The sequence below is a fragment of the Heptranchias perlo genome, chromosome 11, assembly GCF_035084215.1.
Source record: "Heptranchias perlo isolate sHepPer1 chromosome 11, sHepPer1.hap1, whole genome shotgun sequence".
Lineage (NCBI taxonomy): Eukaryota > Metazoa > Chordata > Chondrichthyes > Hexanchiformes > Hexanchidae > Heptranchias > Heptranchias perlo.
Genome location: NC_090335.1, coordinates 21216390 through 21288478, shown reverse-complemented (window position 1 = coordinate 21288478; position 72089 = coordinate 21216390). Strand labels below are relative to the sequence as shown.

The 72089-nt window shown below is 43.1% G+C and overlaps 1 protein-coding gene across 3 annotated transcripts; it reads left to right on the top strand.

The window, feature by feature from the left end:
• Nucleotides 1-17744: 17744 nt before the first annotated feature.
• LOC137327158 (gamma-taxilin-like) lies at nucleotides 17745-67480 on the top strand. 3 transcript variants are annotated; one of them, XM_067992678.1, is made up of 11 exons: nucleotides 17745-17781; nucleotides 28486-28625; nucleotides 34676-34988; nucleotides 42009-42100; nucleotides 47264-47434; nucleotides 56999-57193; nucleotides 58224-58343; nucleotides 59723-59797; nucleotides 62363-62455; nucleotides 64616-64711; nucleotides 66933-67480. In XM_067992678.1, the coding sequence occupies exons 3-11, from the start codon at nucleotides 34691-34693 to the stop codon at nucleotides 67266-67268; spliced, it is 1476 nt and encodes a 491-aa protein (XP_067848779.1). In that variant the 5' UTR covers nucleotides 17745-17781; nucleotides 28486-28625; nucleotides 34676-34690; the 3' UTR covers nucleotides 67269-67480. The 3 variants fall into 3 exon arrangements, with proteins under 3 accessions (XP_067848779.1, XP_067848776.1, XP_067848778.1); XM_067992677.1 differs by having other exon boundaries at nucleotides 17759-17817; XM_067992675.1 differs by lacking the exon at nucleotides 28486-28625 and having other exon boundaries at nucleotides 17745-17817.
• The last annotated feature ends 4609 nt before the right edge of the window (nucleotides 67481-72089 follow it).

Below are 72089 nucleotides of genomic sequence, written 5' to 3'. Positions count from 1 at the left end.
GTGTTCCAACGAAAACAGTCCCTATTTTTCTGGAAAATTCCTCTCCAACCCCCTTTAAGTGATCGAAACAAGTCTAGGAGACCATATTGACACTGACTAATATTATAGGGTGCGTACCCCTTGTACAACATGATCTGCGCCTCGGCTAGAAACAAGTCCAGCTCTCTCTTTTAAAGTATACAGCGAATTAGCATTCACTGCGCGAGCCAGCAACATGTTCCACAGGTCTACAAATCTCTGGGAAAAGAAGAACCACCTAACATCCAACCTAGTTCTGCCCTTATGTAACTTGTAAGCCTAACCCCTGGTCCTCCCTAACCTATCCAGTTGAAATAATTTGTCCACATAGACAGGAGGGGGGAATTTTAACCCCCAAGAACGGGTAGGTCGGGGCGGGTGGGTAGTTAAAATAATTGATTTTACGAGCGCGACGGCAAACCGGTTCCAACGTGCCCACTTCCGGGTTTAAAGGAGGCGCGTTTGGACGCGTGTGAGTAACCTACTCGTCTCAGTCGGGACCTTAATTAGTGCAGGCGGGCAGGTAGTTCTCAGAGCAATTAACGTCATAATGCGATGTTAATTAGGTCTTTTTTAATTGATTTTCACAGACCTTCAAATTTAAACCCACCAGCGCGGGCTTCCCGGGGCTCATGAATCTCGCCAGTGAAAAGGAGGCGAGAGGGTCGGGTCATGAGGTAAGTGCCTTTACTGCACTGCTTGTGGGCCAGGGGGAGCAGGAGTGTTTCCTCCAGGCCCAACAAGCTTACCTGCTGCAATCAGACCCCCAAGATGCTTACCTGCCACAATCAGAGCCCCGCGATCGGCCGACCCTCCCCCCTGGCGATGTCCAAGACCCTCCCCCCCGATGTCCGAGACACCCCCCCCCCCCCCGCCGATATCCGAGATCCTCCCAATGTCCGAGGCTCCCCTGATGTCCGTGACCCCCCACGATGTCCGAGACTCCCCCCGATGTCCGTGACCCCCCTGGAAGTCCGAGACCATGCCTGATGTCCGAGACCCCCCCCCACCGATGTCCGGAACACCCCCTGTTGTCTGTGACTCCCCCAATGACCAAGACCCACTCCCATGTCCAACCTCAACCCCTAACTGTACAAATATAATTATAACATTTACCCACTTCCAGCTCTCCAGCATTTCCTTTTAGTGATTTCCTCCCTGGAATCCGATCTCCGTTTGCTTTCCCGCCCAACAGGCACCCAGCCTGTCAATCAAGCTGGCTATAAAATTTTAAAACATGTCCTACCGTTAAAATCAGTAGGACTTGCAGGAAACCCATACTTCTGGGTTTCCCGTCCGCAACCCATGCCCACCCCCAGCTCTCTTCCCGACTCTAAGTTAATATCTGGGCCATGGTGTTTTAAACGGGGAATCAATCTTGTGGCCCTTCTCTGCACCTTTTCCAAAGCCTCGATATCCCCCGTGGAATTACAGCTGGCAGATCTGAGGGCCAGGAGGGACCATCTAATAGGTACTGAGAGCAGGAGGCACCGTAAGAGAATGGCAAGGCTATCTGGAGAGAAGTGGCAGAGGCAGTCAGTGCAACCTCCATCATCCCAAGAACTACCACACAGTGCAGTTCCTTACCTCACAAGGGTGGCCAAGGTAAGTCAAGGCTCTGGTGCCAATACACCTAAACCAACCACTCATACAGCTTCACTCACCTCCTGACCTCTCATACTCTTTCTCAGCACCTGGGTGTCAGAGAAACTCACCTGCAAAGGGTAATCTCTCCAAATACAACCTTTATTCAACACCATACTCAACTTGCATAGCCTGCCACAAAGTGTGCACAGTTAAACAAGCTCTTCTGTCTTTCACATCATAGAGGGTGCCTTGAAGGAAGAGACCAGCCATTCCAATGACTGCCTGGGCACTTTGTAAGCACCAGCGCAGAGACACCCACTCACAAGGAATTAGTTATACAGTCAGAAAAGTTGTCACCAAGTGAAGCACTAAGCAGTAATGAGAATGACGACCTGGGAGTTGAGAAGAGGGAGAGCGGCGTTCGTCCACAGAGGAGTGGGAAATAACTGTCTTGGCTGAGTGACCTGAGGACTCAGACCTCAGGGGCACAGTCTTCAAAACAATAACAATTCAGGAGCATCAATATACTGTGGAGGCACTGGAGATGGATTCCACCCGTATGGTTGAGATGATGGATAAGTGGGAGGAGTCCATTACCCGCATCTGCAACACATTTCCAGAAGTTTCTCATGACCTGCAGAACATTACGGAGACTGTGACAACCCGAGAGATTTTTTTGCAGCATTTAGACAGCTGCTATTCTGAGACAAGTCAGCTCAGATTTTTAAGCCTGCGTTGGAACCATCCCAGCCAATCATTGCACAATTTCCTTTCACGCAGGCAGCCCTTCATAGCAATGGTGGATTAGGAACTAAAGTAAGTAAGTTTGCTGGCACAAAGGGATGTCATGTGTTAAGGCATAGTTGTAGAAAGGGAGAATTGATTTTGTTGGCACATCTTGGTGAATGCTATTTTTTTTGAAGTAAAGACAGCTTGATAATGTAGCATTCAAGGTTCATTTCTGTATCTGCTTTCAAATTTTGGGAGTTGGATGACGGCAGGGGAAATGTAGACTTTTGTCTTATGAAAGACCTTGGCAGAAGTCTTGGAAAGCGAAGGCCTTTGTGATGGAGGTGGGGAACTCTAAGTAAGACATCAAAAGCAAAATACTGCAGATGCTGGAAATCTGAAATAAAAACAGAAAATGCTGGAAATACTCAGCAAATCAGGCAGCACCTGTGGAGACAGAAACAGAGTTAACATTTCAGGTCAATGACCTTACATCAGAACTGGAAGAAGTTAAAGATTTAACAGTTTTTAAGCAAGTACAGAGTCAGGGAAAGGGAAAGGAGGAAAGAACAAAAGGGAAAGCCTCTAATAGAGTGGAAGGCAGGAGTGATTAAATGACTAAAGGGATGATGGTGCAACGCAAAGAGGGTGGTAATGGGACAAGTAAAGAAATAAATGATGGATCTAGAGGAGCTGTAAATGGCAACAGCAGAACTATTACCAGCACCTGCTGTCCAAAGAAATAGGAGCAGTGGTTATGATCTGAAGTTGAAATCAATGTTGAGTCCGGAAGGTTGTAAAGTATCTAAATGAAAGATGAGGTGCTGGTCCTTGAGCTTCTGTTGAGCTTCACTGGAACAGTGAAGAGGCCGAGGACAGAGAGTTCAGAGTAGGAGTGGGACGGAGAATTAAAATGGCAAGCGACCGGCAAGTCAGGGTCACGCTTGCGGACTGAGCGGAGATGTTCAGCAAAGTGATCACCCAACCTGCGTTTGATCTCCCCAATGTCGAGGAGACCACATCGTGAGCAGCGAACACAGTATACCAAATTGAAAGAAGTACAAGTATATCGCTGTTTCACCTTGTTTGGGGCCCTGGACGGTGGGAAGGGAGGAGGTCAAAGGGCAGGTGTTGCATCTCCTGCGCTCACATGGGAAGGTGCCATGGGAAGGAGAGCGGGTGTTGGGGGCGATGGAAGAGTGGACCAGGGTGTTGCAGAAGGAACGGTCCATTTGGAATGCTGAAAGGGGAGGGATGGGGAAGCTGTATTTGGTAGTGGCACTGCGCTGGAGGTGATAGAAATAGCAGAAGATGGTATGTTGAATGTGGAGGCTGGTGGGGTGGAAGGTGAGGACAAGGGGGACCCTATCGTGGTTCTGGGAGGGAGGGGATGGGGTGAGGGCAGAAGTGCGGGAAATGGGACGGACACAATTGAGGCCCCTGTCAGCTACAGTGGAGGGGAATCCTCGGTTGAGGAAAAGGAAGACATATCGGAAGCACTGGTATGGAAGGTAGTATCGTCAGAACAGATGCGATGGAGACGGAGAAACTGGGAGAAGGGATAGAATCCTTACAGGAAGCAGGGTGGGAGGAAGTGTAATCAAGGTATCTGTGGGAGTTGGTGGGTTTATAGTAAACACTGGTTGACAGCCTATCCCCAGAAATGGAGAAAGAGAAGTCGAGAAAGGGAAGGGAAGAGTCGGAGATGGACCATGTGAAGGCGAGGGAAGAGTGGAAATTGGAAGCAAAGTAGATGAAATTTTCCAGTTCGGGACGAGAGCAGGAAACGGCACCGATACAGTCATCAATGTAACGGAAAAAGAGGTGAGGGAGGGGACCTGAGTAGGGCTGGAACAAAGAGACGTTCCACATATCCCACAAAATGGCAGGCATAGCTAGGACCCATTCAGGTTCCCATAGCGACACCTTTTATTTGGACGAAGTGCGTGGAGTCAAAGGAGAAGTTGTTCAACGTAAGAACAAGTTCAGCCAGGCGGAGGAGGGTGGTGGTGGATGGGGACTGGTTGGGCCTCTGTTCAAGGAAGAAGCGGAGGGCCCGCAGGCCGTCCTAGTGGAGGATGGAGGTGTAGAGGGACCGGACATCCATGGTCAAAAGGAAACGGTTAGGGCCGGGAAACTGTAAACCGTTAAAGTGGCGGAGGGCATCGGAAGAGTGTGGATGTAGGTTGGGAAAGACTGGACAAGGGGAGAAAAGATAGAGTCGAGATAAGAAGAAATAAGTTCCTTGGGGCAAGAACAGGCTGAAATGATGGGTCTACCGGGGCAGTTCTGTTTGTGGATCTTGGAAAGGAGGTAGAAGCGGGCTGCGCGGGGTTTGGGAGACTATGAAGTTGGAGGCCAAGGGGGGAAGATCTCCAGAGGAGATGAGGTCAGTGACGGTCTGGGAAACTATGGCTTGATATTCGGTGGTGGGGTTATGGTCCAGGGGAAGGTAGGAGGAGGTGACGGAGAGTTGGCGTTCAGCCTCCGTAAGGTAGAAGTCTGTTTGCCAAATAACAACAGTGCCACCCTTGTCAGTAGGTTTAATGACAATGTCGGGGTTGGACCTGGGAGAATGGATTGCTGCAAGTTCAGAGTAGGTTAGAGTGAGTGAGGGGAGTAGATAAATTGAGAAGGCCGATGTCACATCAGCAGTTCACAATGAAAAGATCAAGGGAGGATAAGAGGCCAAAGGGAGGTGTCCAGGTGGAACGAGAATTCTGAAGACGGGAGAAAGGGTCCGCTGTGTGAGGGGAAGACTTCTGGCCAAAAAAGTGGGCGCGGAGGCGAAGGCGACAGAAGAAGAGCTCAGATTAATTAATTGAGGTGGAGACGTAAGGGGATGAAGCCAAGGCCTTTGCTGAGGACTGATCGTTCGGGGCCAAAGAGGGAAAGGTCAGAGGGGATAATGAAAACACGACAAAGAGTGAGATTGGAAGGCGGGATGGGGTCAGAGGGAAGTGAAGGGGAAGAAGGATCAAGAGGGGCATTGGTATCTAAGTGTTGTTGAAGCCTGCGGTCCTTGACACCTGAAAAGGAAGAAAAAAAGTTTTTTGTTAAAGCGGCAGACGAGGCGAAGGATGAAATGGAATTGTGGATCAGGACAGCTCTGAAATAGAGTGAGTCGGTGCTGCTGAAGCAAGTGGGGTTGACAGCGTGCGTGTGGCAGCGCATGGCGTTGAGCGTGGATCTCAGGAAGCAGCAAGAGCAGTGGTTCGAGGAACGCTGAATATCATGCAGATATTTGTAATCACTGGTGAATCTGAAACACGAAGGGTGGAATTTAAGTTGGAAGCCAGAGAAATTTACTGAGGAAAGAGATGTGGCTGTGAAAGCGTGTTTTAGTAGAAACCTGATCAAACACGAGAAGGGAAACAGAAAGCAATGAAGGTGAACAAGGTAAAAGAGACAAACAGAAATCCCGTCAGAGAGAAGAGCAGAACTTCTTCAAGATGGGCATTCCTGGAAGAGAAGTGGCCATGAATTAAACACTAAATCAAAATCAAAATACTGTGGCTGCTGGAAATCTGAAATAAAAACAGAAAATGTCCTAAGTAAGACATTCTTGGTCTGTAGACCCTGATGAGTAAATATCTACATGAAGGAAAAAGATACTTTAGGTGATGCCTGATGCGGAGCTCCAACCTAGCATCTTCCATGTTGTTATCCTCCTCCTCTTCAAAATAAATGTATTCCCTCTGAGAAATCCATGTTGAGAGTGCAAAGCAGTATTTTGAGCAAAGCTGACTAAAAGTAGCAGCAATAGACCTGACTAACTCAAAAGTACTAACAAGATCGCTATACAAGCAAAATAACACCAACCTTCAGTAGCAACACACAAAATGGCCTCCTTCATACAGTTTCAGCCTTAGGAATACCTTGCAGCAGCTCTTACCACTACTGATATAGTGGTGGTTATATTATTGGCGGTGATATTGTGATATTATTTGGAGCAGGTTTGGGGCAGAAAATGAAGGAGAATTAGGCAGAGGGGTTAGCCATGCCCTTTGACTCCATTTAATGAGGTGGAGTGGGCTTCTGGTGGTCTCAAAGGGAATTGGTAGTTTTTGGGCAGGGGAATGCAGATGCAGTTATTTTGTGGTGGATTTGAGGCAGCCGCCTCTAAGAATGGATTTTACTCCGAAACGGTGGTAATTTAGAGAAGAATCCAGGCCTAAATGTCAATTTCAGAAAATGGACCAAACCGAACAAAGATATTGTGGAAAATCGGCAATATATATCTCAGACCAAAAAGCAATATTAATCATTCAAGTTCAAAGATATAGTGGTACATCTTGTGCATAGATTATTTGCTCGCTGACCTGCATTGGCTCCTGGTCTGGCAACGCCTCAATTTTAAAATTTTTATCCTCGTCTTCAAATCCCTCCATGGCTTTGCCCCTCCCTGTCTCTATAACCTCCTCCAGCCCTAAAAGCCTCCGAGATCTCTGCGTTTCTCCAATTCTGGCCTCTTATGCATCCCTGATTTTAATCACTCCACCGTTAGCGGCCGTGCCTTCAGCAGCCTAGGCCCTAAGCTCTGTACAAACAAGTAAAAAAAGAAGATTGAATAATGGGATATGTAGCTAGGAGCATAAGTCTTAAGATTTTATGGTGGGGCTGTACAATACACTGGTTGGACCATACTAGGAGTAATAGGTTCAATTCTGGTCACCATACCACACAAAGCTTTGGAGAGTGTGCAAAGAGCAATAAACTTGATTGAAATGTAAGGGGATGAGCCATGAGGAAAGATTAGAGAAGTTCAAGCTCTACAGTCTAGAAAGGAGATCTCAATAAGATATATGGAATATTAAATAGTATTGATAAAGTAAACCAAAACTATGATTTGAAGGTAAGTCAGGAAAGTAGGACTAGAAAACATAAATGGAAACTAATGAAAAAATGAATTTTAAACAGATATTAAGAACTTCTTTACTTAAAGAGTGATGGATGTTTGGAATAATCTTCCAGGCGTGCAGTAGAGGCAAAAACATTAGGGACATTGAAAATGCAACTGAATGCTATAATGGAAAAGTTAGGGTACAAGAGGAATGGCCTTTTCTTGTCCTTGACATTTCTTATAAGATGGCTGAATATCTGGAATGTAATGCACTGATTTCCACCTTCATACTTTAAGGTAATTGACAAAAGAACCAGAGGGGAGATGAGGAGAAATTTCTTTATGCAGCGAGTTGTTATGATCTGGAATGCACTGCCTGAAAGGGTGGTGGAAGCAGATTCAATTGTAACTTTCAAAAGAGAATTGGATAAATACTTGAAGGGGAAAAAATTGCAGGGCTATGGGGAAAGAGCAGAGGAGTGGGACTAATTGAATAGTTTTTCAAAGAGCCGACACAGGCACAATGGGCTGAATGGATTCCTTCTGCGCTGTATGATTCTATGATATCTGAGGACCTAGTCACAATCCTCAATGCGTACCTTCCTGTCACTCTCTTGTCCTTATTTGAGGACATCTCATATACAACCTAACACTGACCCCTTTGTTGGGGCTCTTGGCTAAATTAGGCAAGGTATTGTGATCCTAATGATTGTGATCTTCTTTCCCTTTCAGGAGGGGGAGCAATTCTTAGAGCTCTTCCTTCTTACTTTGATTATTTGTACCCTCCCTCGGCATAAATTTTATTAGGTTAGGTTGCTTTTTTTTTCTCACTTTTACTTCTTTTTTTTCAGGGTCACTGGATATTTTATCCCTCCCTATCTAAGGCACACAGGGGCCAATTGTAGTGCCCCAGCCGCTGGCTGGCTAGGATCAGCTAACGCAGCAGACTAGGATATAAAACTTGGGCCATCTGGTCTATATGATTCAGTGCTTTCCCTACTAGGCCATAGGGGGAGACCTTTGGATTATTTTTAACTGTTAAATTCATAGTATCATAGTAGGTACAGCACATTTGGCCCATCGTGTCTGTGCCGGCTCTTTGAAAGAGCTATCCAATTAGTCCCATTCCCCCGCTCTTTCTCCACAGTCCTGTAAATTTTTTCCCCTCAAGTATTTATCCAATTCCCTTTTGAAAGTTACAATTGAATCTGCTTCCACCACCCTTTCAGGCAGTGCATTCCAGATCATTACAATTCGTTGCGTAAAAAATGTTTCCTCATGTCACCTCTGGCTCTTTTGCCAATCACCTTGAATCCGTGTCCTTTGGTTACCGACCCTTGTGCCACTGGAAACAGTTTCTCCTTATTCACTCTGTCAAAACCGTTCATGATTCTATCAAATCTCCCCTTAACCTTCTCTGTTCCAAGAAGAACAACCCCAGCTTCTCCAGTCTCTCCACTTAACTGAAGTCCCTCATCCCTGGTACCAGTCTAGTAAATCTCTTCTGCACTTTCTCTAAGGCCTTGACATCCTTTCTAGAGTGTGGTGCCCAGAATTGAACACAATACTCTAGCTGAGGCCTAACCAGTATTTTATAAAGGTTTAGCATAACTTTCTTGCCTCTATTAATAAAGCCCAGGATCCCATATACTTTTTTAACAGCCTTCTCAACTTGTCGTGCCACCTTCAAAGATTTGTGTATGTGCACCCCCAGGTCTCTCTGTTCCTGCAGCCCCTTTAAAATTGTACCATTTAGTTTGTATTGCCTCTCCTCATTCTTCCTACCAAAATGCATCACTTCACACTTCTCTGCATTAAATGTCATTTGCCATGTGTCTGCCCATTTCACCAGTCTATCTATGTCCTCCTGAAGTCTGTTACTATCCTCCACATTGTTTACTACATTTCTGAGTTTCATGTCATCTGCAAGTTTTGAAATTATACCCTCCACACCCAAGTTCAGGTCATTAATATATATCAAAAAGAGCAGTGGTCCTAATACTGACCCCTGGGGAACACCACTGTACATGTCCCTCCAGTCTGAAAAACAACTGTTCACCACTACTCTCTGCTTTCTGTCATCTAATGAATTTTGTATCCACACTGCCACTCCCTTTAATCCCATGGGCTTTAATTTTGCTAACAAGTCTATTATGTGGTACTTAATCGAATGCCTTTTGAAAGTCCATATATACATCAACCGCATTACTTTCATCAAACCTCTCCGTTACTTCATCAAAGAACTCAATCAAGTTAGTCAAACATGATTTACTTTTAACAGATCTGTGCTGACTTTCATTTATTAGCCCATACTTTTCCAAGCGCCAATTCATTTTGTCCTGGATTATTGTCTCTGAAAGTTTCCCCACCACCGACGTTGGGCTGAACGGCCTGTAATTGCCAGGTTTATCCCTCTCCCCTTTTTTGAACAGGGGTGTAAAATTTGCAATCCTCCAGTCTTCCAGCACCACCCCCATATCTAAGGAGGGTTGGAAGATTGTGGCCAGAGCCTCTGCAATTTCAACCCTTACTTCCCTCAGTAACCTAGGATGCATTCCATCTGGACTGGGTGGCTTTTCTACTTTGAGTACTGCCAAACTTTTAAGTACCTCCTCTTTATCTATTTTTATCCTATCCAATATCGCCACTACCTCCTCCTTTACTGCTATAATTGCAGCATCCTCTTCACTAGTGAAGGCTGATGCGAAGTATTCATTTTTTTTTCTCAAAAAATATACTTTATTCATAAAATTTGCAGCAGTACATACAATACAGTTGTCATATCACTTTCCAAACGTACACAATACAGATTATACAATTTGCAGGTTACGTCAAGTGCAGTACAATAAACACATTGGACATAATTACAGTTCATGACACTCTAGGGTGTCTCATTGCATCATGCTCAACACAGATTATTGCTTACAGATTCATTTCAGATTCATTACAGGTACATTACAGCAATTTGAATTTTACATTCTGCCCGAGGGGGTTTTTCCCTGATTGCAGCCCCTCGGTTTACAATGGCGGGAAGGCTCTAAACGGTTGCCTTTCCCCACAGGGCCTTTGCGGCGGCCGCACCCATCCTCAGTGCATCCCTCAGCACGTAGTCCTGGACCTTGGAATGTGCCAGTCTGCAACACTCCGTCGAGGACAGCTCCTTGTGCTGGAAGACCAGCAAGTTTCGGGCAGACCAAAGGGCGTCTTTCACCGAGTTGATGGTCTTCCAGCAGCAGCTGATGTCCGTCTCAGTGTGCGTCCCCGGGAACAGCCCGTAGAGCACAGAAACCTGTGTTACGGAACTGCTCGGGACGAACCTGGACAGATACCACTGCATCTCTCTCCAGACCTTCTTTGCAAAGGCACATTCCATAAGGAGATGGGTGACGGTCTCGTCTCCACCGCAGCCTCCTCTGGGATAGCGCGCGGTGGCGCTGAGAGTCCGGGAGTGCATGAAGGATCTGACGGGAAGGGCCCTTCTCACCACCAGCCAAGCAAGGTCTTGGTGCTTGTTTGAAAGCTCTGGCGATGAGGCGTTCTGCCAAATGACATTGACAGTCTGCTCGGGGAACCAACCGACAGGATCCACCATCTCCTTTTCCCGCAGGGTCTCGAGGACGTTACGTGCGGACCACTTGCTGATCGCCTTGTGGTCAAAGGTGTTTTCCTGCACAAACCTTTCCACGAAGGACAGGTGATGCGAAGTATTCATTTAGTGCCTCAGCCATGCCCTCTACCTCCACAAGGAGATCTTTTTTGTGCCTAATCGGTCTCACCCTTTCTTTGATAACCCTTTTATTATTTATGTGAATTCTAATAGAAAACTGAACAAATATCAAAAAATATTAAAGTTCCTAAGCAAGATAGCTGATACAAGATCCAGTAGGGAATATCTTGGGGAATTTAGTATATGCGATGGATCCTTCATTCAAAGTAAACTTGAAAGTAAGTAACCTACTCTACTTTAACATTAACATACTTTGCAACATAGTGTTTCATAGAGAAATGCAGCATCTACTTGTCTGGATTAAGTCAAATTTCCTACAGACAAATCCAGAAGTTAGATGTTTCTGAATGTGTGAGTACTACTGTAGCTAGATACCTTATGTATGTCCTTATAATCAATTTAATTCCAGCAGTAGCGTTGTATAAGAAACACAGGGTTTAGCAACGTTAGAAGAGGCAGTGGGAACAGAGTGATGCAAGTTATATACACCACCCAAGCTGAGCAAGGCTGGTCACCCTCTAGCCTCTCTGTTCTGCTAATTTGAATACTCGGTGCGAGCACCATGCCTAGGAGCTTGCATGGTGAGTGGGCAGAATTTTGTTCCCATTTAAAGGGAAGCTGACGTATAAAGATAAATGACAAAGTGTAGACACCAAAATTAACTGGATTGCAAAAATGGCTGAATTGTAAAAATGATTAGATTGCAAAAATCAAATTTAGAGCACATGGTATTTCACTGAGAAAATCAATGAGGCCATGAAAATGTGGAGGCAGGACAAGTAGTGCAGGACCAGGCAGCCACCGCAGCAGTAAACTAGTTGCAGCATATGGATGTACAGGGCCATCTCAATCCCAAGTGTTTATCACTGACACCCAGAAGCAAGCCCCTTCCACTGGAGAAGCACTCAGGAATGTAGTAGAATAGGTTCTACAAGCTGCACACCGTAAACTGTCGCCAAGGTGAAGCACTGCGGGTAAAGGACAGCAAAGGCACACATGCATATCACTTATCGAGAAATAAATTGGTTGAACTTTATTTAAACTTTGTCCAGAGAGTTTCTTCCTGATGGTGCAGAATAAGGTAGCAGCAGATGAAAGATTCAACATTCATGACAGATGAGATAAGGCAGATGGCAATACAGGTGATAGTAGATTGGGCCACTAAATATTGCATATGTGGACAAGATGGTTAGTTAAATGGGCAGATCAGATACTTGGGTGAATGTCCCCTTTATGAGACACTGGATTACTACTCTACCACAATGAGGAAGTGTTTCAGCAGTGATATTATCTCGGTCATTGCCAGTGTACTGAACTCTGACCTTACCTGTAGATGACCATCCTCCTCCACTTCCTCCATGATTATGCCACTTTGAAACTCAAAGTTGCAGAGTGTGCAACAAACAACTTGAAGGTGCTGATAGGACTGTACAGCAAGATGAGCAAAAAGGAAAATACTGCAGTCCTGATGAAAAGTCCACATCCAAATCATCTTGTCTGTTCTCCCCACAGATACTGCCTGATCTGCTGAGTGTTTCCAACATTTTCTGGTTTTGTTTCTATACAGCAAGATGCCCCCTAACCCTGTCCAGGCATCTGAAGCACTGCTTCAAGATGTTAAAACTTTGTTCTGTTATCACTCTGGTAGATGCCAGAGCCTCACTGTATATGTGTTCAGCTTCTAATCATGGCTATCTCAAGGGTGTCATTAACTGGGCTGAAAAGAGTAGCTTTGTTCTTCAAGTCTGTTTTCTCCTTCAAAAATAAACGAGGTTGCTTTAAAATAAAATAATTGTGACTACTACCTGTTGTTAGTAACCTGCATGTTGTTTGGTGGATTAGAACCTCTGTGGTTCACAAAAGCCATGGCATTGTATTGAAGGATCTAGATGACAATATGAATTCTGTCAATAGGCTCCTGGACTTTGCCATACAAAAGAAAATGGTGTGTCTTCTCACTTTGCTGCTGCTTTTCCATTGGGAAAAGTGATGAAGATGTTTGCCCCAGTGAACAAAGCATCAGTGGCCTACTTGATGCATCTGTGCATTATATTGCAGATGTCCCCTACAGTGGCTTGGAGGTACAAAAGTCTAGGGTGGTAGTGGCATTTACTGTCACTGACAGCGACATGCCTGTGGTGGAGGTTACCTGCAAGTCAGATTGTAGCAGATAGTATACCTCCATCACTGTTTCTCTAATGGATTTAAGACCATAAAGGCAGTTTTCTTCAAACATTACCAGATTACTTTGCCTGGATCAGTAAACACAGGTGCATCCGCCTCTGGTGCAAGCAAACCTCCCTTGCATTCATCCCCTTCTCTTATCTCCAAAAAACTCAAACAGAGGAGGGGATTAAGTGCAATATCCATTTAATCAATTTTTATTGCTACCAAAAATACTTCAATTAATTTATATAATATGGTTTATGTCCACAGCAAGATCTCACAATGAGATAAATAACCAATCAGACTGTTTCTGGTGTTGTTGATTGAGGGATAAATGCTGGCCAGGACAACTCCTCTGCTCTTCAAATAATGCCATGGTATCTTTTACGTCCACGTCAGCAGGCAGATGGGTCAGCAGTTTAAAGTCTTATCTGAAAGATGGCACCTCCAACAATGCAGTACTCCCTCAGTGCTGCACGGAAGTATCAGCCTAAATTATGTACTCAGGTCCTGGGGTTGAACCCACGACCTGCTGACTCAGAGGTGAGAGTGCTATCACTGAGCCAAGGGTGACACTTCCTCTTTGGGAAACCACTTCATGGAAGTCAGAACATTGCTGGCCTTTTACACCTACTATATATGGGCAGGCTATGCGCAGTGCACAATCCCATCAGAAAGAAAGGGATTTCATGCCAACACTGCTTTAAATTTAATTTGCACATACAATCATATTGACTATTAAAATGAATAGTTCGCACATTCTGTGTGAGAGCACTTTAAACCTATGTAATGGAAATTTATTTTGTGTTCAAGTCAAATGGGGAGAAGCAAAATTGATGCTGACCAAATTTACTCCTTCTGCATGCCCATTTGCACTGACTGGAAAGCTTAACCCCACATTTCACTGGTCCAACTGGTAGCTATTGCTATATTGGAATTGCCCTTTACCCTGCATGGCATGGGGGTTTGAAAGAGAAAAGAATGTCTAGACACAAATGTTAGGAACAGGATAACAGATACTATCCAGTTAGCTTTTCTTTAAATCAAGGCTGATTCCCCTGTTCTGAAATAATCCACTCCCATAGTCTTGTGAACATTTTCAATCCCTCTCTACTGGGCCCAGGAGGGACATGAAAACCAGAACAGGACTGGCTTCATTGGGGGCCCTAGCAGTAGCATTGCCTTGATCTAAGGTTTTCTTGTTACTGTTGTATGGGCTTGGGCACTAGCACAAGTGAACACTCACAAATCCTGCTGAAAAGAAACTTTAGCAATGCTAAAAGGATTGTTATCTCAAATTCAAGTCATGGTAACTTTGGCTCCTGGACTGTGGACTAGTTTTGGAGTGAATGTGAGGTAGCTTTTGTATGATACAGGTTCTATTTGACCTGTATCATATACCAAGCACAGTCTCTCCATGAAAGGATAAATCCATTACAATTTGTTTTATGTCTGCAGGTATCCCCAATATCCCCAACCAGGTATTTTGAGAAGTAACACTACTTGAAAGGAGGATTTTGCTCTTAGGATATGTTGTCAAACTCTTATGTTGTTTTGCATCATTGGCAAGGATATTACTCTCATGAATATATGCAGTGCTCTGGCACCTGTTCTGTATTTGATTGGTTATGACACACAAGATTTGCCAAGTAAGTCTGATTTGTTGTGATTTATGCTTACATTGTTGCTTTTAGATAAATTCTGTACCAAAAGGTTGAGCCTTTTTGATTCCCTATCAGAAAGCTACAGCACTGAGCCTCCCACTGAGGCAATTTGCTAATCCTCATTTGACGTTGTAGATATCATGGATTCTGTTGTGGGATTGGAAAATGGAGTTTAGGTTGCGTATTGGCAGGACTGAACATTAATGGATTCCCGTATGTCGTAGGTACCAAGATAATGTTTGCATGCATGTGGGATTCTGAGGCACTGCCTTGATTGACAGATCACTTCCCCACCTCCCATATGCCTCATGTACTGCCATTCTATATGTCATCAAGTTCCTCCTCCTCCCTGCCCATGTACTTCTGTTAATTCTCATGCCTGTGCACCTGTTGTGCCTCCATGTCCCTGAACCCATTAGATATATTTGCCTCTGTAAAGTAGTGTTAACAGTGGCTGTTATTGGGAGGCAGTATCATTCCCAGACTATCACACTCTGTTGTCTTGTTGTTAACGGACTGATTTCAAACTGGGATATTCCATCCTTCCTCATCCTTGGAAACTGGTCAATTATCACTTGACCGGACTCCCAAGGTTGTACTTACCTTAATTATATATCCTCTCAAATAAGAGCTATAAATGTTTCCCCAGTCTTTCTCCCCAAAGTGATGTTCTCTTTTTACAGTTAAATTTTGTCTAAGTTGTTACATCTGCTGTTGTTTACCTACATTATGTGAAGGATCCAAATGAAAAAGAAACTTAATTCTGAACAGACTTGAGAGTGAAGTCTTCATCCTAACATGCTGTAAAGGTTTATGACATGGCAAGTGCCACTCAGTTTGATTTAAATATATGACTCATTTTGATGTTATGTCACATCTCCGTAACTTTAAATGGTCTTATGACCTTTGTTACTCCTAACATTTTTCATTTTTTCCAATGTTGATTGCTTTTGTTGTTGCAATTGTTTATTGTAAAATCACAAAATCAGAAGTTAAACACAGATGAGGGTGGCCATTTAGCCCATTTTTAGCTCATATGACCAGAACAAACTTACAGTCCTTCCGTCACTGCATCCAACTATTTACTGAATGATTCTAGATTTTTTCTTCTTCTGCCTTGTTAGGAAGTACAATCGGTGTATTTATTACACTGTTCATCAGATTAAACCTATACCCCAAAGGCTAGCTCACAAGGGTTCGCATTGCCTGCAACAGTTACTCCATGCCCTGCCCAGATTATTAGTCAAGCACCAAAGACACTTTTATACTTCAACGTTGATAGATTTTTAATCTAAATAAATTATAGGAAAATAAAGTCAGGAGTGGGGCTGTTCGCTGATGGTTCCACAGTATTCACCTCCATTCACAACTCATCCAATAATGAAGCAGCCCCATGCCCGTCTATAGCAGGACTTGGAAACATCCAGGCTTAGGCTGGCAAGTAATAGCTAATGACCAACTCCAAAAAAAGAAAGCCCAGCAAGTTCCTCTTGATCTTGAACAGCACTACCATCACTGAGTACGCCATTGTCAAAATCTTGACCAGAAGCTTAACTGAACCAGCCATGTCAACACTGTAGCAGGGCAGAGGCTAAATACTCTCTGACAACTGGCTCACCTCCTAACTCCTCAAAGACTCTGCACCATTTACAAGGCCCAAGCCAAGACTGTGGTGGAATACTCACCACTCGCCTGGAGGTTCCAGCTGTAATAACACTCAAGAAGCTCAAAACCATGCAGGACAGAGCAGTTTGCTTGTTTGGTGCCCCTGCCACTGACTCAATATCCACTCCTCCGGCACCTTTCATTCCCCATCACACAGGTATCTTTCACCCTCGCTTTCTCCCCCGCAGTTTCCACTGGCATCTTTCATCCTCCCTCGGCCGATGCTGGCAGCTTTCACCCTACTTGCCCCTCTCACCCTCTGGCATCTTTCGCCCTCCCTAAGTCCATGCTAACACCTTTCGCCCCTCACCCGGCTTCCCTCAGTTATCACTTCCACCTTCCTTGTTCTTTCCTCAGGTTCACATTGGCACTTTTCATCTTCTTTGGCCCCCAGTTCTTGCTGGCACTCTTCTCCGCCTCCCTTCCATTCTCAGCCTTGCTCTCACTACCTCCTCTTGCTCTGGAATGAAGCACTGGTGTAGGTGGGAATTCGCATAGCAGTTTTGCAAGATCAGGACTCACAATCTTGGAAAACAATTGTGAGAATTCCTACTCAAAGCAGCGTTTTATTCCCGGAACAGCAGGAAGCTAGAGTACGGAGTGGAACTATTTTCCAGCAGCTCTGATGTTAGGGACCAGGTTTGTGAGTCGTCTGCACCATTTTCAGGACCCAAACGTCTTCCTTCTGTCTGTGACCAAAACTAACCAGAGCACTGAATTTATGGACTCTGATTTAGTTATATAGTTCAGCTTTCTATTTGCCTGATTTTTAACTACTATGTAAGACTGAGATCAGTAGATTTAGGTAAAGGTATCAAGGGATATGGAGCAAAGGCAGGTCAATGGAATTGAGGTACAGATCAGACATGATCTTATTGAATGGTGGGAAAAGCTTAAGGGGCTGAATGGCCTACTCCCTTATCCTATAATGACTCATCATAAAACTTCACAAATTCAAATCTGTTTATTGCAATTTTGGCTATTATGATACGAGCAGCTACATAAGCAACAAAAGTATCTTACCTGCTACAGTGTTTGGCACCTGCAGTCTGATGTTCATAAGTAACTGCTGATGACATAAGGGGATTTAATGTCAAGATGTTCAAGTAAAAAGAACGTGCGCTAGCGTTTTATCAATTCCCTATTTGACTCTATAATGTTTGCTTGACAGGAAAGATGCAACAATGATAATATTTTCCTGTACGACAGTGGCAATGCTCTCCTGTAGAGGTCTCAGCGTGTTTGAACGCTGCTGTTCTAGGGAGCCAGCTCTCTCCCCCCCCCCAAAAAAAAAAGCTGTTCTCAGCTCTCTTCTTCCCCCCACCTCCTTCCTCTGGCAAATTCACTTCCGTCACATCATGGCGACACGGATTGTACAGGAGGTGAGCAGAGTGGATTTAACTGCTGAGGACAGAGAGGTAAAGCAGGAAATTAGCAAAGGGCAGCGCGGCCTCCTGATGCAAGGGCGGAGGAGGAGACGGGGATCTTTGAGCGGGGGCTTGTTTGAGTGCGCGGGGTTTGTGGCCCGGGAGGGGAGCGCTGGCTGCACATGGACCTGCTTTCCAAATGCGATTAAACGTCAAGCAAAAAAAAAAGGGGAAATGCCACAAAGCGCGATGGTTCCGGTGATAATATCGGCCGGGGGAAACACAATTTAAAAAAAACACCGCCGGGCTCTTCAAGGGTAAATGGAACTTTTAGTGAAGATTATTTTTTAATCTTAAAAAGGCGATAACAAAACTGGCGCGTTGTGCGGAGGTGAGGCCCGATATTTAGAAGAAGGCGGGATTTAAATGGGGGGGGGGGGGGTGACGACCGGTCAGAAAGAGTGCAAATTAAAGAGAAACACACCAAAAGGTTCTCATGGGAGAGCAGGTGTCCGCCTCCCCGCAGCTTTCCAGGGGGCAGCGCAAATCCCCCGTCTGTTTACTTCGCAGTTCAGTCACTTGCGCTCGGCTATCTATCTCGCCTCTTCCCCCCCCCCCCCGCCCGTGCGCAGAAGGATGCATGAGCTCAGTATTAAGGCCTAAGAGTCTCCTTCACTTTTCCGTACTCTTGTTAATACAACAGTGCAAGGATCCTCTTCAAACCTCCAAGACCGAACTTGCAAGAGCAATGGCCGGTGATTGTCGGCTTTATAATTGGAGCGTTTTCTGCATTCAGAATGTGTGTCTAGGTCAATGCGATTTTATTTTCTTCCTAGTAAGAGAGGTGGGTATTCAAGTACAGCGCGACATTGCTGCTTTTAAAAATATATGTCCCTATATATATATAAAATGGTTGTGGGGTTTGTTTGTGTTTGTGGCCGGGTTGCACGGCTCGGGGTGAAGGTGCTGCCGCGTGCAGATGTGGTTGGAACGTTGCCCGGGGCCGGGACTGGCATTCCCCGGGCGGCTGGTGCTGCAGTGCCAGCGCGCGCGACCACGTGGGGATACCACAGCTACGCTGCAAGTAGCAGGGAGCACCCTAGACTAGGCAGATAGCTGGGTGGGGGGGGGCGAGAGAGGAGAAATGCGCACTTGTGCAGAAAACAAATACGCATGTAAATTTAATTTTTGAGAAGTCAAACAAGCAGCCGGTACTGGAATTAATCCCTTATTTTGTTAAACAGGGACTTCATCTCAGTTTGGATGCAGTGGTAGTGGTTATAAATACTGACCGTGGCGTTGCAGTAATGAACGTATGTTTTTTCCAACGAGTGGTTTTACCACTTCATGTTCATGCCAAACGAATCACTTTTTTTAAAGCATTCATTTTCTTTCGTTTTCATTTTAATTCTTTGCTGAACAGAATTTGGCTGTTAACATACTTAATAACGCACCGATTAAACTTGGCAAATGGAGTTACAAATTAGTGACAGTTGCAGCAGGCGTAAGGCACGTGGAGACACGATTACAGTTCAAAAATGAATTTTGAGTGTACGTATATTGGGGCATAACAGTGCTGTGTATCAATTATATTGATATTGTTGGAGTGATCTGATGCATGCTGTCATTGCTGTAACTAGACCCGGGTAGATAAATCAGTATTCTATGAAATCCTTGCTCCAGTTCTTGATTTTAAACCGGAAACAATGCAGTGTGATGCATTTGAGTTGAGGTAACTCCAGACATGTGTATACTATACAGGGTTATCTACCTGAAGTCGTAGAACAAGAGGGATGCCTGGGAGTTGTAATGAACCAAACACTGAAGGCCCACAACGGGTGATGTGAGGTTGTAGGAAGACCAAATAGGATGTGTAGACATGATCGTTCATTATTGTGCTTTGATGTCAGCAGGTACAAATAGTCTTGAGTCTTCTAACCTGATTATATCACTCACATCTGTTGCCTGCTAATGGGAGTTATTGGGGAACAGTGAAATATTCTCATTTAGCTAATTATGTTAAGTATCTTCAATCTGCAGATATTTGTATGCCCTGCAATATCCTTCTTTACGTTTTTGTATAATAAGTAAAATTGCAGTTTTGAGCAAGGGAAGAGGGAATGTCTAATTTTCTCTCTTGAGGGCCACTGCTTGTTGTGGAAGCACACTTCAGTATCAGTGGCAACACTCGAGTACCATACCAAAATAAACACTTTTTGCATAACCTGGACACTGAGTGTTGGCAGGTTGTGTAACTGAAAAACATTGCAGCACACCAACACTGATCGGTTTTTCATCTGAAGTATAAACAGATAATGCTTAAAACACCCCAGGTCATTCAGCATCTTTGGAGAGAACAGGTAAATTGATGTTTTGGGTGTAGACCCTTCGTCAGAACAAGTTTTTGCTTTTTTATGGTCTTATCTAACTTCTGCACATGTGCACTTTCAGCAGGGGTCAGTGGATAGTGATCAGGTGTGGAAACAGTTTCTCCCTTTCCCAGTGTTAGCACACAGAAGCCAATTGTAGTGCCCTTACCGCTGGCCCAATTGAGGTTGAGCATAGTCAATGACTCGAGACTTAAAACCTACTGGTCTGAATGGGTTAATGGCATGTCACAAAATCCACTTACCCACTGAGCCATTCTTAATGCACTAGTTAGTATAGGATAAAACCTACAAAGAAATACAGTTGCATAACAAATAATTGACATTTCTTAACTATTTCCCCCCTAAATTGTTGATTGCTTTTTTTGGAGATTGAGTCCATCTGTGCTCGAACTTGTCTGAGCTCAGCATCAAGTTAGTAGTTATGGGGACTAGGCTGGACTCCAGGGTTTGTCAAGACAAGGAACATAGAAGAGGAAAAGAAAGTGGAGGCAACCATGTGGCTCCAAGCTGTGTTGTGGGTGTTACGGTGTGTTGTGAAGTTACATAGGCTGAAAGCAGTAGGCGCTTTTAGATTGACCGTGTCCTTTTAATTGACCAGTCCACTCTGATCCAGACAGCATCGGAATACAACTTTGTGGTTCTTGAACGGAGGTTGGAGGAGTAGAAAACGAGCACCTCTTAATTATTGGTCCTCTAACGGGTACCAGAGGCGCACAAGTGTACTAAAAAGGAAGATCAGCCCTCCAAGGTAGACATGCTTTGCGTTAGCATTGCCCTCCTGGGGCCCATATACTAGCCTATCTGCCTTCTGCCTACTACACGGCCTTACATATTTTTTAAACCACAAGCAGGAATAAATGGCTGATGCATGCCTATTTGCATAAATTCATATACATGCACAACCTATTGAATAATTCATTTTGCATCCGGTCATGTAATTTATGAACTATGAAACAACTGGTTGAGACTTGTGTATAAAACAGTTTCGGGTGAGATGTGTAGCTGGCATTATTTCAAATGAACCATTCTAATGTCTGAATCATTAAAAAAACACTTGAAAAGGAAGCAGGCTAATTTTAGTGCTGGTACTGTTGCAGTTGGCATTCTGGTCATGTAACTGGATAACAATTGTGAAAAAGTAACAAAGTGACGTGAAAGGATGTTCTGCTCAATTGTGATGCAATTCCTGAAGGATTAGTGATTCTCAGTGTTGTAAAATTTTCCACCATATTTATAGTTATAGTTGTATGCATAAGACAAAGTAATGGAAGAGCAATGACTTTGTACAATGAGTACCAGAATTATGCTAATACCACAGTGGTATAAGTTTGAAAATCCAAATGACTTCCAGTTCTCTGAGCATATTCTGTTGTGAAATAGTGAAAGTGTAATGTGAATATTTGTAAGCAAATATATGATTCCATTTTACATGATTGGATTATGAACCAAATTATTTTTCTATAAGCTCCTGTGTACATAGTTGATCATTTAAGAACCTATCCTGAGTTGTCAACTTGGTTCAGTTGATAGCACGCTTTTGATTTAAATGGTTGTGGATTCAAGCTCCATACCAGGACTTGAGCACATAATCTACATTTACATTCCAGTTTTGTATTGAAGGGCCGTAGTGGACAGTTTCCTTGAATCGTATTTGTGAATTCCCTTTAATTATTTGAAGACTTAAATAAGGTCATCTACATGCTGCACCTCAGCGACATCATCCAAATATCAGGTTGCATGTGTACGCTTACAACATCCAGCTCAATCCCTCCACTGCCTCTGTGTTGTCAGCCTGCTTGTCCAACATCCTGCCCTGCTTGAGCCATAATTTTCTCCAGTTAAACGTTGGGAAGACGGAAGCCATTGTCTTCAACTCTTTCCCCCCCCCACCCCCAAATGCGTTCTCTCGCCATTGATTCCATCCCCCACTTCAGACACTACTTCCTTCACCCCACCATTGGCAGCCGTGCCTTGAGCTGTCTAGGCACTAAGCTCTGAAATCCCCTCTCCACCTCTTCAATTCGCTCTCTCCTTTTAAGAAGCTCCTTAAAACCTACCTCTGACCAAGCTTTTGGTCACCGCTTCTAATAATAATAATAATCTCCTTTGACTCCAGTGTCAAATCTCGTCTGAATACACTTTTGTGAAGCGCCTTGAGATGTTTTCCTATATTAAAGGCGATATATAAATCCAAGTTGTTCATAATGTAAATTCCTGATGTCTGGAATAATCTTTGTTGCTTGCTTCTGTACCCTCTTGCAGTGCTATCCTTCCTATGATTAGGCAATGGGAACTGTACATAGTATTCCAGATGTGGATCTGGCCAGCATCTTGTGCAGCAACCATGCAGCCTTAAATTGAACTCTTTTGACGAAAGGGAGAGGGTTGATGAGGGTAGCAGTTGACGTTATGCATATGGACTTTCAAAAGGTGTTTGATAAAGTACCACATAATAGACTTGTTAGCAAAATTAAAGACCGTGGGATTAAAGGGACAGTGGCAGCGTGGCTAAGGGATAGAAAGCAGAGAGTAGTGGTGAACGGGTGTTTTTTCAGACTACAGTGGTGTTCTCCAGGGGTCAGCTCTTTTTGATATATTAATGACCTTGACTTGGGTATATGGGCCTAATCTCAAAGTTTGCAGATGACACAAGACTCGGAAATGTAGTAAACAGCGAGGGGGATAGTAACAGACTTCAGGAGGACATAGACTGGTGGAATGGGCAGACACATGGCAGATGAAATTTAATGCAGAGAAGTGTGAAGTGATGCATTTTAGTAGAAAGAATGAGGAGAGGCAATTTAAACAAAAAAGTACAATTTTAAAGGGGGCGCAGGAACAGAGACATATGGGGGTGTAACGTACACAAGTCTTTGAAGGTGGCAGGACAAGTTGAGAAGGCTGTTAAAAAATCTTACAGGATCCTTGGCTTCATAAACTGAGGCATAGAGTACAAATGCAAGGACGTTATGCTAAACCTTTATAAAGTTACTTGTTAGGCCCCAGCTGGAGTATTGTGTCCAATTCTGGGCACCACACTTTCGAAGGCCTTAACATCCTTCTGAGAGGGTGCAGAGGACATTTACTAGAATGGTGCCAGGGATGAGTGACTTCAGTTATGTGGAGAAGCTGGGGTTGTTCTCCTTAGAGCTGATAAGGTTAAGGGGAGATTTGATAGAGGTGTTAAAAATCATGAAGGGTTTTGATAGAATAAATAAGGAGAAACTGTTTCCAGTGGCAGAAGGGTCGGTAACCAGAGGACACAGATTTACGGTAATTGGCAAAAGAATCAAAGGTGAGGAGAAATTTGCGCAGGGAGTTATGATCTGAAATGCACAACCTGAAAGGGTGTTGGAAGCAGATTCAATGATAACTTTCAAAAAGGAATTGGATAAATACTTGATGGGGGGGAAAAGGGCAGGAGGGTGGGACTAATTAGATAGCTCTTTCAAAGAGCTGGCACAGGCACGATGGCCTGAATGGCCTCCTCCTGTGCTGTATGATTCTATGACTATCTGCCTATGCAACCTAGTATCTTTATCCACAATTTCATATTCATCCTCCATAACATCTTGGGTCTCTTTCCTGATAAATTATGGTACTGGACAGTGAAATTCACTGGTGTGTATGTATATTTCCTACTCCACTCTTGTAAATGCTGAGAGTGCATTTCACCCAAATTGCGTACTCCCAGATTCTGGGCGCACAATCACTGGGCTGGGAGTGTGCCATTTTGTGAAGCATGTTTCTGGCATGCACCACGAGGTTGCAGTGGATTTTTTGTCCTATAGTGTCTGACTTATTCTCTCGTAATTCATTGTTGGGGTGGGGGGAATCTTCATTGTTGTGCCTGTTGAAATGCCATATGCTTTTAGGTCTTTAACATTAGCCTTTTCTTATGCTGTGCTGCCATTACGATGAACAATGTTTAACAGTCAAAAATAGTTGGAAATGAACCATAACTGGGGGTGGGTATGTGTGTGTGTATATATACCCACATCAGGATAAATTGATTATATTACGACCTTAATTTCCTCAATTGAATTCTATTTTTAATACAGAAGATTTGTACATCGTATATAATTCATAGCTGTTCAGTATCGCTTCGTCTTTCCTGGATCACTAGCTCATCATTTTATGTGCTAGCTTGCGTTAACTCTGTTAAGTGATATGAAAACAGTCTCAACCGGCTCCAGTTCCAACAGGCACCCATCAATAAACAAATTCTGCTCCCAGTGTGTATATATTTATATAAAATGAGTTGGGTTGTAATGAATTATCCCAATAAGTGTGAGGTGGTGCATTTTGGTAGCAAGAGTAAGGAGGCCACATACTACTTGGAGAATAAGAGTCTAAACTGGATAGAGGAGCAAAGGGATCTAGGGGCACAGATACGTTAATCACCAGAAGTAGCGGCGCATGTTAATAAAGCCATAAAAAAGACAAATCAAGCACTCGGGTTCATTTCTAGAGGGATAGATTTGAAAAGCAAAGAAGTTATGTTAAACTTGTATAGAACCTTGGTTTGTCCACACTTGGAGTACTGTGCACAGTTCTGGTCTCCATATTATAAAAAGGATATAGAGGCATTGGAGAGGATACAAAAAAGATTCGCAAGGATGCTACCAGAACTGAGAGGATATTCTTATCAGAAAAGGCTGAACAGACTTGGGCTCTTTTCTCTAGAAAAGAGAAGGTTGAGGGGTGACCTGATAGAGGTCTTTAAAAGGGTTTGATAGGGTAGACATAGAGAAAATGTTTCCACTTGTAGGGGAATCCAAAACTGGAGGTCATAAATATAAAATAGTCGCTAATAAATCCAATGGGGAATTCAGGAGAAACTTTTTTTTTACCAAAAGAGTGGTAAGAATGTGGAACGTGCTACCACAAGGAGTAGCTGAAACAAATAACATTGGTGCATTTAAAGGGAAGCTAGATAAGCACATGAGAGAGTAAGGAATAGAAGGGTATCCTGATGGGGTTAGATGAAATAGGGAGGGAGGGATGAGGCTCATATGGAGCATAAATGCTGGCATAGACCAATTGGGCCAAATGGTCTGTTTCTGCAGTGTAGTTTTGATGTAACTCAATATAATCGCGTTTTAATATTTTGAAGTAAACTCAAAATAGTTCATATAATTGTATTCAACTTATTTGAATTACAGATCTCTCACAACTGGTGCAGTATAAAAGTTCTTGCACATCACCAAGCTGCGTGATGCGTGTGTGGCACATCACCAAGCTTCTTTGTAAAATGTACGTGGTCCACTGAGTGCATCTTTAGTTATTTTGTTGATGAGTTACCGTCTCTTGTGTTGTCGGCTGGTGATTGGGATTCTGCAACCTTAACTTGGAGCACTGCAGCTTTTGGGCTGCACTGTAAACATCTTGAAAATCGAGAGCTGGCATTGTAATCTGAGTGGAGCTGCAATATGTTTTCACAGTTCTGGTGGGTGTCCCCATCATTGAATATATTTAGTTATTCAGGCTTTTGTTTGCATAATTTGTTCAGGTATATGGATTGAAACTAATGCTGGTCCACTCGGGTCCCCTAAACAGCCCAGGCAGTGCCTCATAAAGATTACACTTTAATAATTTGTCTCTGGGCTAGTTTAAATTTCTATCTGTGATTCTTTGACACTATATATAATGACTTTTAAAAGTGGCAGTTCAGGAAGGAACTGGGTTAATGTTGCTGTCAACTAGAAATTGAAACCTGTTCCTTGCCAGTTCTCAACGTACAGATGTTGGGCATCAGCTGGCTGTGATTTTTAATTTTAATCTCAACCAGTGGGATTTCCAAGGTAATGGTCAAAATGTTATGGGCAGAGGTGAAACTGCTCCACGTAGACATGGAAGATACTAAAGTGCAATAGTTGAGACTAAAATCTAATTGCTGCACTAACAATCACTTTAAAAATTGTTTATACGTGGCTAAACTCTGGAATTCCTTCCCTAAATCTCTCCCTCCTCCTTTAAGACGCTCCTTATCACTACCTCTTTGACCAAGCTTTTAGTCACCGCTCCTAATATCTCCTCCTTTGGCTCTGTGTTAATTTTCTGCTTCTGTGAAGCACCTTGGGACGTTTTACTACGTTAAAGGTGCTATATAAATGCAAGTTGTTTTCATTGTAGTGTATCATATAGGTAGAATACCCTGGGAAACTCATTGTGCTTATGGGTAATGGCTACACAACTTGTGCTGCTTGTAGGAAAAATAACATGTTTACGACTTGCCACTTAATAGTAGCATTACAGCCTGCTCATTTTCAGAAAGAATGGATTAACTGATGTGGTTTAGTGAATAGATCGTGTGAAGTACAGACAGTGAATTAATTATAAGTTCGACAACCATGCTTTTCCTCGATTTATGCTGATGAGAGGACAACGTAGGGTGAATATTAAGAACTAGCCTAGTATGATGCAATTATGGTGCATTGGGGAAGCTTCTGGCTTGCTTTCGGCTGTCAGTTGTACACAGTCACATCCACTTTGAGTCACGGAGACCTGAACTGTGCGTCATTCCCTCTTGCTCTGATTTGAGTTGTGCTTCAAGAGGTGTTAAATTGCCAGCCTTGGCATGCAATGATTTTTCTTAGCGGGTTTGGAGATGTAAATATTTGTATTGTACGGGAGTGGGAAGAAGTGACTGCTTTTCAGAAGGGGAAAGCATAGTTGTCGAAAAACTAATCAATCAGACACTATTTCTGTGCATCAAGAGTGGATCTTATAGCACTGCTTTTGATAAATAGGAGGAATGTTGGGACAATTGAAGCTTTCAAGACTGAGTTAAATAGAATATTGTTGGGTATGGGTATCAAGGGATGTGGAGCAAAGGCAGGAAAATGAAGTTGAGGTGCAGATTGGCTATGACCTAATTGAATGGCGGAGTAGGCCCTAGGGGCTGAATGGCCTATTCCTGTTAGAAATGCATCTAAGTTATGCCTCCATGAAGCCACGGCTCTATCTGGGGTCTGGGGAGCTCAGGCTTGCCTCAGAGGCCCTAATTGTGCACTTGGTGCAGCCTCTTTTACATTTTTTTACAGCAAGACAGTTCTGTCGTTTTATTGAGGTAAGCATGCCACCTATGGGGAGTTCCACCCATCTGTTCCAGGAATTCAGTTAAAAGTTCTGGGAATCTATAGGATTTGCAGCAATACAGATTGAAGATGGGTTCAAGCAGTGTCTTGGTCCACTGTTGCCATTTCTTCTTCCCCCACCTCCCTCATCTCACTTCAATAAGTAACGACAAAATGGGAGCTCTGCTGTGAAAGTTCAGTATGCATGTTGAATGCCAATACCACATCTTTTATACGAAGCATTCTATCTTCATTTTAAGGCTGCAGATATGGTTTTAGTTCAGGTTTAAATTGCTAGATTACCTCTCAGCTGTTGCCTGTTTGTCCAAGGCAGGTGGGAGGTCTAAGATAGACAGGCAAGACTGTATTTTGGGTAAATGAGGTGAGGACTGATCCAGGTCTGAAGATTAATCCAGAAAGTAACTTGCTAAGAAAAAGTTTTTTGTGTCTGTACAAATGAATGTGAAATTCTGATTGGTTCATGCTATGCACATGATGGATACCACGGTTAGCATTAGATCAGTCAGATCCTAGAACCATGGGAAAGAAAGTGGCCATTAAGGTTTGATCCCCAGGTTGTCTCTTCTGCCATTTTTCTTTTGTGGATTAATGTATTAACAGTGCCCAGCCTGAGACACCTCGCAGGGGAAATGGGTGCCCAACGGTAATGGAAGAGTTCACAAGAGGTCCAAGCACATGGTTGAAAAGAACACTTATAAAGGTAGAGAGAGAGAGAGAGAGGTAGTGAGGCAGATGGGTTTAGGGGGTGACATTTGGCGAATAGGGCTGAAGATTCAGTCACCGAGTGTAGGGAGGATGCACCGGGCAGCCTGAGTTGGAGGACTGAAGGGCACGGGCAAGTGGTCTTGCAGCTCAGCTCAAGGTTGTGCATCATCAGATTGAGTCTGGATGAGTAGCTAATTGGCAGGAGGTAAAGCTGGAAGCCACTTGCCAAATAAGATTGCTTTGATCTTCCCTATGTTCAAGTGAAGGAAGTTCTAGTTCGTCTATGACTTGATGACCGATGGGCAGTCTGAACACAGCCATGGTCGTGGAGTCCAGGGGTTGTTGGGGAGGTTGAACCTTATGTGGAAGCTGACTCCATGCCTATGGAAATTGTTGCCAAGGGGCAACATGTCAATAAAGAAAAGGAGGGGGTCAAGGATGGAACTTTATGGTACTCTGGAGATGACCATGTGGGAGTGGGAGGAGAAACCATTGCTGGAAATTTACTGGCTGCTTTGTGACAGGCAGGAGTGAAACCACTGAAGGGTGGTCCCACAGCGATGGGCCACAACAGAAGGCTGCAGATAGTGACTCCACTATTCCTGGCCAGAATGAAGATGATTGGGTAATTCTCCCATCAATCACGCCTGGAGACCACACTGCTGTAAGTGACTGGGATTGATTTTACACACGTAATTTGTATTTAACTATCCTCCACTCACTGCATTTTGCTGGAGAAATAATCAATTTGTATAATGTAACTATCCTCCATTCACTGCATTTTGCTGGAGAAATAATCCTGCTTTTATCGGGAGACATTGCTGTTGTTCGTAGAGACTCTATTCAAATAAACTCTGTGGACTGTTTGCTGTAGTGCGCTGTTTAAACAGACTCTGCTGAGTAGATAGATTTTGCTGTAAAATATACTGTTTGCCGTAAGTCCCGCCCCCACCTTCAACTCATAGGCTGACACGGTGATGTCAATAGACACAGGGATGGAGGAGGAGGGTGGAGTGGTCAAGTGTGTACAAGGACGTGTGACTCATCACAAGTCATATAGGATGTCACTGGCGAGTTTGACCAGAGAGGTTTTGGTGCTATGGGCAGGGCTGAAATCAGACTAAAGGGATTCAGATAGGGAGAGGTGAGCACAGAGCTGGGCGGTAACGATACATTCAAGGACCTTCAGGAAAGGGAGAGTTTGGAGGGGGAATAAGCTGCTCTCTTGAGCTGTGCATCATGTGTGTGAACTGCTCCGTGAATTATTTTTAAATTGAAAGGCCAAGGCCTGTAGTGTAATGCAGACTCTACAGCCACTTAAGTAGTTGCATTGCTGCTTTTGTTTTAAGTTTCTAACTCAGTTATTAAGTGTATACTCTTGTTCAAGGTGCACGGTAATGGCTAGTTATTCTAATATATGGCTTTAGATCTATAACGTTAGGACCATCCAGGTGTACTTACTGAAATTAGCACATGGCATTTACATTCTCTTGATATTAAATGTAAAAATTGAAGAAGATTGACATTTTCTCAGTGTCAGACATTTGCTTTCAATCTCCTGTTTTGAGTGTTGGCTGGGAATCTGCTCACTTAAACCAAAATGATGCTTCTGCCCCATCACTTGCTCTAAGGGTTTAAAGCTTTTTGGGTCATTTTTGGCCAGAAGTTGCTGTTGTGGGCCGGGTGCTTTCGTTGACATGTGGTGACTTCCACAGTGAAGGATTAACAGTGGTAACAATTGGTGAGTGATTTTGAACTCTTGACTGTTGAGAAATATGCTTGGTATATCCAATTATATTTGTAGTTTAATGCACAATCCATTACCTATTCTCATCCGCTAGAGTACATGTTGTAGTTTAGACTCACTAGTTAGATGATACTGATTTTACATTTATTAATTTATAATGTTTAACATTGCTAAATGTAGGAATAAAATTTACTTAGAAGGAGGTTATTTGCTTACCAGGAAATATGAGATGCTAGTTAATAATAGATCATCTTTGCATCTGTTCTGGCTGTTTTTGAATGGCCCCTAGGCTTAGGCTGGCTCTGATGGTTATAGCATTGCTCTATAGCGAGGCTGGTGTTGCATCACAAGAACCCAAAGTTTTGACTGCAACAAAGCATTTTCTGTTTTCATATCCCAGTGCAGGTCAAATGACTGCTAAATTATTTATTAAATAAACTTAAAGCCCACTGCCGTTTGTTTCTTCCCTCCCTCCAAAGAAGCCCTTCAATTTTGATGAATCCATACTGCCTTTAAATTAACCCTGGCCCACTCGCTTAAGATTAGTAGATTTACAGTTGGGCCGTTGATTGGGAGCATGGTTGGCTGATAGGAACATAGGAACAGGAGTAGGCCATTTAGCCTCTCGTGCCTGTTCTGCCATTCGCTATCGTGGCTGATCTGTGACCTAACTTCATATACCACTGTACCCCATATCCCTTAATACCTTTTGGTTAACAAAAATCTATCAATCTCAGTTTTAAAATTAACAATTGAGCTAGCATCAACTGCCGTTTGCGGAAGAGTTTTCCAAATTTCTACCACCCTTGTGTGTAGAAATGTTTCCTAACTTCATTCCTGAAAGTCCTGGCTCTAATTTTTAGGCTATGTCCCCTAGTCCTAGACTCTCCAACTAGCGGAAATAGTTTCTCTCTATCAGTTCCCCTTAGTACTTGAAAACTTAATGATGAAAACATTCCACTGCACTCAGCTCTCATGTACAGGAAACGTCTACAGGTGTTTTTAAAATCTGTTGCCAACAGATGATTACAGGCATGTAAGATACAGTGAATACATGTCTTTAGCTGACTTGTCAGGTCAGTAGGAATTATTGTAGGCTGGTGACTTCCAGGCCTTTCCTGTTTTCTCTCTTCCCTCCTTTCTTAAATAGTGGGGTTACATTTGCTATCGTCCAATCTGTAGAATTTTGGAAGATGATAACCAATGCATCCACTATCTCTACAGCCACCTCTTTCAAAACCCTGGGATGTAGATCCATCAGATCCTTGGGATTTATCGACTTTCAGTCCCATTAATTTCTCTAGTGGTTTTTTTTTACTAATACTAATTTCTTTCAGTTCCTCATTCTCGCCAGACCCTTGGTTCTCTAGTATTTTTGGGAGGTTTTTCGTGTCTTCTTCCGTGAAGACAGACACAAAGTATTTGTTTAATTTCTCTGCCATTTCCTTATTCCATATTATAAATTCTGCTGTCTCTGCCTGTAAGGGGCCCACATTTGCCTTCGCCAGTCTTTTCCTTTTTACATACCTATAGAAGCTTTTACAGTCCATTTTTATGTTTCTTGCTAGTTTACTCTCATTCTATTTTCCATTTCTTTATCAATTTCTTGGTCCTCCTTTGCTGAATTCTAAAATGCTCCCAATCCTCAGGCTTACTGCTTTTTCTGGCAACTTTATATGCCTCTTCCTTTAATTTAGTACTATCTTCAATTTCTCTTGTTAGCCATGGTTGGACCACTTTTCCTGTTGGGTTTTTGTGCCTTAAAGGAATATTTTTTGTTGCAAATTATATATTCTTTTAATGCTAGCCATTACCTGTCTACCGTCATACTTTCTAATGTAGTTCCCCAATCAACCACAGCCAAATTGCGGCTCATACCTTCGTAGTTTCCTTTGTTTAGATTTAAGACCCTAGTTTCGGATTGAACTACATCACTTTCAAACTTAATGAAGAATTCTATCATATTATGGTCACTCTTCCTAAGGGTTCCTTTACAACAAGATTATTAATTAACTCTTTCTCATTGCACAATACTAGATCTAAAATAGCCTGTTCCCTAGTTGGCTGCTCAACAAACTGATCTAGTAAACCATCTCGTATACATTCCAGGAATTTGTCCTCCACAGTATTAGTGTTAATTTGGTTTGCCCAATCTATTTCTAGATTAAAGTCCCCCATGATTACTGTATCACCCTTGTTACACACACTTCTAACTTCCTGCTTTATACCGTGCCCTACATTACCACTACTGTTTGGTGGCCTGTAAACAACTCCCACCGATGTCTTCTGCCCTTTGCTGTTTTTAGCTCCACCCAAACTGATTATACATCTTGATCTTCTGAGCCAAGATCCTTTCTCACTACTGTACTGATCTCATCCTTTATTAACAGCGCTACCCCATCTCCTTTTCCTTTTTGCCTGTCCTTCCTAAATGTCGAATTTGTAAGAACTTCATCACGAAAAGTGTTCAATGGCTTAACATTATCTATCTCAATTAAAGTATTAAATTAAAAATAGTACATCCTATGTGGTATTTCTGATTTGTTTTGTCCATTCCTTTTTGATGCCACATCACTATATTGACTGTAAGTGGGGGTCGGTTGTGGAGATTGCTCGAAAGAGTCAGTTCAGTGCGGTGTGTTGAGTTTCCTTTCCCTGTTGACCCTTTATTGCTATGTTTTTGTATGCTTTCTTTGGAGAGTGTGATAAGGATACACTTTATCTTGTTGGGTCATCACCAGCTGGGGTCAACAGGACACATACCTGATACTAGGCCTCTGCCAATGCTTCTGAATTAGCAGGTGTGAGCGCAGTGTAGTAGCAATTCTCCCTTTTTCTGTGTTCATCCACTCTTTTCCACCAGGCTGCTCCCCCTCCAAAAACAGATATCTGCTAAATCTGAAGGTCCTTAATTACTTCATAATTTCAGCTTTTGTACTTGTGTGTCTTGCTGATCAGGTTACTTCTTCAGCTATGTTTTTCTTGATGACAATTTTTTACTTTGTTTTTTTATATATAAACTGGTGTTCCCTGTTCAGCTTTTCTCCCAAAAGAGGCGTCTCGCAAAAGTGGCCTGAATGACTCATCCACTAGCTTTCGAATTGGGAAAATTAGAAGCATCTACTTGAGTTCTGAGCTCGATTCATTCTGTGGGTGTATTATGGGTGTGAGCCCATGTCTTAACACTCTGTTCTAAGACAGAATTAGCACATTAGTGTGTACATGTTAACTTCCCTACTGCTGTTACTGTCAAATCAACAGTAGTTGCTCCCACCACTGCCACGGAGCTGTTTGGCATTGAATTAAACTGCGTGGATTTTAAAATGCATTCGAAATGACAAAGTCACCAAAGTAAATACCAGACTTTCATTGTGCATTGCGTCCTGAGGTGAGTTTCTAACTGCTACAGGCTCGAGTAGCGGTGTAGTTGTGAATCATTTCAAGGCCTCCCTGAGAAGGGAACAGCAGTGTGGGTGGAGGGTGAAGGCTGCACCAGAGAGGCTGCGATAGAACCAGGGATGTTGGCAGGACTGGCTGCAGAAAGTTTGTCAAGCCGGGTTGGGGGAAGCGTGCGGCAGCGAATGGAGATTTTGAGACAATCCGTGATTTTTAAACATTCACCGGTATTAAAAGATTGTCACAGACTGCTTGGGCTGTGTCCACTCTGATGTTTATTTTAGGCAAAAGCCACCTTTTGGTCAGGTTTTTCAAATTATCAAACAGTTGACATGCAGTCTCTGGTGTGTAAACTCTTATTTCGAAAGTAGTGTCAGAAGATTGAGAGTCATTTGAACTGACATTTCAGTCCAATACTAAGGGTTGTGAGAGGTGTCATTTTGGGTGAGATGATGCACCAAGGTTCCATTGTCAATTCCAGTGGTTCTGCTGGACATTAAAAATTGCATGGCAGTATTTGAGGAAGAGTAGGGAGTTCTCCCATGTCCTGGTCAACATCCTAAAGCGGGACAGAGGGGGAAGAGTAAAGCTCGACACTGAGGCCAGCACGGAACTCTTTTTAAGTGAAATAGGCTATTCAGTGTCTATGTTTATTGTCTGCAGAGTCTTTGATTAGTAGAATAGGCTTCTGTGAGGTTCATCATTCAGTTGGGTGCCGAAGAAGTATTTTTAAGTGACATTCAGAATTCAAAGTGTGATGCCAAGATAATGTTGATGCAATTGGCCTGGGATAACCGTTCATTTTTGTTCCTCCATTGTCCTCCTTGTGACTTGTGTTAAGGTGCTGGCAGCCCGAAATACCTTGCCAATATGGCTATGTGTGAACCTGGACATTCCGGGATTGGTGGCTAATCGACTGTGGAAGGACAGTTGATCCAGATTATAAAATTGGCCAAGAATTTGCTGGAGATTTGCACCATTGTAATGGCGCATCTATGTTGCAGGGCCCATTTGATGGCATAAAGGTCCCAGGAAATTGTGGTGTAAGTGACTCGTGCCATTGCTTGCACCACACCGAAATTTCCTGGGACTTTTGGATCACTCCCCTTGCCAGAAAAGTTGAACAGCTAGTTTTCACAGCTCCATCATCTTTAAAGTCAGTGGCAATCACGAGTTTGCTTCACTAAAATAGAACTCCCTGCTGACATTAACTTAGTGCACCAAATGCCATCCTTATTTGAGATCAGCTGACATGACATTGATTAACAAGGACATAAACTAGGACCATCCCGGTCAGTATGACTTTGCATTTAGTAGCAATGCATGAGATATTCTTAATATTACTTAAAACTTTCTGTCCTTTTTTCCCCCCTTTCCTTTCCGTTCTTTTGTTTTTTCAGTTCCTTTTCTTTCTGTTCCTTTCAGATTTTTTGAAATGTACTATGTAGTGTTTTTATCAGCTGACCGATGCATTAAAAACGAGGCCTACTCTGTTGTACAAACTAAATATAATTCATCAAAAGCAACACCTTCTCACCATCTAGGTAAATCATGTCTTTTTTTGCTTACAGTTTGGAAGCGAAACCATGGAAACCCAGGAGGTTTGTGGATTGGATGTAGCTTCCAGAGGTTTGTTGGTCAGTGGTACCTGCACTGACTCCACACCTGTTCTTCAACCAATGGACGCCACTGCTGAAATAATTGGGAATGCGTGCAACCTGCATCAAGCCTGTTATACCGGAGTGAGCAGGCTACTGTCCGCTGAGCCTACGTGTGTCACGTTGGGAATGAGAGGAGAGATACCTGGGAGCGAAGATATGCGAATGGACCCTGCCGGGGGAGAGCATGATCTGGTTCTGGATAAAAACAAAGAAAAGGCTCTAGGTGGGTATCCCTGCAGCCTCTCCAGTTCATTTTGAGACCAGAATTTTATCAAGCAATATTTTTGTTTAAGCAATGTTGCTGATGTTATTGGAGGTGCTGGCTGGAAGGGGTGAGGCAACTGAATTAAATTAAGCTACTAATTGCGTTAAGAACTGTAAAACATACTGTATTAAGACAACAGAGGAGGGTTAAATCTAATGAGGAAAGGGGGGGTGAACAGAACCACAGTCATAATAACTTGCATTTATATAGTGTCTTTCATGTGAAGAAACTCTCCAAGCCGCTTCCTAAATTCTCATTGATGCCAAGCCAGAAAGGGAGAGATCTTGGGGGAGGGAGAGACTGAAAGCTTGGTCAGAGAGATTGGTCTTGAGGTTTTTAAAGAGTGAAGAGAAGGGACAAAGAGGTTTAGGAGTGTAGTTTCAAAGAGTTGAACAGAGGCAGCTGAAAGCTGTGCCACTAATGGCGGGATGAAAGGTGGTGGGGGTGTTACACAGAAGGCATGGAACACAGAGGAATTGAACATTTGGGAGAGGATACAGGTTGGAAAGAGACTGCAGAGATAGGGTGGATGGAAGGGTTTATTGACTAGGTCAAAGATTTTGAATTAAATGCACTGAAGCACGCGGAGCCAGCGGCTCAGTGAGGGGTGAAGGCTCTGCAGGACAGGATACAAGTGGGAGTTTTGGAGAAAGGTGGGAGTTAATGGAGGTTGAGGATGAGAATCTAGCAAGCAGGTGTAGAAAGAGAGGAAATTCAGAAGATAGAAGTTGTTGTACCAAGCAGGGCTGGTAGGTGATCAAGTACTGATACAATAGTTAAGTGTGTGAAATATTAGGGTCTCACCACAGATGGAAATAATAAAATAAATACATTACTCGAGGAAGTGGAGAAAATGGATGCCTCAAGGATGTGGAATAACATGGGAGGACCTTCCTCGAGACGCGGGCTGTGATGTCGGCATCGCCGAGACCTGGGTTCAATGAGGACGTGGGTCGGGTAAACATACATGGATGCGAATTACTTCGTAGCGATAGGAAAGGCAAACTGTGAAAAGTTGTAGTCTTTGATGTGAAAGAGAGTTTGATTATAACAGAGCTGGATCTATCTGATCCGGTTGTGCAAACCGTGTGTACAGGAATGAGAGACAGGAGGGGAAGTAAACAATCTCTAAGTCAGACCACCAGGACAGGAGGAGGAATTGGACTAAGAACTCTGTAGTCAAATAAGGTTAGCGTGTACAGGAGCAGATACAGTTGTTATGGGTGTTGTAATGTTGGGAAATGGCGCAGCCAATTTGCACACAGCAAGGTCCCACAAACAGCAATGAGATAATGACTAGATAATCTATTAGTGATGTTGGATGAGGGATAAATATTGACCAGGACTCCAGGAGAACTCCCCTATTCTTCTTTGCATTGTGTCGTGGGAAGCTGGGGCCTCAGCGTAGCATCTCAAACGAAAAACGGCACCTCCGACAGTGCAGCGCTCCCTCAGCATGTCCACAGATCCCTGAAGGTAGCGGGTCAGGTAGATAAGGTGGCTAAGAAGGCATACGGGATACTTTCCTTTATTAACCGAGACATAGAATGTAAGAGCAGGGAGGATATGCTAGAACTCTATAAAACACTAGTTAGGCCACAGCTAGCGTACTGGTTATAGTTCTGGTCACTACATTACAGGAAAGATGTGATTGCACTAGAGAGGGTACAGAGGAGATTTACAAGGATGTTGCCAGGACTGGAAAATTTTAGCTATGAGGAAAGATTGGATAAGCTGGGGTTGTTTTCTTTGGAACAGAGGAGGCAGAGGGGAGATTTAATTGAGGGGTATAAAGTTATGAGGGTCCGAGATACAGTGGTTAGGAAGGACCTATTTCCCTTAGCAGAGATGTCAATAACCAGGGGGCATAGATTTAAAGTAATTGGTAGAAGGGTTAGAGGGGAGTTGAGGAGAAATTTTTTCACCCAGAGGATGTAGGGGGTCTGGAACTCGCTGCCTGAAAGGGTGGTAGAGGCAGAAACCTCTTAAAAGTACTTGAAGTGCTGCAACCTACAAGGCTATAGACGAAGAGCTGGAAAGTGGGATTAGGCTGGATGGCTCTTTATTGGCCGGCACAGACAAGATGGGCCAAATGGCCGCCTCCTATGCCTTAAGCTTCTATGATGAGTACTGCACTGGTGTCAGCCTAGATTTTGTGCTCAAGTCTCGAGTGGCATTTGAACCCATAACCTTCTGATTCAGAGGCGAGCGTGCTACCACTGAACCATGGACGTGACGGTACAGGGCACTGGGGTGGCAGTATCTGAAATACTGTTTATAGTTCTGATCACTGCACTACAGCAAGGATACCCAGACATTAGAGTGGGTACAGTGAAGGGCAACCAAGCTGATGCCTAGTTTATAGCTTCTGAGCAATGAGGGGAGATTGAAGAGCCTGGGATTGTTTACTCTGGAGAAGAGACAGCTCAGGGGAGGTGTTCAAACTCCTTTATGGGATTAGATAAATTGAACCCCAAACTGAACCCTGATATGTTTGAGATTGTTACTAGTCAGTGGACCTGGGCTGCAGCTTAGACAGGCCAGGTGCTCGCATAGTTTAGAGTTAGCAAATTGACAGAGGATGGTGAATGTATGGAATAGAGCGCCCAAGGAGGCAGTGGGGGCAGAGTGTGTGGAAAGATTTAATGGAGATTTGGTTGGATATTTTGGGAGCCCCCAGGTGGACTGTAGAGACTTTTCCAGTCCTGTAAATTCCTACTGTTAGCTAGGAGCATGGTGTAAGAGCAAAGTTACAGTAAAGGAGAACATGGGGACTTTTAATTCATTGAAAACAAACAAAAACTATTTCATAATAGTTCACATACTACAGTGTAAGTTTTCCTTTAAAATATTGCCAGCAGTGGACTTTGCCCACGATGTTCCCCACCCCTCTTCTATCAGTCCCCCCCACCCCCCCGGTGGCATTAGCCCCCTTGCTGGGTGAAGATTCACGAGCATCAGATGGTTTCTGGTGTTGTGGCCTGGATGGTGAGTGTCAGGAGGGTATCTGGGTTAGGGTATCGCAGGGTTAGGGTATTGCAGACAAACAGTCCTCGTCTGACATCCACATGCACTTCCAGCGGGATCTGGGGGACAATAAACAGTTTTATTTTATTTTACGAGAATCACTTCTACAAATTTCTCCCCAACTGAGGTGACAAATCAGGGACTGAGGCTGGACAGCTGGAACCCTGACTAGGGGATCTAAATGCCAGCAGTGATTGGAGAGGAGAAAGGCTTTGCTTCCTTTTACAACACACAAAGTTCTGCTCTCCCCTCCTACCCTTTATCAGCCCATCTGAGATTGAGGAATTGTGGGCACAACCTATGGGACAGAGCACATAGTGGCTGGGTGTGTTAGTATATTAACCCAGTGTGTCAACAGTCTTTAAGCCTTTTATCACATCTAAAGTGGGTAGGAATTGCCCTTCAGCTCCATGTGTGCAGTGACTGCAAATTAGTTACGACCTTTTCAGGTAATCATTGCTAGTTTGTTTTTCAGCATCTCTACTGAGATTGTGGCAAAAATTAGTGGTATTTTCAGATTCAGCCTTTGCCATATGCCTGTGAAGACTTGAAGCTCCATTCATATTAGTAGCTTAAGGGGAGGTGTAGCTGAAATCACATCTAACCAAAGTCAAATCATAGTGAGGGGATTCAAAGTGGGCGAGGATAAACACAAGTTGTCTTGAATATAGTTTTGAAGTTCCAGCTTTGGAGATTTACTTTGCCTCATTTAAAGTCTGCCTTCCTTTCCTTTACACGGTTATCCCATGGCCATACATCAGTTACTGTTGAGGGGACAGTTGACCTGCTTGGTCTCTGCCAATTGCGTTCTTGAGCCGGCTGCTAGGAGGGGTACACAAGTTGTCCGTTTTCAGTTTAGAGACAGTCTTCCATTCTTTTTTCCTTCTCCCAGGAGCAGGTGCCTGAAAGCCAATCAGCACCTCCTTGCAGCAGTCTAATTGAACTGCAGACCACTGGTTTAAGTCTTCACCTCAGCTCCACAGTGCCAGTTTAGGTTGATCCTTTAAATCAATTTCAAAAAAAGTTTTGACATTTGGAAAATCGAAGCCTCATCTTCTGCTCTTGCCAAAAACTCCAGAACCTTGCCCTGACTCCAACTCTGCCCGACTGCTTGCTTAGGGTGAACCAAATTTTTTTAATATTCGTGCTGAGGATGTGGGCGTCGCTGGCAGTGCTGCCATTTATTGGCCATCCCTAGTTGACCTTGAAGGTAATGGTGGGCCTTCTTGAACCGCTGTAGTCCATGTCGTGGTGGTGCTCCCATAATGCTGACAAGGGCAGTCACTGTCACCTCACCTCTGGAATTCAGCTCGTGACCTTGAGGTCTGGAGCCGGGGGGTGGTGGGGGGGGGCGGTATCCTGGCTAAACCCAAACTGAGCATTAGTGAGTAGGTTATTGGTGAGTAATTGCTGCTTGATAGCTTAGTTGACTCGCTCCATCACTTTGCTGATGATTGAGAGTAAGGTGGTAATTGGCCAGGTTGGAGATATTCTGCTTTTGTGGACAAGACCTAGCTGGGCAATTTTCCATATTGTCAGGTAGATGCTAGTGTTGTAGATGTACAGGAACAACTTGGCTAGAGACGTGGATAGTTCTGGAGCACAGGTCTTCAGCACTGCAGCCAGGATGTTGTTGGGAGCCGTAGCCTTTGCTGTGTTCAGTGCACTCAGCCGTTTCTTGATGTCACATGGAGCGAATCAAAATGGCTAAAGACTGGCATCTGTGTCTAAAAATTAGAGCCAGACCTTTCAGGAGTGAGATTAGAAAACATTTCTACACACAAAGGGTGGTAGAAGTTTGGAACTCTCTTCCGCAAACGGCAATTGATACTAGCTCAATTGCTAAATTTAAATGTGAGATAGATAGCTTTTTGGCAACCAAAGGTATTAAGGGATATGGGCCAAAGGCAGGTATATGGAGCTAGATCACAGATCAGCCATGATCTTATCAAATGGCGGAGCAGGCACGAGGGGCTGAATGGCCTACTCCTGTTCCTATGTTCCTGTGATGGTGGGGACCTCAGGAGGAGGCCAAGAAGGATCATCTACTCAGCACTTTTAGCTAAAGATGGTTGTGCATTCTGTGGCCTTGCTACCCCTAGTGCTTCCTCCAAGTGGTGGAACTTCCATGTCCTGTTCAACCATGAGCTGAGCCTGAAACTCTTATCTTATCTTCATCCAATACCATTACCTCTGCAGTATTGCCGTCCTCTGCCCCATCTTGCCTGCATTGCCGTCGAAACCCTTATCCATGCCTTGGTTACTAAGATTTTACTTTGTAACATCGCCCTCGTCTGTCTTCTGTGCTCCGTGCTACGCAAAGTCCAACTTGTTCAAAAATTAGCTTCCTGTCTTGCTTGTCTGTCTTCCCTATTCTCACAAACCTCCACTAATGCTCCTGTCCCCCCTCACACTGAATCCAAAATCCTTCCTCCCCAGTTACAACCTCCTCCAACACTATGTTGCAGCCTGTGCACTCTGCTCCGCCAACTCTGGCTTCCTCCTTTTGGTGGCAGAGCTTTCAGCTGTCTAGGTCCTGCCTTCTGCGATTTGCTTGTGGCGATCTCTCCAATGCGAAGGGCTTTGGAGCATTTCTTCTTATGTCAAAGACGTCATAAAAATGCAAGTTAGGAGGTTAAACAATTTCCAAGAGTTATGGAAACCTTTTAATAAATAATAGTAAAAATCTGGAGTCTTGATTAACACTGCCTCATTTTTATTTAGTTTATTAGTCTTGCAGATGTGTCCAATTCTGAGCACCGCACTTTAGGAAGGGCGTGAAGGCCTTAGAGAGGGTGCGGAAAAGATTTACTAGAATGGTTCCAGGGATGAGGGACTTTGGTTATGTGGATAGACTGGAGAAGCTGGGGCTGTTCTCCTTAGAGCAGAGAAGATTGAGAGGAGATTTGATAGAGGTGTTTAAAATCATGACTGGTTTAGATAAAGTAAATAAAGAGAAACTGTACCCATTGGTGGAAAGGTCACGAACCAGAGCACACAGATTTAAGGTGATTGGCAAAAGAACCAAAGGTGACATGAGGAAAAACCTTTTACACAGCGAGTGGTTACGATCTGGAATGCACTGCCTGAAAGGGTGGTGGAAGCAGATTTAGTCGTGGCTTTCAAAAAGGAATTGGATAAATATTTGAAGAGAAGAAATTTGCAGGGCTACAGGGGAATGGGACTAATTGGATTGCTCTTACAAAGAGCTGGCACAGGCTCGTTGGGCCGAATGGCGGCCTCCTGTGCTATAACGATTCTATGTTTCTAGATCACAGTTAAAGGGCCTCGAGTATGAACAAAAAACCGCTCTCTCTGAAAGCTGGTCTCTGGGAGATATATTATGTATAAAACTAGCAGAAAAATTGAGTCAGCAGGAGAGGGGACAGAAATTGTAAGAAGGTCCAGGTACTCTGATATCTTTTTAAGTGATTTATTTGAGAGTATTTTTTTCAACTGTTTTTAATTAGAGCGCTGATGACATCATATGCAGAAAGGAGTTTGGGGCCTGAACGTATCAACGAGCTGGATTAAGTCATTGATTAGTCAATTCAGTGGATTTGCTGATCACGTCCCTTCAGCTCACTTGCTTGATTGGCCTCACTAACTGTAGGTGATCGGTATTTATCGATTAAATACTCAAAATGATAGCTAATTCTACTTCTGTTTTACATAAATGCCAAGTCCAACAATCAATCCGCATTAACATTTACTTTCCAATTCAGCAATGCTTTTAATATTCCAGTTCAAGCGCCTGTAAGGCAGCAGAGCCAATTTGTGTTTTTGATAAAATCGGTCTATTTATTGAATGGCTTTAGTTGCTCATTAAAATACAGTGATGGTGTAAAACATCCAGAGACTGATTCATTAACCAAGGTGTTAAATGGAAATGTAGGTGTAAATTTTATATCTGAAATAAAAATTGCCATTGAATCTGTTATTGCACTGCAGGGAAGGAAGTGATGCTGCTGATGCAAGCATTGAACACGCTCACCACTCCAGAGGAGAAACTGGCAGCTTTGTGCAAGAAGTATGCAGATTTGGTATGTTTTATCACTGGGATTAAAAAAAAACCCTCAGTTCTGCTATAACTATACACTTTGGGGGGAGAAGAGAGAAATAGAGGTAGTTGGATTTTTTGGCACCATTTTTCTGTTAACTTGTCACCCTAGAATAGTCAACATGGCTTTGTCAAGGGAAGATCATGTCTGACTAATTTGATTGAATTTTTTGAGGGGGTGACTAGGCGTGTGGATGAGGGTAACGCAGTGGATGTGGTATACATGGATTTCAGTAAGGCCTTCGATAAAGTCCCCCACAGGAGACTGGTCAAGAAGGTACGAGCCCATGGAATCCAGGGTGCCTTGGCACTTTGGATACAAAACTGGCTTAGTGGCAGAAGGCAGAGGGTGATGGTCGAAGGTTGTTTTTGTGACTGGAAGCCTGTGGCCAGTGGGGTACCACAGGGATCGGTGCTGGGTCCCTTGCTGTTTGTGGTCTACATTAATGACTTGGATATGAATGTAAAAGGTATGATCAGTAAGTTCACTGATGATACAAAGATTGGTAGGGTGGTAAATAGCGAGGAGGATAGCCTCAGTCTGCAGGACGATATAGATGGGTTGGTCAGATGGGCGGAACAGTGGCAAATGGAATTTAACTCGGAAAAGTGCGAGGTGATGCACTTTGGAGGGACTAACAAGGCAAGGGAATACACAATGAATGGGAGGACCCTAGGCAAGACAGAGGGTCAGAGGGATCTTGGTGTGCAAGTTCACAGATCCCTGAAGGCGGCGGAACAGGTAGATAAGGTGGTAAAGAAGGCATATGGGATACTTGCCTTTATTAGCCGAGGCATAGAATATAAGAGCAAGGAGGTTATGATGGAGCTGTATAAAACACTGGTCAGGCCACAGCTGGAGTACTGTGTGCAGTTCTGGTCGCCACACGACAGGAAGGATGTGATCGCTTTGGAGAGGGTGCAGAGGAGATTCACCAGGATGTTACCAGGGCTGGAGCGCTTCAGCTATGAAGAGAGACTGGGAAGATTGGGTTTGTTTTCCTTGGAGCAGAGGAGGCTGAGGGGGGACATGATTGAGGTGTACAAAATTATGAGGGGCACAGATAGGATGGATACTAAGGAGCTTTTTCCCTTCGTTGAGGGTTCTATAACAAGGGGACATAGATTCAAGGTAAAAGGTGGGAGGTTTAGAGGGGATTTGAGAAATAACTTTTTCACCCAGAGGGTGGTTGGAGTCTGGAACTCACTGCCTGAAAGGGTTGTGGAGGCAGGAACCCTCACAACATTCAAGAAGCATTTGGATGAGCACTTGAAATGCCATAGCATACAAGGCTACGGACCAAATGCTGGAATATGGGATTAGAGTAGACAGGGCTGATGGCCGGCGCGGATACGATGGGCCGAAGGGCCTCTATCCGTGCTGTATGACTCTGAGAATGTCTTTGCCTTGAACATATAATGACGGATAAGAAAAGCTGGTCTATTGAGCCTGTCCCATACAGTCATGTTGCAAGTAAACATCACAAACCCCAATGCTCCCTATCTACCACCAGCCATGATGTATCCTGGGAGAGGCATCAAAACAACAAAAAAAAAATGTCCTAGGCCAATTCAGGGGGGAAAATGAACTCTGGGAAATTCCTCTCCAGCCCCTAAAGGCAATTCAAGTGGGTTCCAGGAGGTAACAGTGACTACATGTCACCCAAGGTACATCACTCAACATCCCACCTAACCTTTTGTACACAGGTATATCTATCTCCTCCAGGAACTACTCGCCAGCTCTCTTTTGACTGTTTTCAGTGAATCTGCACTCGCTCCAGGAGCTGACAATTCATTTCATTGGTCCGTGACCCTCTGTGAAAAGAAGCCTCCAGACACCTAGTTTTATGCTTACGTAACTTGTGCGCATGTCCCTTCATTCTCCCTAACTCCTCTAATTCAAATAATCTGTCCAGATGGACACAGTTAAGCCCCTTCACTGTTTTAAACACTTTGGTCAAATCGCACCAAAGTCTATGCGTTTCGAGAGTAAAAAGACCCAGCTCGCTCAACTTATCGTGATAATTAGGGCTTTCAAACTAGGTATTAATGTAGTGGTCCTTTCTGAACCTTTTCCAGGGCCTCCTTATCTCCCACCGTGTGAGGGGACACAGATTAGACCTAATCAGAGCCTTGAAAAGTTTTTAACCCAGTTTTGTAAACGTGCTTCCCTCATCAGAAACAGACTCTTTTTGAAAATGTGATTATTTGGAGAGGTGCTATTCGGATGCTAACCTACTGTGACACACAGAATTTAGGAAGCCTTTTGGTTTGTCACCAGTTTTCTCCTCCTGAAGGCATTGACCTCCGATTGGGGAACAAGCACAAGTTGTGTTCTGGGGGCACAGCAGCAAGCCTGGTCCAGTCCTGTCCTGTTCTGTCCTGGCATTCAAGCACTTGAAGCAACAGTAGGAGTCTGGGCCATTTTTTTTTGTTCCTTCCCTAACCCAGGGCGCTGATATCAATTATAGAGCCTTACCATTACCCTGCCTCAACACAGTGCCCTCTGATGACTCACCCATGTAACCATTCTTTGTGAGTGTCAAGGGAGTGAGTCTCATACAGCTGTTCGACCGTACAGTATCACAGCCAAACCTGATCCTGTCCTCGCCTTCACCGGAGGATACTTTTCCAGCAGGGTAGTGATCAGGAGAGGGGATGTGACCAATTTTCTCCCCTGTAACCTAGGGTATTTGATGTCAATTTAAGTGCCTACACTATCATCACAACTGAGATCAACTAACACAGAACAGCCAGGGAATTGAACCTGTATTCCAGTTTACTGAAATGTACCACGCGCCACCACCTGATTTCCTTTGTCTTCAGAGCACCAGTTGAATACACACCATCAGATCAACCCTTGCATGTTGCTCTCCTGTTTGGGCCAAAGAACCACCTCCAACCCATTTAGGCCTGAAGCCAGTTTTTAGCATTAAATACCCTATATGCAGTACTTTTTGATGGTAAATGGCAAGTGCAGTATAGAGTGTGGGTATGCTTTGGGTTTAGAATAAGCTCAATAGTTCGGGGGTAGGACAATGGGCCAGAGACAGGTCAGAGTGATTGTGCACCCTCCTTATACCAGGAGTCACACTCGTTGCCCAGCTCCCACCTTCCCCATCCCTCCAGTGTTGCTAAACCAGGTACCTACATCCAACAGGTGCATCTTGCTGTGTCCTGGGCTTTTTTTTTTAAATGTAAGAAATAAAAATTGATGCGCTGGTACCTGTTCTTAATTGCTTTCCATTGACTTCTGCTAGAAATGCAAGTATGTGGAGATTTAGTGAGGACAGAATTGAGCTTGATCACGGTGCCCAACATCTGTCAAGGCATTATCAATATTAGCTGCCTTGACGAGATACTGAAGGTTGGCTGGTACCTTTTGGAGCCAGCCTACAAGGTGTCGATGTGTTCAGGAGAGGTGGGGAGAAAAATATTGGTGGTGACAAATCATGAAGGAGAGGGGCATTTATGGTTTGTTGTCTTGATGGCATTTTGTTTAATTTTTGAATGATTTCCATTACTTTCTCTTTTCTCATTTGAGTGGGGGGGCTTGAGGTGGGGGGTGCTGAAGGTGAAGAACATTACTGTTAAATGCTCTCCATGACAATAGCTAATGCTGCTGATAATTAAGGTCTGTAAAGTTTCCTGCTACCCATGCTAGTGGATGAACCGACCAGTGTCGTCTGGCTGAAGTGTAGTGCTTATCAGGTGGGCAGAGTGCCACCTTGATCGTGGGCCTGAATATGTTATCATACAGACTTTCCTACCCTCTGTTGAGGAAGAATCCTGGTCATTGCTATGGAATGTTACTAAAGGAAAGCTGTTACGAGGAATTAACACATTGAGATGACGTAAATCATGTATCATTTTATTAATATTAAAATGTTATGATATTTTGCTTTCTTGGAAGATGCTCGAGTGTATGTATTCTATACAGAAACATTATTGTTTTTGTTTGATATTCCTGTTTGTGTATTTATTTAAAATCGAACTTTAAAGCATAGGAAGCTATTTGGCCCATCACTTTAGCGCGGGCCCTTCTCCTGTTCTTTTCCCATTCCCCTTCTAATTTTTTCGTTTTCAACTATTTGTTCATTCTCCCTTCTAAAGGCGATTATGGATTCTGGTTCCACTATTGTTTCTGGTAGAGCTTTCCATGTCCTAACAACCCTGCAAATTAAGAAGAAATATTCTCCTAACCTCTTCTTTTGTTTTTTTTATGGTTATCTTTAATTTATTTCCCTCTAGTTACCAACTCACTGTAGGAAAGGCAGTGAGTCTCATAAAGCTATTAAATAGTTTTCCTCTATATAAAAAAAATGTTTCATAATTTCTCTAAACCTTCTCTGTTCTGGTAAAAGAGCTTAGTTTCTCTGGTCTCTTCATAACTAAAGCCTCTTATCCTTGGTATTTGCATAAGTTAAACATTACTTCTTTGTTTTTGTACTCTATTTACAACCTTAAAGATTTATGTATCTGAACCACTAATTGACTGATCTTATTCCTTTTAATTTGCTTTTTTGCTGTTTCCTTGTTTGTTTTTGTTGGCATGAGTGTTTCGACAGTGCGATGCAGCAGGTTCTCAAGATGGAATCACTCCGTCTTGGAAGCAGTGATGGGGATTTTGGGAGACTATTATAATTTCCATATATGTCATAAATTTTTATTGATTTCAGTGTGCTGGTTAGGAAGGGAAGGAACAAAACATTACAATGGGTTGATCTCATTGGATAATCTGCTTTACAATTGATTTGCTTTGTGAAAGAGTCACTTTTGTCACTGGGCATATTTAGAATGATGACACCAACATGCTGGAGGAAATGTGCCACTTAAATCTGTATGCTTCAATATTATGTAATATGTGTGTTATATTAATTCACCTCAAATTGCCCTTCACACTACCAGACCTGTAATTACCAGTACTTCATTTTAGTATTGTGTAGCTCAAAATGTTTTTTTACACACAACCCTAGTTTGGATAGACAAACTCTTATAATATCATGGGGTGTTTTCTCACAGTTGAAGTGGGCATGTACAGTACAAAAGTTTCATGTGCCCAATCATTGCTCTTGTAATATTAAAATATTGGAAGAAAACCTCACATCTTGTTCCAGACTTTGTGTCTTAATTTGCTTATTTCTAGTTGGAAGAGAATCGAAGCGTCCAGAAGCAAATAAAACTACTTCAGAAGAAACAGACACAGGTAGTGAAAGAGAAAGTTCACCTGCAGAGTGAGCACAGCAAGGCCATTCTGGCTCGCAGTAAACTGGAGAGTCTTTGCCGGGAACTTCAGCGTCATAATAAAACATTAAAGGTAAGGGAGTTCAGTGCATGGGTGGTGGTAAAAGTGCTGTTTAACCCAGTAACATAGGAACAGGAGGAGGCCATTCAGCCCCTCGTGCCTGCTCTGCCATTTGATAAGATCATGGCTGATCTGTGATCTAACTCCATATACCTGCCTTTGGCCCATATCCCTTAATACCTTTGGTTGCCAAAAAGCTATCTATCTCAGATTGAAATTTAGCAATTGAGCTAGTATCAATTGCTGTTTGCGGAAGAGAGTTCCAAACTTCTACCACCCTTTGTGTGTAGAAATGTTTTCTAATCTCACTCCTGAAAGGTCTGGCTCTAATTTTTAGACTGTGCCCCCTACTCCTAGAATCCCCAACCAGCGGAAATAGTTTCTCTCTATCCACCCTATCTGTTCCCCTTAATATCTTATAAACTTCGATCAGATCACCCCTTAACCTTCTAAACTCTACAGAACACAACCCCAATTTGTGTAATCTCTCCTCGTAACTTAACCCTTGAAGTCCGGGTATCATTCTAGTAAACCTACGCTGCACTCCCTCCACGGCCAATATGTCCTTCTGAATGTCCGGTGCCCAGAACTGCGCTCAGTACTCCAGGTGCGGTCTAACCAGGGTTTTGTATAGCTCAGCATAACTTCTGCCTCCTTGTACTCTAGTCCTCTGGATATAAAGGCCAGCATTCCATTAGCCTTTTTGATTATTTTCTGCACCTGTTCATGACACTTCAATGATCTATGTACCTGAACCCCTAAGTCCCTTTGGACATCCACTGTTTTTAACTTTTTACCATTTAGAAAGTACCCTGTTCTATCCTTTTTTGATCCAAAGTGGATGACCTCACATTTGTCTACATTGAATTCCATTTGCCACAGTTTTGCCCATTCACCTAATCTATCAATAATGCTTTGTAATTTTATGTTTTCATCTACACTGCTTACAATGCCACCAATCTTTGCGTCACCGGGAAACTTAGATATGAGACTTTCTATGCCTTCATCTAAGTCGTTAATAAATATTGTGAATAATTGAGGCCCCAAGACAGATCCCTGCGGGACTCCACTAGTCACATCCTGCCAATGTGAGTACCTTCCCATTATCCCTACACTCTGTCGCCTTTCGCTCAGCCAATTTCCTAACAAAGTCTGTACTTTTACCTCGATTCCATGGGCTTCTATCTTAGCTAACAGTCTGTTACGTGGGACCTTATCAAATGCCTTCTGGAAGTCCATATAAATAACATCCATTGACATTCCCCTGTTCACGACTTCAGTCACCTCTTCAAAAAATTCAATCAGGTTTGTCAGGCACGACCTACCTTTCACAAATCCATGCTGGCTTTCTCTGATTAACTAAAAATTCTCGAGGTGTTCAGTCACCCTATCTTTAATTATAGACTCCTGCATTTTCCCCACAACAGATGTTAGGCTAACTGGTCTATAATTCCCCAGTTTCCCTCTCTCTCCTTTCTTAAAAAGCGGAGTGATATGTGCAACTTACCAATCTATAGAACTTTGCAGATGCCCTAACTATAATCTTTCAATCTGCTCCCCTACTTCCTTTAAAACCCTGGGATAGAAACCATCTGGTCCTGGGGATTTGTCTTTAGTGCTATTATTTTCTTCATTACTGTTGCTTTACTTATGTTAATTTTATTGAGTCCCTGTCCCTGATTCAGTATTAGTTTTCTTGGGATTTCCGGCATGCTATCCTCTTTTTCTACTGTAAATACTGATGCAAAGTAATTGTTCAACATGTCCACCATTTCCCCATTGTCAATGACAATATCCCCACTTTCAGTTTTTAAGGGGCCAACACTGCTCCTGACCACCCTCTTTTTCCTAATGTAACTACAAAAGTTCTTCGTATTGGTTTTGATATCCCTTGCAAGTTCTTTGTTGCTCTTACTATCTGTTTTGTGACCCTTTGTTGATCTTTGTATCTTTCCCATTCGCCAGGACCTGTGCCATTTTTTGCCTTTTTGTATGCCCTTTCCTTATGTCTTATACTGTCCCTTACCTCTTTAGTTGTCCATGGCTGTTTTTTATGGCAAGCAGAGTTCTTGCCCCTCAGAGGTATAAACCGGTTCTGTATCACGTTAAATGTTTCTTTAAACATTTCCCACTGATCATCAGTCATTTTACCCATTAACAGATTTGCCCAGTTTACTGTGGACAGTCTCTGTCTCATCCCATTGAAGTCGGCCGTACCCAAGTCTAGAATCTCAGCAGCTGATTCACTTTTTTCCCTTTCAAACACTACACTGAACTCTATCGTGTTATGATCGCTATTGGATAGATGTTCGCGCACAGTTAAGCTGTTAACCAAATCTGGTTCATTACTCATTACTAAACCTAGTATGGCTTGCCCCCTTGTTGCCTCTAGGACATACTGCTGTAGAAAATTATCCCGGACACACTCAAGAAATTCACTACCTTTCTGATGGTTGCTAGTCTGCTTTTCCCAATCTATGTGAAGGTTAAAGTCCCCCATTAAGACCACTATGCCTTTCTTACATGCTTGTCTAATCTCTGCATTTATACAATCTAGCACTTCAGAGCTGCTGCCAGGGGTCCTATACACAACTCCCACAGTAGTCTTAGATCCTTTCCTATTTCTCAATTCAACCCATAAGGCCTCTGTTGGCTGCTTATCTCTCGTTATATCCTCCTTTATCATTGAATTGATTTCATCTCTAATCACTAAGGCTACTCCTCCCCCTCTTCCATTTTCCCTATCTCTCCTGTAGACTTTATAACCCGGTATATTTAGTTCCCAATCCTGACCATCCTGCAGCCATGTCTCCGTAATAGCTATCATGTCATACCCTCCAATTTGAATTTGAACCTGTAGTTCTTTTAATTTATTCCTTATACTCCATGCATTTATATATGGAACTCTTAGTTGGGCCACACACCCTAGCCTGACCTTCAGCTTTGATGCTGGGTTAATCGCCTTACACCTTCTAGTTTTCACTATATTTGTATTGCCTAAAGTACACTTTCTTTCTGCTGCTCTATGCTTTTCCCTTTCACTTGTTCTTGAACAACTGTTTGTACTATTTGTATTGTAAATTTCCCCTGGGTCTTCCCCTCTCTTGCTGCTCTCAAGTTTACTCCCTTCTGACTCCCCGCTCAGGTTCCCATCGCCCTGCCACTCTAGTTTAAACCTTCCCCAACAGCACTAGCAAACACCCCTGCGAGGACATTGGTCCCGGTCCTGCTCGGGTGTAATCCGTCTTGCTTGAACAGGTCCCACCTTCCCCAGAATCGGTCCCAGTGTCCCAGGAATCTAAATCCCTCCCTCCTACACCATCCCTGCAGCCACGCATTCATCCGGTCTATTCTCCTGTTCCTATACTCACTAGCACGTGGCACTGGTAGTAATCCTGAGATCACTACCTTTGAGGTCCTGCTTTTTAATTTATCTCCTAACTCCTTGAATTCACCTTGCAGGACCTCATCCCTTTTTTTTTAACCTATGTCGTTGGTACCGATATGGACCACGACTACTGGCTGTTCACCCTCCCCCTCCAGAATGCCCTGCAGCCGCTCCGTGACATCCTTGACCCTAGCACCAGGGAGGCAATATACCATCCTGGAGTCATGTTTACGGTCGCAGAAACGCCTATCTGTTCCCCTTACAATTGAATCCCCTATCACTATAGCCCTGCCACTCTTCTTCCTCCCCTCCTGTGCAGCAGAGCCACCCGTGGTGCCACAAACTTGGCTCTTGCTGCTTTCCCCTGATAAGCCATCTCCCCCAATAGTATCCAAAGCGGAATATCTGTTTAAGAGGGAGATGGCCCTGGGGAACTCCTGCTCTACCTGCCTAGCCCTTTTACTCTGCCTGGCGGTCACCCATTTCCTTTTTACCTGCGGTGTGACCACCTCACTGAATGTGCTATCCACGATAGTCTCAGCATTGCGGATGCTCCACAGTGAATCCACCCGCAGCTCCAGCTCCGAAATGCGGTTAGCCAGTAGCTGCAGCTGGACACACTTCCTGCACACATGATCATCAGGGACACTGGTAGTGCCCATGACTTCCCACATAGTGCAGGAGGAGCATATCACGGGTGCGAGCTCTGCTGCCATGACTTGCCTTAGTTACACTGCGTTCACCTCTCAGACTCTCCTTCCGCTCTAGGTCTCTCCTTTTAGACTGTGCTTACCTCTCGGACTCTCCTGCCTCACCTGCAACGTCGCACAGTAGTTTTCTCTTGTTGCAGGTCTGCTGCTGCTTTTATCCCCACTCTGTCTTCTGCTGCTCAGTTATTTGTCATTCAGTGCAACTGCAGCCGTTTATTGTGGGAGTAGGTGTACTATGCTGTATTGATATTTTCCAAGTTAAAAGTGTTAACTACAGATATGTACTATTACGGGTTTGTGATGGGTAGGTCATGTCTGACTAATCTAGTCGAACTTTTTGAAGAGGTCACCAGCATGGTGGCTAGGGGAGTGTCTGGGTGTTGTCTATTTGTACTTCCAGAAGTCATTTGATGAGGTTTTGCACAAGAGAGTATTAGCAAAGATGAAAGTGCACAGAATTGGAGGTAACCACCTTGTGACATGTGTTGATAATTGGTTGTGAGGGAGGAAACAGAGTAGGGATTAAGGGATCTGTTCTGGGGCTTCAGCTTTTCACCATATATGGACTTGGATGAAGGAATAGAGAGCTGTCCATCCATGTTTGCAGATGGCACAGTAAGTTGTGTACTAGGGAGCCGGAAGTTATAAAGGGACATAGATTAAGCGAGTGGGCACAACTATGGCAGTTGGAGTTTAATGCGGGTGTGTGAGGTCATCCAGTTTGAATTGGAGAAAAACAAATTGGAATATTTTATTAGTGGTGAGAGACTAAATGCTGTGGAGGAGTAAAGGTATATAGATGTCCGTGTACACAAATCACTAAAAGCTAGTGCACAGGTGTAAAAAGTAATCAAAAAGGCTAATGGAATGTTGGCCTTTATCACAAGAGAATTGGAAGTCAAAAGTGAGGAAATGATGCTTCAGTTGTACAGAGCCTTGATCAAACCCCATCTGGAGTTTTGGGCACCCATGAAGGATATATTGGCCTTGGAAGGGGTACAGCACAAATTCACCAGAATGATACCAGGACTTAGAGTTAAATTAAGAGAACAGGTTGCATAAACATGGCTTGTATTCCCTTGAGATTAGACGGTTGAAGGATGATCTAATTGATGTGTTTAAAATGATAAAGGGGTTTGATAGATACAGAGAAATTATTTCCCCTGGTGGTGGAATCTAGAACAAGAGAGCATAATCTTAAAGTTGGAACTAGGTCATTTGGGATTAAAATCAGGAAATTTTTTTAGACAGATTTTAGTGAAAATCTGGAACTCTATCCCTCAAAAGGATGTGGATGCTGGGTCAGTTAAAATTTTCAAGACTGAAATCGATAGATTTTTGTTGGATAAGGGTATCAAAAGGCAAAAGAAGCAAAGGTTAAATAGTGTTCAGCACAGGAATTTGACAGGGTTGAAGGATATATACTTCAATGCAAGGAGTATTACAAACAAAGCAGATGAGCCAAGGGTACAGAGACACATGGCAGCATGATATCATTGGTATAACGGAAACTTGGCTTAAAGAGGGGGATATAGAGTTTTCAGACAGGATAGAGTGGGTGATTAAAAAAAAAAGAAGGGGGGTAGCATTATCGATTAAAGAATCAATTATAGTTGAGAAAGGATGATATGCTAAATGGATAATCAATCGAGGCCATATGGGTTGACCTAAGAAGTAAAAAAGGAACAGGCACACTACTAGGAGTGTACTATAGACCCCCGAATAGCGAAAGGGAGATAGAAGAACAAATATGTAGGCAAATTTCTGAGTGCAAAAATAAGAGGGCAATAATATTAGGGGACTTCAACTACTCTAACATCAACTGGGAGTCACAGAGGGTGCAAAATTCTTGATCGGTGCCCAGGAGAACTTTTTTAGCCAGTACGTGACAAGCCCAACAAGAGGGGATGCAATTCTGTGTTTAGTCCTGGGAAATGAAGATGGGCAAGTGGGTAAAGTGACAGTGGGTGATATTGGGGATAGTGACCACAATTCAGTTAGTTTTAGCATTATTATGGAAAAGGACGGAGTTAAATCAGGAGTAAATGTTTTAAATTGAGGGAAGGCAAATTTTACAGAACTAAGAGGTGATTTGGCAGAAGTGGACTGGACACAACTACTTGAGAAATCAGTGGCAAGCCATTGGGAGGCACTAAAAAGTGAAATTCTACGGGTACAATGCAGACACGTCCCCTCAAAGAAAAAGGGTGGCACTGCCAAATTTAGAGCCCCCTGGTTGTCTAGAAGTATATGGGGCAAGATAAAGCAGAAAAAGAAAGCTTATGACTGTCACAGAAAACTAAATACTGCAGAAAGCCTAGAGGAGTATAGAAAGTACAGGGATGATGTAAAAAAAGGAAATAAGGAAAGCAAAGAGAGGGCATGAAAAAATATTAGCTAGTAAAATTAAAGAAAACCCAAAGATGTTTTATCAGCTATCCTCTTGTTCTTAATGTACTAAGGAAAAGGTGGGACCTATCAGGGATGATCAGGGTAACTTGTGTGTAGAAGCAGAGGATGTGGGTAGGGTTTTAAATGAATATTTTGTCTCTGTATTCACAAAGGAAAGGGATGATCCGGACGTAGTAGTTAAAGAGGAGGTGTGAAATATTAGGATACGGTAAACATAACGAGAGAGTAAGTACTAGAGGGACTGGAATCCTTGAAAGTTGATAAGTTAGCAGGGCTGGATGGATTGTTTCCTTGGCGATTGAAGGAAGCCAGGGAGGAAATAGCTGATGCTCTGAGGATGATTTTCCAATCCTCACTTGATACAGGGGCGGTACCGGAGGACTGGAAGACTGCAAACGTAGTACCATTGTTTAAAAAGGGAACGAGGGAAAGGCCGAACAATTATAGGCCGGTCAGTCTTACCTCGGTGGTGGGCAAACTATTAGAATCAATACTGAGAGATAGGATAAACTGTCACTTGGAAAGGCATGGTTTAATCAGGGATAGTCAGCATGGATTTGTTCAGCGAAGGTCATGCATTACAAATCTGATTGAATTCTTTGAGGAAGTGACCAGGAGGATTGATGAGGGTAGTGCAGTGGATGTTGTCTACATGGATTTTAGTAAGGCATTTGACAAGGTCCCACATGGCAGACTGGTCAGAAAGGTAAAAGCCCATGGGATACAGGGAAATGTGGCAAATTGGATCCAAAATTGGCTCAGTAACAGGAAACAAAGGGTAAAAGTCGATGGATGTCTTTGCGAATGGAAATCCGTTTCCAGTGGTGTGCCACAGGGCTCAGTGTTGGGTCCTTTGCTGTTTGTGGTATATAGTAATGATTTGGTCTTGAATGTAGGGGACATGATTGGCAAATTTGCAGACGACACAAAAATTGGCCGTGTAGTTGATAGTGAAGAGGATAGCTGTAGACTCCAAGAAGATATCAATGGGTTGGTGGAGTGGGCGGAAAAATGACAAATGAAGTTCAACCCGGAGAAGTGTGAGGTAATGCACTTAGGGAGAGCAAACAGTAAAAGGGAATACGCAGCAAATGGGAATATATTGAGAGGGGTAGAGGAAGTGAGACCTCTTGGAGTGCATGTGCACTCCAAGGTCTCTCAAGGTGGCAGTACAGGTAAATAGGGTTGTGAAGAAGGCATACAGAATGCTCTCCGTTATTAGCCAAGGTGTAGAATACAAAAGCAGGGATGTAATGATGGAACTGTATAAAACGCTGGTAAGGCCACAGCTGGAGTATTGTGCGCAGTTCTGGTGGTCACATTACAAGAAGGACGTAATTGCTCTGGAGAGACAGTGCAGAGAAGATTTACAAGAATGTTGCCAGGGCTTGAAAATTGCAGCTACGAGGAGAGATTGGATAGGCTGGGGTTGTTTTCCTTGGAACAGAGGAGGCTGAGGGGAGACTTGATTGAGGGGCCCAGATAGAGTAGACAGGAAGTACCTGTTTCCCCTAGCGGAGAGTTCAAGAACTAGAGGACATAGATTTAAGCTGATTGGCAGAAGGATTAGAGGGGACATGAGGAAAAACTTTTTTACCCAGAGGGTGGTGGGTATATGGAATTCGCTGCCTGAATTGATGGTAGAGGCAGGGACCCTCAACTCTTTTTTTAAAAGTACCTGGACCTGCACCTAAAGTGCTGTAAGCTGCAGGGCTACGGACCGGGTGCTGGAAGGTGGGATTAGAATGGGCACCTGGTTGTTCTTCGAGCCAACGCGGACACGATGGGCCGAATGGCCCCCTTCTGTGCTGTATCTTTTCTATGGTTCTATCAAGGGATATGGAGCAAAGGCAGGTAAATGGAATTGACGTACAGATCGGCCATGATCCAATTGAATGGCGGAACAGGCTCGAGGGGCCGAATAGCCTACTTTTGTTCTTGTGTAACCTGCAGTCTTGACCTTTTGTAGCTGCGAGAGATTTTAACCATACGTGCATATGAAGCCAAGCCAAGTGTGAGCAATCAAACTGGCACTCCCTACGTAACAGTATTGTGGGAGCACCTTCACCACATGGATTGCAGGGGTTCAAGAAGGTGGCCCACCACCACCTTCTCAAGGGCAGCGAGGGTTGGGCAATAAATGCCAGCCTTGCCAGCAGCGCTCATATCCCAAGAATGAATAATTTTAAAAAATTGTTCTTTTCCTGTGTTTCTTGAAATAACCACTGTCTCACACTCCAACCCCTTTCCCAGGCCCTCATAAATGGAATTCACTTAATCTTCTCTTCCTCCTATAGTTTACTGGCTTTCATCCTGCTCTTTCAACCTTGATGTTCCACACCATGGATCATGAACGCTCACTTATGTTCTCGGTAACTAATTTGAAAAACGCTGCTTTAGAACCAAGTTGTGTTTTCTACAATAAGAAGTCCTATTTTTTTGAAACTGCAATTGAAAATGGCCATACCATTCAACAGTAACACACACCAGGCACCACCGCCCCCACCCCCCCGTAAAATCTAAGGAAAATGGAGTGTTCAATTAGATAAAGACTTTTAAATGCTTGTTGCTGAGATCTGAATGAGAAATGTTACATTCCCCAGAATTCACACCTCTCCCCTTATTGAACACAATTCACCCAAAAGTAAGATCCAGTAAAAAGATTGGAATTTCATTATGATGCAACTTATGTCAATATTCCTATATTTCAGTGCACTCATAATTTCGGCCTGGAGAGGCTTATGGCCTCTCCTTTTTTCCCTTTCACACCCATCTTTAGCCCTCAGGAGACCTGCTGTTCCATATATCTCTGGGCCACAAATGATAACTTGGAAGGAGAGATAGATACAGTGTTGGTGACTAACCCTGCATAGTAAGAACTTGATACTGATTAGTAATTAGGCTAAAGTCCATGGTAGCTACTTGGAGTCTTCTGTGCTGTGATTACAGCTAAGAAGACAAATGCCCTGATCCGGTTTTTACTTTTGGTAACTTTTTTTCTTTACGTTTGGCTGGAACTCAGTTGGAGTAATGAACTGACCACGATCACGTTCTTAAATTATGCAGGAAGAAAACATGCAGCGAGCTCGGGAGGAAGAAGAGCGGCGCAAGGAAGTGACGGCACATTTTCAGATGACCCTCAATGAAATTCAGGCCCAGATGGATCAGCATAACCTACACAACACTAAGCTGCGACAGGAAAACATTGAACTTGCCGAGCAATTGAAAAAACTAATAGAACAGTATGAGCTGCGGGAAGAGGTGATTTGGGGGTGGTTTTGGAGGCTTGTGCTTTGCTTGTAATAGAGAATTGCAGATGCTAAAATAACTACAGAAGTTTTCTTTGTAAAACAATTTTGATTTTAACAGGTTTTTTTTTTAAGAACAATATGTACTATTGTAGGAGTTAAGTTTTCACATTTGTACATTGCTTTTCTTTACCTTCTAATGATAACAAATAGCTCATTTGGCTATTCTCTAATGGCCACTGTATTGTAATAGATGTATTTGAAAACTGATATCCAACATAATTGCTCATCTTTTACACAGCATCTAGAGGCAACCATTTGCAGCTCTCCTTGAATCTTGGGTTTCAGTTTTGGTTTTCACAAGTACATTCATAACTTTGTAATCTTGGCCGTTGGCAAATTGGCCGTTTGATTTAATGTGAGAAACACTGGGAGTGGTGAGCTAGCTGTAAGACCTGACTGGGTGGCTGCAATTTCTCTGTGGTAACTTTGGCTGTTGTGTAATAGCTAACAAAGGTTTATCTTGGAAGCTATCTCTTGTGTGTGTCTATTCTAACGACATGGCTGCCACAGGGAATAGTTGAATCTGTGCATTAGTAAATGTGACTTTGTGCATCACGTAAAGTAAAAATAATTGAATTTTCTTTATCACGGTTGCTTAAAAGTTGTAGATGTGGTTCCAGACTAGCTTTAACCCAGAGACCTGGGTATTAAATACAGCTATTTGTTTTGTGTGCATGAGGTGTTTTGACTATCGAAGTGCAACAGTTATAGAAGTAGCTGCAGCTCCCAATGTCAGGTACAAACTCAGTAACGGGCAGAAAATCCATTTTAATTGGGTTATTTGCTATGCCTCTTAGTACTTCGGCCTCGTGGTCTCCACTGATGTCAGCTTCTGATGAATTGAAATAGCACTCTCCCAATGTTCATGGGGAGTTTTTAAATGGACCACTGCTGGTGATTGCTTTTGTTATGGAAGCTGCTACTTTCTAACTGTCATTGATGGGTTTATGTTGCCTTGTTTCCCTTCCCACACCCCATAGCACATTGACAAGGTGTTCAAGCACAAGGAGCTACAACAGCAGTTGGTAGATGCTAAACTTCAGCGAACTACAGAGATTATGAAAGAGGTGGACGAGGAACATCACAGGGAGAGGGAGTTTGTGAGTAAAGGCTATTTATTCATTACATTTTTATCCATGCTTGCGCTAGTGCTACATATTATACATTTCTGTAAAAATTACACTAGTTTGAAATATGAGACCAGTTTATTTAGAAGACTGGCGAGTTAATTAAGTTGATACCTGAACAAGTTTGAATTGCTTCAGTTCTAATCTGCCTCCAGGGAAGCTGTGAAGTTTTTCCTCGTCTTTATTTCCTCCTGTCCCCCATCCCTCCCCCCAACATTCTCAATTATGCATCGATTTATTTTTGGGCTGCTTTTTTGTGTTCCTTTTACCTCTGTCATTCACCTGCAGTTCTGAGAACCTCTTTTTAAAATTTTGAGACTCCATGGTTGATGTTCTGAATTTGAGTCTGTCCAATATGTTAACACACTTACAGAATTTAAAATGCATTCATAAATTTAATGTATACAAATCAAAGTCCATTTTAGTAAAACAAAAAAAAAATCTGCTCATGTTTAGTAATGCCCTTCCATATACAACACCACTGCAAGTAGAGTGCAGTCTTAAAATGAAAAGACATCCTATTAGTGCAGTGTGTTTGTGTAGTAATGAGCTGCTGTACTGCTTCCCAACAAATTGAGATGGGTACTGAATGGGGAAAAATAACCAGGGGAGATATCCCAGGCTACTCCAGCTTACATAGTGGCCTGGGAGACATTTGTATGCCTCATTTAGGAAAGGGTGCATGGCAGATGGGCAGGGGAGGGGGGCACAGGCTGCGGCAAAAAAAAGTGGGAACTGAATTTTTAAAATGGAGGAATGTAATTTTATCTCTAAATGAAACGAGCGAAACTAGTCTAAAGTTCATGTCAAGTGTAATACACGCGTATTATTAATTATCATCACGTTTACCTGACTTGGGAGAATAGCATATGTGACAGAGGCTTTACGTTTAAGTCTTGGACTAGTAACTCTGAAATAATTTTCTCCTTACACTTAAAATTCCCAATAAATTTGAAGACTTAGTTTTAGTTACTTTGAAACTATGTGCTAAAAGCATGATCAGGTATGCCTGTCCAAACTGGGATTGACATCTGTACCTTTTATTAAAATTTCTGGTTTTTATTTCTGGAGGCATCCAATGCTTACTTTCCGGTTCCAAAAATACCACAAGGCTGAATGGATTGTGAGTGCCGATAGTTAGCACTGTCTAGTGTATCGCTGAGGGCCTATGTTCCCAGCACGTTTCAGTTTTGCAAATAGATTACATGGTTCTTAAAGAAATAAGCGATTTTCTTCCTTTTGCCCAGAAACATTGGCGTTGTCGGAGCTGAAAGGAGTTCCGCTACCCTAAATATGAAGGTGCTGTGTCGCATTTTAAGAAATGACCTATTTTTTTTGTCCTGTTTTGCTAGCTGCTAAAAGAAGCTACTGAATTAAGGCACAAATGTGAACTCATGAAGCAGCAGGAGGCACAGCTGAAACAGCAGGTATGTATGTTCCGGCACAATCTTGGCTGTTCCCCAGCTCTACGTAATAGTTAATGGTTTGTTGGAATCGCACTGGTCATATTCTGTAGGGTTAGTTTCTGCCATTCGGTGACCCCACTCATTGTCATTTATCTGAGACCTGGTGCTACGATCAAATGACCACATTGGATTTGTGTGGCTGGATTTGATGGAACCGCTCATGTTCATACTGGTGGCAGCTCCAATGAATACTGATACGTTTCCCCTCCCACCCCCCCCCCCCCCCCCACTCTCCTGTAACTGTCTCTTAATTCAGAAGGAAGGAGATGTAAAGTCAAAACAAATCTACGCACAAAGAAGCAAATGTGATTGGAGTGGAACAAACTAGGTGAGGTGAATTTTTTAAAAAAGAACAAGCGAAACAGCACAAAGAGGGGAGACAAAAGATTAAGCCTTGAGAGATCAGAATTAGAAGAAAAAATCTTAACAAACTGCATGACACCTTCATACATTTCTTTTGACGTGAACGACAACCAGTCAAATTAGCATGCCAGGAGCCGCACCAGGCATACCTAAAAATGAGGTGCAAACCTGGTGAAGCTACAACTCAGCACTACATGCATGCTAAACAGTAGAAACTGCTATAGACAGAGCTAAGCGATTCCTCAACCGACTTATCAGATCAAAGCTTCGGAGTCCTGCCACATCCAGTCGTGAATGGTGGTGGACAATTAAACAACTAATGGGAGGAGGAGGCGGCTCTGTAAACATCCCTATCCTCAATAATGACAGAGTCCAGCACGTGAGTGCAAAAGACAAGGCTGAAGCGTTTGCAACCATCTTCAGCCAGAAATGCCGAGTGGATGATCCATCTCGGCCTCCTCCCGATATCCCCACCATCACAGAAGCCAGTCTTCAGCCAATTCGAGTCACTCCACGTGATATCAAGAAACAGCTGAGTGTACTGGGTACAGCAAAGGCTATGGGCCCCGACAACATCTCAGTTGTAGTGCTGAAGACTTGTGCTCCAGAACTAGCCGCACCTCTAGCCAAGTTGTTCCAGTACAGCTAGAGCATTGGCATCTACCCGACAATGTGGAAAATTGCCCAGGTATGTCCTGTCCACAAAAAGCAGGACAAACCTAATCCGGCCACTCAGTCTACTCTCAATCGTCAGCAAAGTGATGGAAGGTGTCGTCGACAGTGCTATCAAGCGGCACTTACTCACCAATAACCTGCTCACCAATGCTCAGTTTGGGTTCCGCCAGGACCACTCGGCTCCAGACCTCCTTACAGTCTTGGTCCAAACGTGGACAAAAGAGCTGCATTCCGGAGGTGAGGTGAGAGTGATTGCCTTTGACATCAAGGCAGCATTTGACCGAGTGTGGCACCAAGGAGCCCTAGTAAAATTGAAGTCAATGGGAATCAGGGGGAAAACTCTCCAGTGGCTGGAGTCATACCTAGCACAAAGGAAGATGGTAGTGGTTGTTGGAGGCCAATCATCTCAGCCCCAGGATGTTGCTGCAGGAGTTCCCCAGGGCAGTGTCCTAGGCCCAACCATCTTCAGCTGCTTCATCAATGACCTTCCCTCCATCATAAGGTCAGAAATGGGGATGTTCACTGATGATTGCACGGTGTGCAGTTCCATTTGCGACCCCTCAGATAATGAAGCAGTCCGTGCCCACATGCAACAAGACCTGGACAACATCCAGGCTTGGGCTGATAAATGGCAAGTAACATTCGCGTCAGGCAAGTGCCAGGCGATGACCATCTCCAACAAGAGAGTCTAACCATCTCCCCGTGACATTCAACGGCATTACCATCACTGAAGCCCCCACCACCAACATCTTGGGGGTTACTGTTGACCAGAAACTTAACTGGACCAGCCACATAAATACTGTGGCTACAAGAGCAGGTCAGAGGCTGGGTATTCTGTGGCGAGTGACTAACCACCTGATTCCCCAAAGCCTTTCCACCATCTACAAGGCACAAGTCAGGAGTGTGATGGCATACTCTCCACTTGCCTGGATGAGTGCAGCTCCAACAACACAAGAAACTCAACACCATCCAGGACAAAGCAGCCCACTTGATTGGCACCCTATCCACCAACCTAAACGTTCACTCCCTTCACCACCAGCGCAACGAGGCTGCAGTGTGTACCATCCACAGGATACGCTGCAGCAACTCGCCGAGGCTTCTTCGATAGCACCTCCCAAACCCGCGACCTGTACCATCTAGAAGGACATGGGCACATGGGAACAACACCACCTGCACGTTCCCCTCCAAGTCACACACCATCCCGACTTGGAAATATATTGCCGTTCCTTCATCGTCACTGAGTCAAAATCCTGGAACTCCCTACCTAACAGCACTGTGGGAGAACCTTCACCACATGGACTGCAGCGGTTCAAGAAGGCTGCTCACCACCACCTTCTCGAGGGCAATTAGGGATGGGCAATAAATGCCGGCCTCGCCAGCGACGTCCACATCCCATGAACGAATTAAAAAAAAACTCTTGGTTGTTTCAGGTATGGTTACCGACCTAACCATTCATTCATTGATTGTGTGGTGTTTCTCATTTTAAAGCTTTCCCTGTATATGGATAAGTTTGAAGAATTCCAGAGCACATTGGCAAAGAGCAATGAAGTTTTTACAACGTTCAGGCAGGAAATGGAAAAGGTAAGGGCAAAGTTACCAATATATCTCTGTGCCTGGTTCAACTCAGTAATAACATTTTAAACATATTGCTGTACTCTTTAAAAAATAATATTGAACTAGTGGGGGGTTTTTTCTGCCTGCCTTTCTGGTGCCGCCTTATTTGCTGGTTTCTGTTTTGAATTTTGCGTGCCTGGTGGTTTGGAAAGGGCTCTTCTCTCATTGATAAATCCTAAATCAGAACACCAAATTGGTTAGTATCAGCAACTTGAGATATATGCAAATTAACAGCAATATGAATTTGAACTTTATATATCAATCCCCAACCTCCATGCTACGCACTTACACAAAGACAAACATCTTGGACACCCTTTGTCAGGTACATCAAGGTGGCTGGCATGCCAAAAGTTGTGTTGTAGAGGTCTTTTTGCCGCATTAAAGGCCGATGCCCATCCTCCAGATTGGGGCACTGGAGGCCAGATATAAAGATCCCGGGTTCAGTGCCTACCATAATTGGGTTGCACAGTGGCAAGCAAACGGTGCTGAAGCCACCCCCCTCCTACTGGTGGCAATCATTGTTGCTGTATGGTGTGCGCCGCCACCAAGAGAATGGATGGCAGTGCACTCACTATATATTGCGCGTGCTTTTTTTTTTCTTATTCATTCTTGGAACATGGGCAACGCCAGCATTTATTGCCCATCTTTAGTTGACCTGAGAAGGTGGTGGTGGGCTGCCTTCTTGAACCTGAGATACAATTGAGTGGTTTGCTAGGCCAACAGAGGGCAGTTAAGAGTCAACCACATTGGTGTGGGACTGGAGTCACATATAGGCCCAGACCGGGTTAGGACATCCGGGTTCCTTCCCTAAAGGACATTAATGACCCAGTTGGGTCTTTATTACAATCCAACAGCTTCGTGCTCACAGCTTTTTATTTCCAGATTTTTAAAACAGAATTCAAATTCTCATCTTGCCATGGTGGGATTTGAACCCATATGCTCTCGACTATTGGTCCAGGCCCCTGAATTACTAGTCTAGTAGCATAGCCACTACACCACCAACTCACACTTGTCAGTTGCCTAATAAAGGAGGTAAGTGGGGTCGCTTTGGGGTTGAGGTAGTTCCAAAATGGCACGTCTGATGATTAGAAATTTGTAACCAAGTCAGCCCTCCATGGCAGCGTTGTTAATCGAATCCCTGAGCCAAGCAGATCTGTGGTGTTCCAGGGCACTGCTCATGATTGACATGACTTAATGGGAGCTGGAGGGGTAATCTGGGGCTGGGATTCCTTTCACTTGGCTCTAGATATCCCTGAAAATCAATGATCGGATAGTCCTGATTGGTTAACCAACAAGAAGCTTACTTAGTGTGCTGTAGTGATAGTTGGCACGGTTTAGCTAGTTAAACTCCAGCAGTATTCCTACGCACACTAGAACGTTGCCAAAGTTTGGTCACCAGAGTGCAGTATGTGTCTCTGAGTAGTGAATGTTTACTGCATGTCAGGCAAACAGAAACTACCAGTGTAGATTTCTTGGCTTGATATGGAGACTATTGAAGGTAGTGACGGGTTTCTGTGATATACCCAATTGGCACAAAAAAATTGGTGCATTTCAAGACCTCATATTGGTTTCTTTCTAATGCAGGCTTGGTATCCATGCAGCATAACTTTTCTTGCTGCAGTGTTACCAAGTATGTAGTATAATGCTGGTTTCTGTTTGGCATTGATAGTGAGACCTGAAGTAAACTGCGCACTGTGTATCTGCAGCCATTGTAGAGCTGACTTTTTTCAACTTAATTTAGAACTGGGGTATCCTGCAATACTAGTGATAGAAGAAGACTTGATGTATCCTTTCACGTCACTCCCTCCCCAATTTAAATTTGTGTTTGTCAGAAATTGGTGAGCGGAACTCTTCTGCGTTTGAATTTGTATGCGCAATACTTGATGCAGTATAATTGGGGCGTTAGAACATGTAGACTAATCAAGGGATCTGTTCAGTGGATCTATCTGGTTTACAAGGGAGGGGAGTGTATTCTGTTGCTTTAGGAGTAAGGGGATAGATGATTGCTTCAGGGAGAAATCCTAACCCACATTTGCAGTTTATGTAAGGGTGGTCTGTTGGGGAAGGTTAAACATGTTTTTGTGCAATATTGCACTGCATGAGATTGTGTGCTTCTTCCTTATGCAGATGACGAAGAAAATCAAGAAGCTGGAAAAAGAAACTACAGTATGGCGGACCAAGTGGGAGAACAATAACAAAGCACTCTTACAGATGGCAGAGGAGGTGTGTACTGTCTCTTTATTAACTCGAATAGTTCTTCGTTTCTCTTTTACCCGGTGTAAAACCTGCACTGCACAGGTGTTGCTTTGCACAAAAAATGCCAATTCTAGGATCATAACCTGAGATTTTTCTAAACACCCTTTTCATACTGCAAAACAGATTTTCTGTAAATTTCTAACTTATTTAGAATGTAGTCAAAAAGTACGGGAAGTGTTGAAATTCAAAATATTCCTCAAGTAATAAATTTGTGGAAGCAGAGGTTATTGGATGTAACGCTTAAAGGATTCTGATCAGCTCCACATCTTCACCCCTGAAAATTTAATACGCATCAATCGCGCTCTTATTTTTAAAGTATGTTTTAGGGTTAATAATGCACCTGCAGGCAGGCGGCTGTTGACAATTGAAAGAGAAAATCCAGAAAAAAAACTGCTTTCTTGCCTTAGCTTGGAGGAGTGTTGCATGTTGAAATTTATCAATGAGAGGAGAAAGTGCCAGTGCAATCCCTTTTGTTCCCTGCAGCAACATTATATTGAAAGCACACTCTGTGCTCCATATTGGGGGTGGGAAGTATTTTGGAACTTTGGACAGAATGTTGCATTTGGTTCTTAACCTATGATCTAAGTCAGTGGAAATCAATAGGCACGGAATTCTGCTCTTTCCTTGCCGGTAATTCTCTCATTTGTTTGAACACCGCCATTCCTACACTACATATGTATTAAAAAAAAATTAATAAGGGTGCATGTTTAGGAGGTCTGTCCAGTTATATCTGCTAATTTTCACTCTGCCTTGTCCAACATAGAGAGCCACTCAGTAAGTTTTTCAATAGCAAAATTACTGTGTCTGTTGTGTAATTTCTGATTTTGTAGTTAAAATTATAGTTATTGTCTGAATCTATGCCAAAGGCCCATTTAGCTGTACACTGCATTACAAGTATATGGGGTAAACGTTTTCAAATGCGATACTCCCTTGTTTCTATGTTATCACATTATTTGATGGTGTGGGGCAACTGTTTCATTTCCTTGAATAAGAGTCTTCAGTTACAAAGCAGTATGAAGTAGGATAAAATGTAAAGGCAGATTCTCCAACTGTAATACTGTAGTGAGTACAGTGTGAAAATTTGATGGACTAAATCAGTGGTCTTAAGTAACAGTCTTGTATTTACTGCTAGTCACCACTCCTGATAACATTCTCTATGGAGATCAACTTTGTTAACAGCCAAAATTTGTTTGAGTTTTATTTTTCCTCTCATCCTTTTACCCACTTTGGGTCTTCTCTTGCCCCTCTCCCCATGTCGAATACTTAGATGGCGGTCTCTACTAATGAAGCTTGTGCACCTGCTCTAGGAGGTGCAACAGACCAACTTGATTTTTCTGTACCTTGCTAAGAAATTCCCATGTGTTGTCTTGAGAAATGGATGCTGACATTTAATAAGGATTTTTAATTGCTGCCTTGAAAGGAGAAGCCCAGTTCCAGGACTCGTTTTGGCTGCTTTCATACAGCTTTTAGTATAATGGGGGAAAAAAACACATTGAAGTGGGGAGAACATTATCCCTGTAGGTTTCCATTGTTCTTGCTTATGATCTTCCCTCAGCCTGGAATTAGCATGCTATTGCTTTGAACTTTTACTTATTCCTCAAACCACCTTTTGAAACAAAACCAAGCTGGACAGTTCCCAGTTGCTCAAACATGTGCATTAAATTGTTCTGTGTTTGGATGGTTTCTGGTTTGGCCATTTGATGCCATGTATATTCCTTGTATCTTCCTTTTTATGTGGGGTTAAAAGAAAGAGAGACTTGCATTTATATCACGTCCGTAAGTGCTTTACACCTAATGAAATACTTTTAAAGCATAGTCACTGTTGCAATGTAGGAAACATCAGTCAATTGTACATAGCAAGGTCCCACAAACAGCAGTATGTTTCATTGATGTTGGTTGAGGGACATCAGCCAGGACACGGGAGAATTCCCCTGCTCTTCTTCAAAATAATGCCATGGGACCTTTTACGTCAACCTGAGAGGGTAGATGAGGCCTCTGTTTAATGTCTCATCTGAAAGACGGCACCTCAGACAGTGCAGCACTCCCTCAATACTGCACCGGTTACCTTAGCATTTCAAAATTTTAAAATAGCATGCGCTGCTTATAGATGCAGCAGATATAAAGTAAATTACTAGAATTTTTAACAGATAATTGATACGTTTTTGCTTTTCTTTTAAAATTCTTACAGAAAACTCTTCGAGATAAGGAATACAAGGGTCTACAGGTGAAACTGGAGAGGTTGGAAAAGCTTTGCAGGGCTCTGCAGACAGAGAGAAATGACCTGAATAAAAAAGTGCAGGTTCTTCAGTGTCAGCTTTCAGGAAATGATGGGCCATTAGACCTGACAGAAGAGGGATACCAGGCATGCAAGACCCCAGATTCTTCAGAATTGGCTGAGGTGAACACTTCGAGTCAGGAAGAAGGAGGAAGCCAGTCTCGTGCTACAGCTGTTTTAGATCAAGAGTGTTCAACTGGAGATCTAGAAAATGCTGCTGCAGTTTCGGGCATTGATTCTGTTGACTAAAATTATCTGTTTAAAAAAATTGTGTGGAGTTATATATTTTTGTGTAATTATCGTTTGACTTGTTCTTGGTAATTATTGGCTTTGTGTTGAGAATTTCTTACACATTTTTCTACCATATCTGTATTTTCTTAGGGGAAAAAGGAATTTATGTGGTTCAAGTAGCTGTATGGTGGCTCAAGTTAGTCTACTTTATAAATTTTCATAATTGAGTACATTTGCTTCATCCTTTTTTAAAATTGAAATTTTTGACATTACAATCCACCCCAAGACTCTCAATACTTGGTCTGAGATGTAAACATTTCCATGTCATTTTAATGACAGATGAGTAACTTTTGTTTTGTTTAAACTGCGCTGGTTTCCTTGCAGTGTAGGTGCAACTTGGATGTATTTGTTTGAGATGTACTTCCACAGATGGGATTGCTATCTGCTATCCTGACAGTATGTGTTTTTACTCTGGACCTCCATAAAGCACTGCTGCTGCTTGATTAAAACTTCTAGCAGATTTGGGAACAGTTAATGATGTTAAAAGTTGGAGAATAGAAGAGAGGTATCTGAATATTATAGATCACTTCAGAAAAGCAAAAATGGCTAGGAAACTAGGTCCACCAGCAAAGTTTGACATTGTTTGCAACATTGGCAGTTTCCCATGTCTTTGGTCCAGTGAGACACTCAGTAGAAATGTGCGGAGAAGTGAACCAACGCTAGTTTGTGCCACTTGGGGTTGCTGCTTGTTGATTATTGTTGTCCTTACCTACACCCCTGAAATTATAAGGAACCAGAGTGCCATCCGTCCTCTGGTTTTCTAGTCAGTCCCCTGCTCCCTGTACCCCCAGTAGAAAGAAGCTTCCAATGGATTTTGACCCTCAATAAGTTAGTGTTGGGACTGATCTTAATTTTGCAGGCTGTTCTCACACCAACGTTTTTGTTGGTTTGCAAAGTTTTGATGTCCAACCATTGGGGCTGACCCTGATTAGTTGGTAGCTAGTGATCTAAACAAGTTTAATTTTTGGGCTTATTTTTTTGTAGCCTGTTTGGTCAAAGCTATCGTTTTATTTTTAATTTTTAATTTTTAAGAATAAAGGGAAAATTTTTCCCTGAGACGACAATTTTTTTGAATGTAGCCATGGTAACTGCACTATCTTTTCACCTCAGGATTTGAATCTAGCCCAAGCTAAGGGGATGAAAATCTTGTATCTGACTGCAGGGGTTCCAAATGAAATTAGTTTTGGCACTCCCAGTCTCTGGTGACCATGTATCTGTACAGCTAAAAGCTGGCATTGATAGACATTTTTCCTTAGAGGCATTATAGATGGAAAAACTAATGCTGATTTAATGGCTGGGGGTGGGGGGGTCCTCTTCTGAGATTACTGCCGAGGCACATTGTTGGGGTAAAGTGGGTGGCTTTTAGCCTCCGTATAGTTATGCCTGACCGAGTACTAAATGTTGGGTACCAACTGTAAACAATTATCCCATTTCCACCACTGAATTTGGCATGCATATATGAAATATAGATCTCACTCCATGTATGGAGTGTCTCTGTCAGAGTTGAGCAATGATAATTAAATGGAAAATTTTTAGATGCCAACTAAAGATTGCTGGCAAATTGACAAGTAAAAATGGCCAAACTGAGCCCTGGAAGGGAAAAGGAGATAACTGAGTTGGTCGTCCAGTCCTGTTGGTTTTTAAGACATAGTTATTTCATAAACAGTACCTTTATCATCTGATCTATATATACACTAACTATTTGAGCATACAATTCCCATTCCAGAAATCTTGATTGAAGCCCACTTCTGAGTAAACAAATTTTCATGTATTTAACTGAAGTTTCCCTCTTTGAATTTTCTTCACTTTGTAGAGCTTTAACTTGCTATTTATATCCTCTTCCCCATTCTATCAGATCCGTAGGAGGTCTAGAAGCACATACTTATCCGTCATACTGAGGGATGTGGATTCCAGTTCTTGCACTGCATGATCCTCAAATCCATCCACATGAATGAGTTTGATCAATGATCAGCCAGACTACTAGATGTTAAAGCAGAGCATGTTAATTTGATGTTTTTATTTGGGTCAGGCAAAAAATTGACAGGTGCATTTTGCCCTGAGTTAGAGACATTTATGGATAGGGTTAAAAAACTTTTTTTTGATCTTTACCTGAGCATATATAGGACTGACCAGTCCTGATTCAGCAGTGCTTCCCCCAATCACCAAACTTTGAGCCTACTTGTGACTCAGTGGGATAAATGAAGTACTGTAGCACTACAGCTTCTAAAAGCACTCCTCTTTTTCCCTTTGATATATCTTCTAGTATCTGCTGGCCTGTCCCTCTTCTGAAATGCAAACTGACGTGACTCAGATCAGTACCATATTTATCCTGTGTTTTGATCAGCTGATTATACAGCAGCTTTGAGAGTGATGGTTTTGGAGAATTCCTAACTCTCTTTTTAGGGAATAGGGGAAAAGTGTTGTGAATCTGCTCTACATTTGAAGAGTTTGAAAACTCATTAATAATGATCCACTACAAAGGTTTTGTTCGAAATGGGTTGCATGAACGTTTCTCATAAACTACTGGTTGCCCAGTGCTATATTTTGTTGAACTTTTCCTGTTGCTTTCAGGCAAATGGGCAATTTATGTATCTTTGGTGTAGTGTTTCCTGCCATCTTTCCTTTTTATCTTTGTCAAACCTCCCTTGGCTCTGATGCTCAATGAAACTCCTTTGTTATGAGCAGTCGCTAGCTCTTGCAAGGTTCACAGTGTTCTGTTGGGAGGAAAATGCTGTGTTCTAAGAGGTACTGAGAACCCAAAGACAACAGCTCGGCTATTTGTTCCCTTTGCCACCTTGGTGTGTGTCACCCTAGTGAAGGCATCTTTATGTAATCTGTGAAACATTCCACTTGATCGGCCACTGGTTCTCTTTCAGTGCTTTGCACATTCCTGTATTTTATTTTCAGGAACTTTTGCACATGAAATGCGATCCCACAAACCTCAGTTATAAATTCTTATTTTCAGATGTAGCTTTTTTTTAATCCCCTTGTATTACTTGAATGTAACCTGCACTGAGTTTAGGAAGATCCAGCCAACTGTGTCTGGATGCCAGGGCTCAAAATTAACAGTAGTCTTTACAGCCAAGGTTATTGACTGAGGGAGGGCAAGTAATCTGCTAGACCTTTTCGTACAGCCATTACTCCTTGGTTGCTGAAATACAGTAAAGGGTTTTTTGGTCAGCACTTGAGTATGAGCTGCAGTCGGAGCTATATTCTGGAGCCACCTGACCCACACATGAGGAATAGTCCTGTGGGTCAGGTTGCCTGTGAAACTGTAGCCAGAATTAGCCCCTTAGAGAGGATAGAACTTTTGGGATGAGAAGGACGGAGGGGACAGCAAATCACCAGCTTTTCAAAAGTGCCAATGCTCAACTGAAACTCATATTTCACAATGGAATATAATTTTATACATATTAATTTACAAAACAAGGCGGATATTGCACCGCAGCTGTGGTTGCAGTAGGAAGGCAGCAAACAGGAAAGGGAAAAGCCACGTATTTGCAGAAGGTAAACTGGGCACAATTTGCTTATCAATTTGATTTAACAACCTATGCATCCTGCATTTTCTCCATGGCATCAGATGTTGGTAGTCCCCAGATACATGCACATTCTCAACAGTGAACTTAAGGTCAGATTGGGAGTAGGCATGTGTGCCAGGGTGCCTTCCTTGTGCTACCATTCTCCTGTTAGTTGTGTGTATTAATGGAGGCTTAGGGAGAAATGGCAAAGTTGTTTTCCCATCCTACTGGGTGTATGAACACATTGTGCCACTGGGGCCCTGACTAAGGAGTGAACTTGGCGTTTTGTGTATATGTCAAAGCCAAAGGAGAGGAAAGAAATTTCAAAAAGGAACAAAAATCCAGTGTGCGTGCACTTCAGTAGTTCTTTAATTTACAAGCAGTACACCCATGCCTGGCTGCCCTACAGTCTGATTGATCTCAATTAAATTGAGTCTAAGGTTCCATTCTAACCCTGCTGTTAGAAAAGATGCAGGAGTTCTCCAATGGCTTTCAAAAAAAAACAGTACACAAGTCGAGTAGTGTCTGCAGTCCAACATCCTCAAATCTAAAATATAACCACCTCAGATCTCAAACAATGCTTGTATAGTGGCAGGGGTGGGTTTTTTCCCTCTTAATCTTTCTCACTGGTAATCAGTAATTGTATTTCAGGCAAACTACCAAATCTATTTGAAGCCTAGCTCGAGCTAATCTATTCAATCTTGGCCTCAACTTTACACAGTTAGAGCCTCTGATGACCTGGTTAAAAGCACAGTCTGTTTTATGTTTTGTAGTTGATCCAGTAGCAGAGTAAATCGTTGTGCCATTGTGTTGCACTGTAGCACAGGATGGTAGGATGCAGTTTATAGCCTGCAGTGAGATAGAGGACAGAATTATTGAATAGAGATCAGGAACAGCTTCATGTAGAGAAGGATAGTAAGGCATCTCGCACACCTGGCAGCTGGCTGAAGAGACCACCCTGTTAGACTAGGACTTGCTTCGGGATATGTTGTGGGGGAGGGGGGAGTATGGGCTCTACTCACTCGACTAAGGCTGGAATCATAAATTGAAAAAGGGTCAATAATTATTATACACAATGCTAACTGAACAGCCTGCTCATGCTAGAGCAGAGCCCAGCGAAAGGGTGTATTTTCACACTGGGCTAAATCAGGAATCCATGTTGGGATTAACTATTCAATCCAAAATGTTATTGTTATAGAAAGTATGAATTAGTACAATCCGATCCTTCCAAGGCAGTGGGTTCACAATCCCACCTCATTTT

Coding starts and splice junctions, on each gene's coding strand:
- LOC137327158 (XM_067992675.1), top strand. CDS start 17,758: ATGGCGACACGGATTGTACAGGAGGTGAGCAGAGTGGATTTAACTGCT. Junction 34,989..42,008: donor AAACAAAGAAAAGGCTCTAG/GTGGGTATCCCT, acceptor ATTGCACTGCAG/GGAAGGAAGTGATGCTGCTG. Junction 47,435..56,998: donor GTCATAATAAAACATTAAAG/GTAAGGGAGTTC, acceptor TAAATTATGCAG/GAAGAAAACATGCAGCGAGC.